Source organism: Fringilla coelebs (assembly GCF_963513975.1).
Source record: "Fringilla coelebs genome assembly, chromosome: 4".
Taxonomy (NCBI): Eukaryota; Metazoa; Chordata; class Aves; order Passeriformes; family Fringillidae; genus Fringilla; species Fringilla coelebs.
In genome coordinates, this window is record NC_140032.1 from 61,512,096 (window position 1) to 61,581,357 (window position 69,262).

A 69,262-nucleotide genomic window follows, 5' to 3' on the forward strand; every position below is an offset into this window, starting at 1 on the left:
AATGAAACCCTTTCAGGATTTTTTATGTTGGAGCAATTAAAACATCGCATAATTCCATAGTATATGAGATCCAGTGGAAGGCTCATTGAAATAGATCAGAATAGATTCACTACATCACATTCATGATTTGAGCAGCCAAAACATGCTTTGAATTAAATAAAATGGTAAAATACTAATCTTGATTTCATTTTAATAAATTCCAGGGATGGATGGTTCTCATATATGTGTGCTTTCGGTTTCTCTGTAAAGCATTTGAAGTTCAGTTGTATAGTGTGGTTTCATACACTGAAATATTGTAAATAAGTTTTAAAAAACAACCCAGAATACCATTTTTTCCCCAAAAATATTTTTGGCAAAAAAATAGCAGCATTAAATGTATTTTTGACAAAATAAATTTTGTTTGGAAATTTGGATTACATCTAAAGTTTCAAATGTCAGCTTGAAAAATTCTCTGAGGCTACTAGTCTATGAAGATTCAGTTTGTTCTTGCTCAGTTTGATGGAAAAAGATGTTGGAAGAAATTAAACAATATCAACATGCCTTCATTCACATGTGCTTCTTCTGCAGTTGTGTTTTAAATGTGATAAAGGAAGAAGGGTGACCTATCTGCTCTTTTTGTGACAAGGAACAGCAGTAGCTTCTGCTCAGAGGCATACTCCAGGCTGTTGGGGTCATTTTGAATAACGAAGGGAGCTTCAATCTGAAGCCATGGGAGAATCCTCTGTAAGTTAAGCAGGAACTCCGACCCCACGATTCTCCAGTTCTATTATTCAAATTGTTGCCAGAAAGTTCCGCATTCTCTGTATTGTTATTGGACACTTTTTACTGCATTAATTGTAATATTCCAAATCACCCTTTCCTGTTGGTTCCTCTGCTTAGACCCTGCCTTAACCCCACCCCTCTAAGAAATGCATAAATACCCCTGCCAACGCCGCGCCCCGGCTTTTTCTAATTCATTCCTTGTGTGGTGCGCGCAGTTTGGTTTGTTGTTTTTCCATAAAATTAAAGTTACTTTTTCAAGAAGCTAGATCAAGCTGTCTCTCTGGTCAAAGTCGCTGGGGCCGGTTCTCGGAGAAGCCACCGGCAAACTGTCCGGGCTGGGACTGGGGGGGTTCACCAGGCAGTGAAAATAAAGGAAGCAACAGCTGTGCTGGAAATGGAGACTGTGCTGTCCCATCCGCCCAAGATCCCAAGGGCTTGGAGGACAGGCCTAACCTAATACTGATTTACAGTATTTCCTTTTCACTTGATTAACCAATGACCTGTTTTTTTATCATAATATCTTTTTGCTGTGATAAACTATAATTGCATAATTCCCAAGAAGGTACTTTAGCGATCCTTCAACTTTGTTCAAAGCACTGCTTTTCTCTTTGAAATACTTTGCCTCTTTCCACAACAGAAAGGGCAAGGGATAAAAGGGATTTGACACATACAACTGAGTAAAATATATCCATTTGCCTCCAATATGAGCTTTCTTACTTTCATAATTAGGAACACCTCACGTGAAAATTTTTTGCCTGTTTTGCACCACCCCTCTAGGAGTACTATTCCAAGGAAAAAAAAAGTAAATTTATATCTACAAGTAACTCCTGGCCTAAATTCTGAGCTGATCTGACATAGGCTGTCTGGTTAGGCAGTCAGGGGTTTTCATATGGTTAAGAATGCTGCTATGATTGGATTAGTATTGGCACCAGTGGCTACTGGTAAACCCTGGCTGGAGACAGGAGAGGCTGGAATGATCAAGAGGCTCTGCTAAACCTGGTGGTGTTAATGATACAATTTTCCAAGTCTGGGTGGATAGGGCGATGTTTAAACAGGCTCTGCAAGAGCCAGAGAGCTACACTTATGGTAATGAGAAAACATTTTTGTTAGATTATGTGTGTTAAGGTTAATCAGAATAGCTCTTTCACACTGTCCAGGGCCTTAAGCATCCTCAGAATAGTAGTGGACTGCTTACTATACTTTGAGCAGATATTTAATTTTTATTATTCCCTTTTTGACATATTCTAGGTGCATCATGAGGCCTTTCTGTGTCCCAAGGACTTCACGTTTGGGAACATTTGAAGAAATAGGAGCCATAATGCAATAAATATTTTAGTTTTTATGTAGCTATGCATGTTTTGGCATATAATAGAATTTTATCTGTGACTTTTTTCTTGTAAGGAACAGGGTTAATTCCCAATACTTCAAAACACAGAAGTGGTTTCCGTTTTTCTACCCACACTACTCCATGAGCATTACATATACAGACACACTGCTGGCATGTTTAATGTGCTTGGGTTTATGTACATTGTAACACGTATGTAGTTACACAAGACACACACAATTAATATGTTTTATACTAAAGCTATATTCTGTACAAACTACTAACAAAACCCCAGACCATGACATGACGAAAGACTTAATTTTTTTTTAGAACCTTTTTGGTTTTATTCTGGATTGCAGGAACATATTTATTAAGAAACCATAGTCTTTCAAATATACAAGATAGTACACTTTTGTCAGTTGATTTTATTTAGTGACAGAGAAAAAGTAACACTTGTAGTAAAAGAACCAACAAACGCCAGAAATTGCTATCTGGTTCAACACCATTTCATAGAACTTCCAGAGGAAACAATTATTTTTTTTTACAAAACTGTCCTTTTAAGAATTTGTTCTACAAACTTTAATTAGAACATTTGGCGATGGGGTAGAGAGATGTTGTTGGTTTTCCATTATATTCCAGTTTAAAATATTTTTTTATTTTCTTTTAAAATGTAACTCTGCTGAAAATCATGGTAGCTGTTTGCTTCAGGTGACAACATTCCATAAAGAAGGAGTATGATTTTTGCTTTGACTATAAAACTTTCTGATGCAGGTTGTCTTGATGAGAAATCTTACGTTATAACTTAAACAGTCCTCTAATTTTCTCCCACATTGCTTTGTCAAAAGGGATAAAATAAAGATTTTATGTTGAATTTGACTCAGCTGTGTTTGATGGCATAAATGAGGGCAGAGGCTAAGCCTGACTGTGAAAGTGGGACCTTCTAAAGAATTCGGCTGTGGGCACATGAAAAGCAAAGCAGTGCAGCTTATTCATAGCCTCATCACGCTTTTGAATTTGGTGCTTTGATGTGATGATTTGATATCAGTAAAACGGTCAAACATATTTTAAAATAGAGCAATTGAGTTGAGAGATAAAATAGTGCAAATTGGAAAGTTTTCATGTTTCACACACTGCTCAGTGCTGCAGAATGAGACTGGAATATTTTTAATTACCCTTAAATGTGACTAAGCTGTGTGTAGGTATTAGAAGCAGGTAAGTCAGAGGAAGAAACCTCACTCTTCAGTAAGGATTTGTACCATCTGAGATAAATCAACATATGTAGAAAATTAAATCTGATTTAATAATGATGAAATTAATAGAAAATTTTATTTTTAAAAGTCTGAAGCTTACTACTCCATTCAGTTTAAGAAGCGAGAAGAGAAATAACAGAGTGCAAGGATATGATCACAGAGAGAAATGCCCTCAGAGAGCAAGCTTTTAATTAAATCATAACAGATGCTGACCTAGGCATTGAGGGAAATCAATGCTTCTGATTTGTACAGCATTTAAGGAGATACAAGAGGTGAAGAGTGAAAAGCATGGGAATTCATGTATGCATTGGTTTTATTCCTCCTGGGATCATGAAGGTCATTGGCAAAGTTCCTGCTGACCATAAAGTCTCATGCTCAGCCCCAGCTGCTCACGTTGTTGTTTGGTTGTTGTTCATAAAGAAAACGGAGATTTATGAAACTGGAAAAACAAAAATTTCCTTGGGGTAATTGTGAGCTTCAAAAAGTTTTAACAGCATTGGAATCTGGCTGCAGCTGCAGCATTAGCCATTTTCCTCTTACACAGGAGATTGATGAAATTCTGTGTACAAAAAATACCTGACCTTTCTCTATTTGCACTTCAAAAAAAAACTTGGCCTTTATTGGACTAGCAGTGCTGTTTGTAATACTAGGGGTAACAGAAAAGGGATAGAAAGTTTCTTTTTACAGATACATGTGCATTGCTAAGACTAGCAGTGTTCCTTTTGGCCTGATTTTGTCTCTTTAGGACAGGGATGCCTGGAATGGACTATAAACTTTTTCATGTTGGGCCCCTTCTTGTCTGCTAAATATGGAAGGCATGCAAGGGGCATGATGGTGTTAAGCAAGTTGCTTTAAGCACAGTTCCCAGGTATTCTTCACTGAATGTAAACCACAAGATACAGTAATTTTTCTGTATGAGAAACAGCATTTTTACTCCTATATGTCATCTGAGGCTTGAAGTTCAGGGTTTGTTGGATTATCAAAAGTCATTCCTTGTGTTAGTAATTTGAAATATCTCTTTGTCAAATAAAATAATTTAGGTCAGATATGCAGTCATTTATCAGTAGACCCAGAAAGAGAACCAACAGAACTGGATGTCATTAAGTCCCTACTCTTTGGAGAGTAGGGAGACTGGTAATCTCCTCAGGACAGTCACTGTCTGCCTATGTTGTCTTTGTGCAATGCCCAGCAGAACATGCCTCTCCTTTTTCTTGCCTTCTGAGTTCTGTCTCAATACATAAGAAGTATCAATATGATTCCATTGTATTTCCTTTTCGTACTCAGGCCTGTCACAATTCAAAAAATAACACCACCAAGACTCTTTGCTATAATATCAGAACTGACAGCAGCAAGAAGCACTATTCTTTATTCTGAAAGGGAGTCCCCTGATACAAGTAGAATTTAAGACCACTGAGAGATCAACTACAATTTATAATTTATGTGGCTCTATGGCAAGTAGTGAAGTTTTCAAATGGAGGAGAGTAATGTCTAACATCTGTATCACTTATGTGGGTTAAATGAGTTGTTGGCATTTGTAGGTAATGAACAGTAAGTTCTACTAATACTGAAGTTTAGAAGGTTGTTGTGGAAACCTGGACACAGCTATGTTTGAATTTAGCCTATTAGCTCAAAATAGATCATCACCACGAATTGCAAGTTTTATATTCGTGACTATGCCTCCATCATTATAGAAGTAAGAGCAGCAAGAGCTACAGCACATAATATGTAATCACTATTAAATAGGAGAATAATTCTTTGTTCAAGTAGTCCTGTTGCTACTGGGCTGAGTCAATTCACAGGAGACCGTGGAAATCAAGGCTCAGACATTTGCAGGCATTTGGAATTTGACTCCCAGGTTTCAAGATTAGTCTGCCCACCACATTCCTATTACTTGTTCTTCTGATTTTTGTAATCAACCTCATAAATGCATTAAGTATATAGCATTTTAAATCTTCAAAGTACTGTAGAGTCATTACTGCTAATTTTGTCCCTTTTATCACCCCTCCCCCCCTAAAGAATAGTTTCTTATATCTCACTGTCTTTTTTCCCCTTCAGAGAAGTGTTATGTTCAATGGTGAATATTGACAATTTCCAGTGCCGCTCAAGCTAATGCCTGACTAACTCCTGCTTCAGATTTGATGAGGTTTTTCTCTGCCTGTCCTGAAACTGTGCTCGGACAGACTGGGGAATGGCAGAATGAAGCAGAGCTGCAAGTGCCAGAGACAGGAGGGCAGGACTCGAAATCTAAACAGGCGGGAAACAAGGCCTGAGAGAATTAGGAGCCAACAGGTTTTACCTACACATCCTCCTGTGTTTGGGGTGAATCAGCTGATTCCCTAGATGGGAAGACTGCCAGGGCAGCAACTGAGGGACAGGTTGGATTCAGCTGGAACTCTCTGCAACCCTGAAGAGTATGACATCTGTCCATACATGTCCTAGGTGAACTCTCTAAGATAGCATGTTCTAAAAATAACAGCACTTGTATGCACACTTGCCTTCAAGGCCTGAAATGTGATACAGCTGCTCTCAAATTTCCATGCACTACTGCTTCAGTAGTCAGCCTCTGCAAAGTTAAAATGAGGACAGTTAACAGGATTGCAGGATGCAAACCGCATCTTGTACATGCACACAGCTTACCCAAGCCAGGGCATGTCTTACTTTTCTTCAGCATCAGTCTGTAGGTGCTTCAGACTGCATGTTTAGCTTGTGCCTGAGGTGACAAAGATTGACTGCCATGATCTGAACAATTAATCCTTACCCCGTCTGCTGCTGCTTATGTGAGGATAAAGAAGGGAATGGCAGCCCAGATAAATAGCCCAAATCCAGAGCAGACACTGTTCCACCAACACATCTGCCACAGCTCTGCCAGGAAAAGGTCAGAAAGCTTCATTCTCTGAGATCCACGGGTCTTTGGGTTCTGCTTCTGGTGCTGTCTTGTCTTCATCCCACATTTTCGGGAGTTTCTCTTTGCCCTTCCTCTATTAGGGAAGATAAGCAGGTTAATCAGAGGCAGGGAATAGGAGATGGATGTTAATATGCCTGTGGCAGTGGGGGGGAGGGAAGAGTACTCTGTCTAGGATGGGTTGTGAGGTATGGGACGAGGTGGAGAGAAAATATGTCAGAAGAGGGACAGGATGGAGGAGGGGGGAAGATGAAAAATCCCTGTTCCTCACTGTACCTTTCAAAGTGTCTTTCAGTCACAAGACTTAAGCTTCCATTTTTTTCATGGACAGCTTGCTTCCAAGCCTTCTCACTTAAACCTGCCTTAATACTCTTCCAACTTCTACCAGCCTTTCCCCTCCCCCAGCTCCCCATGCCATGTCTCCCAACCCTGAAAAATATGAACCTTTTTCTGCTTCAACACAGCAACATTTAATTTTGTTTTCATAGCTAAGTAGCTTCTAGTCTTCTGCACTATAAAGTACTCCAGTAGTGTGGAATCATCTTGTTTTTAGTGTGCATGATAGGAAATTATTATAATCTTATTGAAAGTAACTAATTGACATACCTTTTGATACTGAACAAGTTCAGTATTAATACGCATCTTGGAAAAAATAATGCTTCACAGAGATGTCCATTCCATCAAAATTCTTTAAATCAGACTTCAGGTAAATACTAGTGAAGGGCAAGGGCTTTTCTTGTTTGCTCAACAAGTCTTTGCTGAACAGTAAATATATTTCTATTAGAGTGTGACTGGGAAGTAATCCTATAATAAAATGCACTCAAGTATTTTCAATTACTAGTTCAAAGGGAAGTACTTGATAAAAGGGAGCAGTGTCAAGTGTGATCTGAAAGGAAACTCTTTCCAGTGCCTAGCTAGAGGAGCATACACCAAGGTAAAATATTCCATTATCAGGTATAAAGTATCAGCTGTAGGTTTGTTGCATTATAGTAATTAACCATATTGAAAATACAGGTCAGTCTGTGGTTTCTGTGCTGTGTTTCAATGCACAGTGAGCTGTTTTTTCTGTGCTTTTCCATTTTGTTGAATTGTCTATAGTGTTGCTAAGTACCTAAGAGAGCCGTGGGGATTTGGCTGAATCCGGAAAGAGTACACTAAGCAATTAAATGCAAAACTTCTAATCTATCTTTACATTTAAAATGTTGCTGGTTTTTATGAAAATATTAATCCAGGAGTGATAATTAAAATCTCAAATTCTTTATTACAGCTTTCATTGGCCATCAAGCAGATGTGTAATATAGTTACACATACATAAAATATGTATTCTATGCATAAAAATGCATAGAATACAATATGAAAAAAGTTAATTGTCTTTAAAATAATTTCTTAAAGCTGAGAACCCAGATCTTATTTAGACACATCCCCACTATCAGTCTAATGTCATAAGTGCTACTGGCATAGTGTTCTTAGTGGGCTAAGTTAAAAGACCACAATGAATCAGAATGCTGTTTCCAGGACGCTATAGGAATCAGGACAATTAATTAGTCAGTATAACTAACTAACTAAATGTTCTTATGTCCTTCATGAAGAGACTGATTTCCTGGTGATCATCACAGAACAAAAACATGACACTATCCTTAAGCAGCTCTAATTATTATTATCAGTTATTCTACAGTTAAAGAAAACTAATATTCAAAATCCAACTGGACATGGTTGTGGCCAGCCTCATCTAGATGACTCTGCTTGGCCAGAGTTGGTTGTACCAGATGATCTTTAGAAGTGCCTTCAATCTCAATCCTCTGGTAATTTCTAAACCAGAGTTTATGAAGCCTTTACAATTCAATTTACAAATTGAATTCCAAGAGAAGTGTTTGATATGCTTTGACACTAACAGACAAATGTTTCATGGCATTTCCAAATTATTTAGTGACGGTGTAAATCCCATGACTGGTAACCAATTCCTTTGCTTACTTTAATAGACAGACAATATCTTTATATGCTTCTCTATAGACCAAAGGGGAAAAAAAAAGAATCAAAAAAAAAGAATCAGGACTGTGCCTTACTTATACTGCAGAACTATAAGACTTGCATGTTGCTAAGAACTCTTGCAACTATGTTACCTGCCCATTGCAACTGAAAAAACCGATCTCATATCTATTTTTATTAAATTTAATTTAAATTCACTAGGGAAATAGAGGTATAAAGTTTTTTATCTTAAATGAGTTTTCATAAGAACTTTGACCCTGCAAAAATCCAGTCTAGTAATGGAATTTCTTAAGTTACTCATCCTACTAAGTACAGCACTACAAACACTTCTGGGTGTTCACGACCCACCATGAGGTATATGAATCATATGCTAAACATGAAATAGTAGGAAGGGACAAAGTGTATGAGCACTGAAAACACAAGGGTTATTTTCAGTTTTTAACTTAGAGCTGTCAGTTCAGGTGTAATTTTGATCCCTTTGTGGAAATTTTCCATTTATGCCCAACAGTGTAAGTCGCACCAAATCAACCGGGCACTCATGAGCTGTCTACTTTGCAAGCTTATTAGAAAAAATGTTATGGAAAGAGAGACTTTTATTACTCATTCCTTCTTCCAGTTGCTAGATCAGCAGCCCAGTCATGCCTTCTTTTTTTTGTTTCTGGTTTTGTTCGTGTTACATTTTTTTTCCTTATTTTTTGTTCTTATACAGATCCTTCAGTAAGTGTATTATGGAAAATAATAAACCTTATGTCTAAGGTTTAAAGAGAGACACTGCTATGATTTAGGCTAATGGTTACAGTTTATCATCTGCTGTCTGTTCCATGAAAGAAGTTGCACAATTGCATGTGTTTCAAGAAGGTTTTTTTTAATAAACTCTGTGTCACTTGAACACTTACAAGAAGATGTTATGAAGTTCACTGAACTAGACTTATTTAGATTCTATTTACTGCAATTATTACTGTGACCTATCCCCTTTAATTTCTTAGAAGTTATTTGGGAAATCCTCCAACATGTGGAGAGCCAGAACGCAACAAAGATTTTCCATCTGGTGTTTTCTTAACTGTGCTAGTGAAATACTAAACACTAATGTGCAGCTTAAGCCTCCAGTGCTCTTGAGATCTCAGACTAATCTTTCAGAGTAGGTTTCCTCTTGTTGGTCAGAGGACATTCACAGTCAAAACACACTTGTGTTTTTTCTGCTGTGGCAGCGTAATGGCTCTGCAGGGAGGAAAGGACTGCACACATTTGTTCATTAACCCTGGCTTTGATGAGAGACCCTCTCTGGAACCACAGAGACATAGAAATGGGAGCACAGGAGAATCCATATCCAGTTTGCTAACCTGATTGCAAAGTTAACAAATTACTCCTGGCCATGTGGTTTGGAAAGCTGTTATTCAAACACGTGCTTTGTCTGCATGGAACTGCAGCGTTGCTTAATTGGTGTTTTCCCTTTGGATACTTGGTTGAAAAGTTCAGTTTGTCATAGTTAATCTTTTATTCACATTAACTCCAAAATGTTCTTAGTGCACCGAATATGCTGAGTGGTACACGTTGAGGATGGAATAATAGATGGAGAGGTTATTTTAATGCAGTGAAGTGTGATTAGGAATCTCTGCAATTTGCAGGCCTGTGAGCTCAGACAGCAAAGGACAACAGTTCTGTACTTACAGTGCACAGAATGGGTTCTGTGGGTTGACCTCTGGGCCAAACTCATCCCCATCTTTTTACTCACTCCCCTCCTCAGCTGGAGGACTTCCAAAAGTGTTTGCCTGCAAGACAGGTCAGTGGCTGGAAAGCTGGTTAGATATTTTCAGTAGAGGAGGATAAGAGATGCTCAGGGGTTCTTTGTTGTTTGATGACAGTTCACAGCTGGCAGGAACATGTAGTATGTGCCTTATCTGCTTTCTGCCATTTAATAGGAGATATGTTACACCTGAGCAATGCTGTGTTTAAAGAAGGACTGGGAGGGTAAGTAGAGAAATTACATATGTATGTCAGTGGGTGTAGAAAGATGACTAATTTTGACCCTTATAAATATCTTTGAGGTTAAATAGCAAAGAAAGATGAACTAATTTAATTAGAGAAAGTATTAGTTATCCCTTCTTTTGAGCCTGGGATCAAGAGGCTGGCCATGAGGGGGTTTACCACTTTGCTATACTGGGAAAATCCTTTCAGCTTAAAGTTGTATCTCAGTCTGAAATGTAACCCTTACAGCATAAATGTTGCTAACAGTGACTCATCTCAGTTATCCTTCTCATTTTCTTTTCTTTTTGCTTTCATAAAATTCTTTCAAATTCCTGAAAAGAAGGCATCTAAACAATATAGCATTGATTGCTGTCTACAGCAGAAGGCTGGTAATGCCCAGACTTCTCTAAATTCTGCTTCTCATCCTAATGAATTGCCAGTTCGTTGCTCCACAACTTCCTTGTTCTAAGGATACTGCCATTCTCACAACCCAGATGAAAGGCTGTGTCCTGGAGGCATGATCTAACCTGAAAGTGTAACCAGATGCTTCAAGGGATTTCTTCATAAGCCTAATGCCTACCTCAAAGAAATGCTGGAAGGGAGACTTTGAGGAAGGTGATAAGAGAAAAAAAATTAGTAATATACAAAAAAATAAATTATATTCATCTGAATCATATTCAAATACTCTGTTTTCCTGGTCAGTTTTAAAAAATCTTATTGTTCTTCTTTATTTTAGTCTCTACACTCAGCAAGGGTGTTGTAGGGCTTCTTCTCAGAAATTTATTGACTTTCTAACTGTTGAAATTATTAAAATTCTAAAAATTCAGATTTATGTTTTACAGTAATGTTCTCCTGTTAGAATGTATTCTGAGAAAGTTTTGACTATTTTTATATGGAGTAAAAAATGAGTTAAATATCCTTTGATTCTTAAAGCATTTGTAATATCTTGGACAACTCAAATTTCTGATTTTAATAAAAAGTACTTTCAGCTCTTTCATTGAGGAAAAATACAAGAAATTTCAAGCACAAGGTGGGTTTTCTCATTATATTTGCAAAACAAAAATGAGTTTCTACAGTTGATTGTAGAAGTATTGCCAAAGGTACATATCAAATAGTATTTGAGTCATCTTGGAAAAAAAATACAAGAAACACTTGTATTGAAAGGAGATTGAGTCTTACATGTACACAAGGAGTGGAAAATTCTTAATTCTAAATTCTTTAGATATAGCCAAGTTTTTTACTGTCGAGTCAATTTCTCTGGACTTACTCCAAGTTTTGGAGTACAGAATAAAAACCACTGTAAACTTCCCTCAAATCCTGAGAAAGTTTGAGGATGTAATCTGTATACTCTTTACATGTGCTAGTATGCCACAGGGTATTTTCCTGGGAATTGCGAAAAATGCAAACTACTTCACTATGTGATTTTTGACAAATAGTTTTTATTCTCTTTTTACAATAACATCAGTAGACTTAAAATAAGGCAGCAGCTTAAGAAGTTGCTTCAGACACTGTTTCTGAAGATGCAATAAGTTTATGGTAGAAAATATTTTCAAGAAAAAAAATAATTTGCATCTCTGCTTGCAAACCAGAAAACAGCCAATTATGACCTTAAGCATGATGAGATTTCTGAGCTCTTTTGAAATATTTTTGTTGTAGCAAAATCTGTGAGTGAATATTGTTTGAAATAAACACCTTTTCTTTGCAGAAATGTTGTCCAGCTGCAGTGTTCAAGTTACAACATATGTCCCAACTATTGTGTAGTGTAACTCCCTTAATGAGGGCTATAGAAGGAAGCACATAAAATGCTTTTTACCATGAAACAAGAAAGTAGGAAGGGTATAGGCAGATCTTGTTTTCTGTCATTAATAAACAAAAGTATTCCCAGCATGGGTTGGGATTGTAAACAGTGAATATATTACCTAATTCTTACTCCCTTCTTCTCAGAACCTCGAGAGTTGCTCATCTCAGCATTCATGGCCATGATACACAGCTAAGAAAACAGCTGCGTGTCATTCTTCCTCAGTTTTCCAGTGTTTGGATGATTGCTGTGGTTAGAGTACTTCAGGTGTTAGAGATTGCTGAGGTGGTTTACACTTGAAATGCTATTTATAGCTGCTCAGGGAAAAACAATGCTCTGGTTTCAACATCCAGTACTCCTTGAGTTGGTCATGGTGTGCAGGCTTGAAAGATGTGGGTTACAGCTCAGTGAGAGGAGTCACACATCTGAGTGTTACATTCCAAATATTGTCAACTTCAATGTTTAGTGATTGGAGTAACTTTAAGGACCAGAGGGGAAAATAATGCTTTCTATGCCTTCATCCTTTCCTTGTGACTCCTTATAGCATATATTTGTCAGCAATGCTGTTATTTTGTCCTGTCCCTTTATGTCAATGCAGCTTAAAATTACTCCTTGTTTTCTGGGACTAGATGCAGACTGATAAATGCATGTGGCCAAGCCCAAATAGGCTGTGCTGTGCCTGTCTGCCTCCCCACCCTTTCTTTTTATTTGTATAGGCATAGAGGTCTTTGATAAAGTCCAGAAAACACAACTTTGAAATTTTTATTTTAAGACAACTTTCCTAGAAAAAAATTATCTGTATAACCACTGTGTTCCATGATAGTCTCACAGTTTTCACCACCCTGTGTGGCTGCTAGTGGGACTTCCAGGAGCTCCAGTGCACAGGGACAGGAATGATGGCTTCTCAAGAACTGTTTCCAAAGAGCCACTGGCTGCTGGTGATGGTGCCTTTTCCTTTTCATTGAGGAGGACAAGGAATCATTTCCTTAGCTTGGCTTACGTCAGTCACCAGATAACTGAGACCGTACACAAGCACATATCTGGGGAAGCTGATGTCCCAGCTCTGACACAACTGATGCCTACTTCGTGGAAATTTTTCTGCTTGAGATTCCTTTACCAGTGCTGAAATAAGTCACAAACTACACAGAATTATCCGTACTTTCAGAAGGTCATTATGGGGAAAAAAGGAGACATAAAACTGACAAGAAAAAACCCTTTAGGTCTTTAAGCCAATGCTTAACATCTGCCTCTTATCTGTTACAGCTGGAGAACTTAAAAACTTACAAACAACTTCAGAAATTCAATGAATTTTGTCTAAATTGTCCCAGGTAGATCTTCATAATTTATTAGCAGTATAAAATGCTGGAGGATGAAGTCCTAAAAAGGATTTATGTGATGCGATAAAACTACAGTACTGCTAGGGGATTTTGGTTAAGTTAACTTATCTAAATGACTGATACTACTGCTGGGAAGATTGTCTGGAGTAAAATAAAGCCCAGGCACTGGCCTGCAGTAGGAAGTATAAGAGGGAGAAATGTTGTCTGAAGACTTCAGTCAAAACTTTAAAATGTCAAATGGTTCATAAAAGGAGGAAGCTTGTTACAGAAAAAAGTTGCAGGAATTATTCATAATGATCTAATCTTCTTTTAATTAGTTACCAAGGAAGCCAAAGAAAACATAATCTCTCATTTGATATCTTCAACTAAAAAAAATAAAAAGAAGATTCTTGGAAAACAGAATGTAAAAAGCTACAACTAAGGTTAGTGAGGAGAAGAAATTCCCAGTTGTCATAATGGATTATGATTAATACCTGCTATTCAGTATCACTGCCTCAGAGGATTGGGGAGTTCCATGTGCTACTGAACAAACTCATCTGAATGCCTTGAGACTGAACCAAATCTAAGGTTTGGCTTCTCAGCACTCCATTGAAAAATCATAGATTCTATCAATCATAAGAAATATTAATTTTTTTTCTTTTCTTGAGAGAGAAAATTTTCACTCACTGGGAAACTAATGGCTCAAAAGTCCACCAAAAAGGGATTACTAATATGTCCTGCATTACTGCAAGACTATAGATTTCCAGATAGATTTTTTTTTTTTTAAATAGATTTTTAACTTCAGGATATATGTGACTCTTAAAAGAGAAGGGAAAGGCAACTTTTAAAAAGAATGATTACTTAGTTTTATCTGTGGCCCAGGTACACTGATTCAATTAATGCTATTGTTGTTTGTGTTGTATTCCAATGACATAAGTATATTTTAAATTTCTCTTAAATTCTCTTATGTCAGTTTATTGAGGTCTGTCATGTGTGGTAGAGCAGCCATTAAGGGTCTGTAAGGATTACTGACCTTCAATATTCCATCTTGAAAAGCTGAATACAGTCGTTTCCTCCTGAAAGGCATTAAATAAACAAAGCCACGACTGATGGCTTCTGTTCACCGCACAACAAAATACTGTATTGGGGCCTAATGAAGGTTCTTTCAGCTGTACTGTCAATGTATTTTATAATTGGATTTCAAGAAAGCATCTTGACACAGGAGAAGTTAGTTGCATTTGTTTTCCTTTAGTAAAACTTGTAAAAACAGTTCATTAGAAACAGTTCTGTATATAGTGAAGTGAAAAGACCTGAAGAGTATTGAGTCCCACTAGGAAAAGGAAAAAAGGGGAAAAGTTTGTATGGCTGAGGACTCAGAAGGAAGAAAACCAGTATAAGATACTAATCTGTATGTTAAATTTAAAAGAAACGTTTTTAGCCTTTGGTATTTCTCAAGAAAATTCCCAGAAAACCCCCTGATTTCTTTTCATGTTCCAACCTCATTCCTTTTACTCCTATATGTTTTTTAACTTTTAGAGGTAGAGAGCTGCTTATATCATGGCCCAGACAAGTCAGTTACCTCAACAGATTTCTCATTTCTTTATTGTACTGCCTCATCTTTCCCCCCATTTTTACAAAGTCATTTGATTCCTGGTTTGACTTGGTCAAGAAAATACCACATTAAATAAGCATGCAGAAGAGGGTGAGGTTATGAAACATTTTTATTTCCTTTTGTCTTTAAGTTGTTAATTATTAATTAATATTAATTCAGCCTTTTGATAAGAATAGGTGAATTCTCCACCACTGAGGAAAAATAGTTGGAAGGAGACAGTTTCAAGGTGCTGATTTGAGCTTGAAAATGCTCAGCTTTTTTTTCCTCCCCAAGTGCATGAGACTAAAATTCCATAGAATTCATATGAGCAAAGTTTGTTTCTTCTCTGACTCCAGAGCAGATTTAACCCTTTAGATTTTACAGAATGTCCCTTTTAAGTGTTGTGTTGATCAGTCTCCTGATGCTGGACAGAAATTCCTGCTTTATTATATTTATGAGAATACCTGTTGAAATCTCGCTATATATATATCTATATAGATATATCAAATATGCTGTTTTCCCTCCATTTTAAGTGTACCTCTCTGCGTTGGGCAGGCTGACTCAAATATTCATTGTCTGAGCTTTTTCCCCATGGAGCTGAAATGGAGATTAAAGTACATTTCTTTACTATTTTTTTTGCTCACATATGAACCAGATGAATAATCTGAAATTGCTGTTGATCCCCCAGCTATCTCACTGCAGGCAAAGAATTCCCTCTTTTATATTTTCCTCAAAACACTGAAGGTCCTAACAAGAAAGGATCTGCAGTTCAGAACTTAAAATGTCTGTGAAATCATCTGAACAGTACCTGATCAACAGGTGCTCAAACATTTGGGAGCCACTAGAGGCAATATTCTATGGATAAACAACCCATATTTATCTTCAGGGTCCAATAAAACATCAAGAAGGAAGAGGATGTCAGACATCATCTGCACTAGTGCTACTTGCATTATATCCTGTTAGTGTACAGACAAGACATGTGGATACTAAGTACTAGGAATGGAAAGGAAAAGCAGATTTTAAATTATTGCAAAGTCAGGAAAACAGAACTATGTAGTGCAAAACATCGTTGGAAGAGCATTTTTCTTCTCTTCTGGTGTCAAAAGGTAGTTATTTTTCCTTCTGTACATAGAAACACTCTGCTATGAGTCACCTCAATCCCCTAACTGACAAGGATTCATTGGAGAAAATACAGTATTAATCTTTTCCTTAATATTTGCCAACAGCATTTAGAAAATATTAGCTAGCAAATGCCACACAAATAACTCAACCCTGTGCAGAAGAAATACCTTCTTCAACCTGGGGATATTTACTTCAAAAGTATCCATTATTCTGCCTGCAGGACTAACAAGTCAGATCAGATGTGTCCATGTTTTAGCCATACTGAAACTTTTCCTCTGGAATGCATATGAATTTCCTAACTTAAAAAAAAAAAAAAAAGACCCAGAAAACCCCCACACAACCAAAAACCACAAACAAACCAACAAAATAACAAGCTGGCCTTAATTTAGTCCATCCTTTATACCAGATAATTTATTATACCAGATAATTTATTATAACAACTGGATTCAGGATGTTGTAAAGCTTTCAGATGGCTGCTTAGTTCTCAGGAAAAAGTAAGCCTTAACAGAAATGCTGGAGATCCAGATTAGCAAATGGCCTTTTTTAATCCCAGAATATGCACCTGGACTGGGTGGAAGCAAGATGAAATTAAAGGGATATAGCCAGTGTCCAACAAAAAGTGGCTAACAGAGTGACAAGCTGAATGGTCACAGACATAGCAATATTCTTTGGAAAGACAAATTCACAGTATTTAACATATTTGCCACTGGTACATTTTTGACACTGGTAAATTATTTAACATATTTGCCACAGGTAAATTTTTTGATGAAAAACAAAATTAAATCAGGAAATTGATTTTCAAAATGGTCAAGATAAAGAAAATTCTGAGCAAAGCAGTTCTTTTGTTCCCCCATCAACAGTATTCTGCTTCCCTCTCAAAGCCAGAAATAAGGAAAGTCCATTGATCTCTTCGCCTAAGGGCAAAGTAGTAACTTGGTGTTACCTTTTCTGTGCATGTGACATCAGGTAAGGAAAAATCATATTTAGTGCATACCACTGAATTAAGGAAAAATTTAAAATTTAGGACCATTTTATTTCATGCAGACTATGTAACAAACACTTCTGGTTTTGATGTTTTATGATGGCAAATAATTTATTTCTTTTTTGTGATATTTCTACCTGTGATTAATGCTGATATCAATGTGCTTATGAATTTACCAACCTGTTTGTCTACAAGTCCCCCGGAAGATGACATCCCACATGCTCCCATTTATGTTCTTCCTCTTGCAGTTTACTGGAGATTCATCTCCTCAGAGTGCTAAAGACTGACTGTTGGGAGCATCCCAACAATAAAAAAGAAGCAGGCAGTGTGTTTGTTGCCATAATGAGATTGAAACTTCCTTCCCGGTAAGTGGACAGCTGAATGACTCAGCCACTTATCAGCTGGAGATAGAGAAATGGAGGTGCCTGGAGGAAAGAATTACTTATTATGGATGGCAGCTGGGATGACATGAATATGAATCATGAGGAAAGCAGTTAGTTTAGAAGGAGCCCAAAGGAGACTGGACAACATTACAGAAATACCAGAGGACAGGTGACTGCATTGAGTCTTGGAAATATAGTTATGATTTCCAGTAATTGGTCAAAAATTATTCATATCTTCAAAGCTCTTTCCTAAAAGGAGACTAAAGTTATAAACCCTACTTCACAGGCAAGATCTCTACCTAATTCATAGAATTTATTTATTTTTTAGAGTGGAAGAGACTTGGTCACTTCCTTTATTCAGAGAATTAAATTAACACTGCCCTGGTTGACATCTCAGTTGAAATCTTTGGTAATCAATAAAGGAGTTGTAGTCATTACATTAATGAATAAAGTCATTTTAGAGGTAACAAATGAAGGAACAGAACATGCTGTTGTTGGCTATGAGAACCAAGCACCAGCTTTACTTTCTGGGAGAAAACTGGAGATAATTTTTAATGCCCTTATGCTAGCATTGTACAAAAGGGGGAAAAGGCAAAGAAGAGTCTTCATATAAATATTCTAATTTTTGACTTTGAGTTCTTGGGTCGAAGAAGTAATTGAGCTTACCTGAAAACCACAATAGAAACAATATATTAAGAGATAGCCAAGAGGATTGTAATTTTTTTTCTGGTTTATTTTTGGTGATAATCTAATTTCTCTGAGGGCGTTCATGTAAGAATCTCGTTTCCCAGCTTATGTCTTTTTGGTCACTGCTTGCAATCCCTTTGTATAACCTTTTCAAAATTTTGTACAAATTCTGTAAAATTTTTTTCTTCGTATTCTTCACATTCCTTGCATTTTTCTGATTTTGTGGAAGCCAACTGAAAAAAAGAAGCAATAGTAAAGCAGGATACCAATCCATTCATTCTGATAGAGAATTAGTTTTTTTGCCCTGTTTAGGGGAATAATTCCATGGTCTGTGCAGTTCCTGGCTTTTTGAATAGGATCATCTTTGAGAGGTACATCACTTCAGTGAAAGATGCAAATGATTGTCCCTCTGAAAATTAGGATATTTTTCTGCATGTGTCTAACATATCTGACTGCAGGTACTGAAGCTGCAAACTGTCATTTATACGCACACATTCAAACACCCTGACATATGGAAGCATGCACGAAAGTATTTGCTTTGATGGGAATCCTGAAAGTATTTTTCTAAAAACCACTGATTTTTCATTATTATGAGTACAGGTTACTGGAATCTCATTAGTTTAGTTTTCATCCCACTGTTTATGTAACAAAAGAGGTATTTCTACTATCGAATAAACATTTTTGATTTGCCTTTTTTCCACACACTGTTGGTATTGCTTACCTTATTTTTTTCGAAGCTTTCATTTCCATTTTTCCATATGTTCCACACATCCTGTGTTTTACTGCAATTTTTGATACGACATTCTTGAATTATCACTTCTGTCTCTAAGAAAAAGCACCTCATTACAAGTTCTTGGCATTCTTCCTGAAAAAAAAAAAAAAGCAGTTGCAATAGTTTTGTGGTTAAAAAGGAATAAGCAAAAGTAGGACATAATTTATTATATAATTAAAAACACAAGTATGATATAAGTGAGATGTTATCAAAGTAAAAATCAGCCACAAAGAGGCTGATTTTTACTTACTGGGCATCTTTTCTTACTATTCAAATACATTTGAATATCTGCAGAGATGGGCTGTGAGAGCTAAGAGCAAAAAGACCAAGCAGTTTGCTAAGATGGGGTGAAACACAGTGTCTTAGTGAAGAACATAGGAAAATAACTAATTAGGATAGGAACCTGGCATATAACTAAACATAGTGGAATTAATATTATTCTTAGTAGTTTTGACACTTCAACTCAGAGACCTGAATTCAGAATGGTTAAGAGAGTAGAGGAAGTAGGTAATGCTCCCTTAAATGAAAAATGAAATGAAAAATGAATCCCAGAATTATTTTAGCATTGTTTGCCTTGATGAAATGATTGTGAATCACACAATCACAGAATAGTTTGGGTTGGAAGGGACCTTAAAGATCTTGTACTTCCAGCCTCTCTGCTGTGCACAGGGACTCCTTTCTGTAGGCCAGGATGCTCAAAGCCCCATCCAACATGGCCTTGATCATCACTTTCAATTGATTAATTTTAGTAGCAGACGACTAAATAAGGATAATTAATACCTGCTTGCATAATTTGTCATAAGCATGTTGATTAGAAGAACTGTTTATTCCAAGGCAAATTATTTGATTTCAGACACGTTTATCAAATCAGAACAAGTCTACTTTAGGGGATAATTTCTAATAAGGCTGTGAAGCCACCATATTAAGCATTAGTTGTGGTCATATGTGAAGATGTGAAGTTTACTTACATCCTCATCTGCGTTTGCAGTGTATAAACTGACATCAATATCCTACAAGAAAATAAGAGTTGGAATTATAAACGTTAGCTAACAAACACCATCCCTCTCCCTCTCACTAACACTTCTTAGCTGACTGCAGTGCTAAATATTTTATTAAGTCTTCTTCTATGATCATATGAAATGCTGATTGTTTTGTGAGCTTACTTTGGATGTCTTGATCCTTTCCAAATCTTTCAGAACTTCTGCCCACTTGCAATGACCTGCTTCTGTCTTTGGTACATAAGCACTAGAACAGAAGAAGCACAGTGACCATTAGGCTAAACAGGAGGGATCTACAACGTTTATGCAGGAAAAAAAGCATTTTAAGATATTACAGATACCATGTTTACATGTAAATACATATGGTAAATGTTTGGGGCAAGCAAGCATATTTGACAAACCATAAAATCACACAGATTCATAAAAACTGTATCTCATGTCACACACAGTATAAACAATGTGGGTTTTTTAGAAGGCCAGATTTATAGAACATAATGCAAGAGAAAGGTTCGACTACCTGATGTAAAATACGTAAAATTCTTTTAAAGTGTAAAAATAAAATTGCAAATCCACTCTCTGAAGTGACTGGAGACAAGTAACAGCTGTGATAGTAAAAATAAATAATTTGTAGTTACTGTCTGATTGACATTAACTCTGTAGTTACCATAGGAAGAAGATGATTAGTCCCATTCCATTCTTTAAAAGGCAAAAGCAATGGCTGTTCAGAAGCAGATACTGCAGACAAATACTTTTCAGGTGTGTTTTCTGGAAGACACAACCAGTTATACCTTGTCACAATTTGATTCCACAGAATTTTGCTTTAGTACTGACTTAATTAACCAGTTTTCCAAGACTTCCAATAAAGACAAACCCCTGTTGTATGTAGCTGGAAAGACCGACTGATTTGTAACTTGGAGAAATACATAATCACTTTACCAAACAGTTGGTAGAAAATCAGATGTTGAAGGCACACTGTGAAAACCTGAACTCATCCTGGGCCCCCTGTTTATTTATCAATTCATACTGCAGGCTGTAATTTAATGCAGAGTCAATATTAAAGAACTTTTGTTTTTCACCTCTCCCCTGGCTGCCATTTGTTACCCAAATTCAATTAATTGCCTACAACTGTAGCTCCAATACTGTGGCTGCATATATGTGAGATTCTACATTGAATGCACACATACTGTAGTTATGTGTACAAATGTTAAATAAAATATTTAGATATAGTATATACTTTCATTTCTTGACACAGTTTATGTGTGTCTAATAGGGGGCAGTGATGCATTTAAGAATTTCCTCATTGGAGTTTAGCAACTGGAAACAAGGAGAAGCTGTGAAAAGCTGTGCACTGTCCATCAGGAAACATTTCCTTGTGCACAGCCCAGTAACCTTTGTTCCAAAGTCACAAACCCTTTGATTTAGCTGATAAAGTTCCCTCACAGGCTTAGGTTAATGATCTGCTGCGGTGCAGTGGTTTTGACCCAAGGTTTTATTCCTTATCCAACATGCAATACTCTATAACTGACTCAAATGACATTTCTTTATCTGCCAACTTGCAAGTAAATATTTTTAAATGGACCAGAAAACATAACAAAAGAAGAGCTGTGCAGTGGTAAAAATATCCAAATGGGAGGTCAGTCTGTGCACTAGCAGGATTGCAGCTCCCTTGCTGAAAGCCACCTTAATAAAGCAGAGCCAGGAGAGGAAAGATCACGTGTGACAGGACTTCTGGAAAATATTTGTAACAAATATTTGCTACTCTCTTAAATAGCAAATGCTTTACATACATTGCAATTATTTTGTTTCCAGTTCCCAAAGATAGAGCTGATATAGCATAGTTACCTAATCCTACATAAATTTCCACATTCAATTAGGGGATGAAGCATCAGTCCCTTTTATCCCCTTTGCTTGTCCAAAACCTGTTAAATAAAAGCTGTGTAAATGAATGATACTGTGACAATCTAAACTGCAGTAAGGACAGAGCAGGTAACATCTCCTACACCTTCTGAACAATTTCCATATGCAGGATGCTGTGTTATGGGCAGCCAAAGTAGGTCTACAAGCAAGGCTAAACCTGTCACTGCATCCACAACAAATGGAAATTGAAAATATGAGTACTAAACCCAAAATATTAAGTACTTATACATGTATACTTTTCAAAAGTACAGGATAAAAAAGGAAAATAATTATTAAGTGCATGGATGTGGTCAAAAGAGCTAAATCACTTTGCTATAGTATAACAGAAAGGCTTTATCCTTGTGACAGCATTGATTAGAAATTGCTACGTTATTTCTGCTGGGTTTGGATTTTGTTCATTTGTTTTTGTTAAATCTGCATACAACATTCTTTCATTTGATATGCTAATCCTTAGAAAATGTCCTATTTTGGTTGGGTTTGGGGTATTTTTTTAGTGTTATTATTATTATCATTTAATTGAAGTCAGAAGTAGCCTTATGGGGAAACTCCAAGTGTATTTAAAGAAATTTTAAACCTGATTGGTGGATACAGCTGAAGAAAACATGTTTTAACCCCAAGTTTTAAGAAAATAATTTAAAGTATATTAGAAATATTTTACAATAGCTAAACATTTTTATCATTCTACAAGCTAGTTTGTATGAAATGAGATGAGGCGGCAACAAATTAAAATATGAAAGACTTATGATGAGTCCATAAGCACAAACCAGCTTTGTAATTTATAATTACTGTTATGGGGCCGTAAAAAAATTATTTGAGAGGAAGGCCCAGTCCAAATGAATTCTCAAATTTATTCTGCAGAACAAAGTTTTCATGGTGAGGAAGTAACATATTATGATATCTAGTGAATAAGGGACCAGGGTTATCATTAGTTTGTCATTTGTTTCCTATTTACATAATAGTTCACTGTAATGACACTGGAACACTGTGTTCTTAATGATTGAATATCTGCATCTTTGGTTTTCCCAAATATTGTAGGCAACCTTTATTGTAATAAAATGATAATTGCTAGTGTAAAATAACTCTTAGAAGTAATAGAAGTCTTGTACTGATGATAAATATGTGAAAAATACACTGTATGCATACTCTAAAGGGTACTCCATTTGTTCATAAAGAGGTTTCAATGTCAGCTATATCCCCCAACACACTCCTTTGCAGATCCACTGCAGGGCCATTTTCTACTTGAATTTCTTAATTCTTTCATCCAAACTATTATTCAACATCAGAAGCATTGCTAGTTGGCTAGTTGGCTTTTACAAATCATTCTCCTGCCTTGAACACATAATGTTATCATGTAAAAATTTTCTTTGGATAGTTTTGATTTCTTACTCTATGTAATCATTATCTAATTACTCTCTGTCTTCGCTACATCTCTGGTAGCCTGTAGCTTGTGTCCTGATTACTTGCTACACTAAAGATTAAAGCCTTTGGAAGTGAATATCTGCTCCTCCAAAAATCAATTATGATATACACAATGTTTGGGAAAGGAATGCTGTTTTTTAATAACGAATTGAAATTAAGCATTTTACGAGCAGTTACCTCTGAGTGACATTTAAGGTACAGTAGTATTGTTTTCTTTAAAGGAGCAAATCTGTAAGCAAATGAAAAAAGATTTCTTTAACAAAGCAGAAACAGCCAATGACTTTGCTGGTTTGGCTGTCACAGAACCAATAAGCTGCTCAAGAGAAAATATTAGTGTTTTTTTACAGTATTTAGCTACATGTGATGGAAAATACAGACAGGTAAAATTACATGTTTCTGCCTAAATACCTAAATGTCTTAATTAATACTTGCTTATAAACGTCTCCTTGAATCCTTGAGATAAGATATTCATAAAAATAAGAAAATTTCTTTCCAGGCTATGCCATTTGGTTCTATTGGCAAAGGTCTTCTCTTTTTTCCCCTTATTTTGAACTGTATTTTTATTCTTTATTTATATCTTTATTCCTCATCTGTTTCCTTGTTCTTGAAAACAAGTGACTGGAAGCGTACAATGTACTCAGATCTTATGAGGGATTTAGAAATTGGTGATACTATTTTCAGTTTCTGTGGGAAAAAGGGAACTACTGCCAGTGTTTTCTTCGCAACTGGTGGCTCAGACCTCAAAACATTTGCCTGACAGAACTTTATGTCCACTTCTTTCAGAATCCTGGAATGTCCTGAGAGTCTTTCACCATTTGCAAAAACTCTCACCCTATGAAAAATCCTAGAGCCCTGAAGTCTAACCTTCTTAATTTTTGATTACTCTTGAATTTTCTGTAACTTCTTGACTTCTAACATACAGCTTTTTCCCTTGGTCAGCCCCCTTTCCTTGTTCCCATGAGCAAATCAGCCTTCTCAAATACCTCTCTCTCGTAACAATCTATTTTCCCATTTCTCATTTTCATTCTGTAGTACAATAGACTTCTTGCACATTATTCATTATTATTATTATTTTAGTCGATCTCTTCTTTTCCCCTGTTCTAAAAATCTGTGTCCTCAGCATTTTCTCTCTGGCTTCCTGCGCAGCAAAGTACTTTAAATCTTCTTTTCTCTGTTACTGCTGCAAATTTCCCTCTAAAATCTTACCATCACCTCCAGCTCCCTCCAGTCCTTTGGCATTTTATTAAGAAACGTCTCATGCACAAAGTAGGGGTCTTTTTAGATCTGTATTCAAGTCCTGTCTACATCATGTAGAGCTGAGTTCTGCACCCGCTCATTTGCATTGTTGCAGCAATTCTTCTTCGGTGGTTTTTTTGCCACAATAATTAGGGCCTCCTTTAGTGAACTCTGCCTCCTCCCCCAACAAAATCTCACCCTGTGGCTCTTGCTCTGCTATCCTCTGCTTGTTGGCTCCACTAATTAATTGTTCTGTCCTCTTGCTCTAGTGCAATTACCTTCAAGGGGACAAAGTACCAAGTAACTGCACAACTAGAGCACTGCATCTATTTAAGGTTTTGTATTGTGCATAATATTGGAGCTCCTTCTCTCTGCTCAGAAGCATACAGAATGTCAGAGTCCATAAGACTGAGAAGAAAATCCACTTTTTTCCCTAGTCTTGTACCAAAAGAACATTCTATTTTTTTTTTCCAGGGGTGGAGCCATGGAGAGTAAAGGTTTCATAAACTAATGGAAGTGACTGGAAGAGGAATGGAGCCCATAAATAAAGCAGTACTTCTGAACTAGATAGATGTTTCCATATTGAGCCCTTAAATAAGTAATTTTGAAATCAAATTTTCATGGATTATGAGTAAGTTTTAGAGAAAAGACATGTTCTTAGTGCCTTGTCAGGGAGTAAAAGCTGAAAGTCAAGAAGATTCACTGAAGAATCTCTCTGCTCTTTCATCCCTAAGTTCCTTTAGGCTTCTTATTGGAAACAACCAAAAGGAAACAAAGAAAAAAAGCCCTGAATTTGAATTAGTGTCAGAATGTAATTATTCAAATTTATAAACACAAATAACCGCATTAATGTTCCCTGAGACAATAAGAAACTCTGTCGCAGATACTACTTATATGTACAGCCCTCAAAACCACTGCCAAAAAACTTATTTTACATCTCTGGTAACTTCTGAATACCATTTGATGCCACAACTATTAAAGAGTCGCTTCCACACTATCATGGTGCCTGAATCCATTGGGTTCCTCTTCTTCCTTCCTCTCGGTCTTTGCACCGAAGCCTCAGAACTCTGCCATCAAGCTCCACCAGGTGTAATCAGCAGCTCTCCTCCTCAAAGTTTTGGTGTAAAGAGTGAGCTTTTCATGCCTCTGTCTGGCTTGTACTTACTGAACCAGAAAGGAAGCCAATGGAATTTCTAGGTTGTAAACTGAATCACATGGCTGAATGCTTGTCTGGCTGAGAGCCAAACCATGCCTTCGTTTGTTAAATGTTTAAGCTTTTATGACATGAAGTTCTTTCTTAAAAGTTTTATATTTATCTAGAGGTAGGCTGGTTAAAGCATTTTTTTTTCTCAGCAATAAAACTGAGTATTCTTTAAATATGATTCCTGTTTGGTTACTTTCCTTTCACCTCTCTCCCACCAAGAACTACAGCTTTTCTTGGTTTTGTTGTACAGTGGTGACATTCTTGTGGAGTCCTACCCTACATGGCTTATGCTGCTTGTATCAGAGAAGTGTTAACCTTCAAAAGAGTATTCTCAGTAATCAGCATGGCAGGAGATTCTCTTAGTTTAATCACATTTTGTATTTATATGTTCTTTGATTGCTTAAGTAATTGTTGATTTGCTTTGGCAGTCCTTCTTTCTCCTGTATGCTCCTGATAATTGGCATTTATGCTAGAGAGTGAAGTTCACAATGCCTGTTTGAAAATTTTGCTGAAAGGTCACAGAGTCATTGCTATTCCACTCAATACCTTAAACATCAGAACATGAAATGTAAGAAGGTAAATATTTTCTTTTGACCTTTATTTTTTTTTTTTGCAAAGTGTGCTTGAGGCCCAGAGCTCAGACTATTGTCTTGTGAAGATGTACTTGGCTATAGACCTTATATTTGCCAGGTGGCAAAATCCAGCCAGGAAAGAAAGCTAATATCTGCTTCTTTCTCTTTCCATCCTTCCATGCAATGTCAGTCTTTTCAAGGTACCAATCTCTCCTCAAATTGTGAAAGATCAATTTAATGTTTTCTTGTTGCAAGGATATATAATATTAATTATATAGGTTAGCTTGCCAAACACAATTGACACAGAGACTCCCTACATTTTGCTAGTGGCAAAAATAACTTAGCTCAAATACACAGTAAAGAAAAAGTACAGAGTAAAAAACTCATTTGTAAGGCACAGATGGTTATATTTCACCATTTATCCCCAAATGACACCCCTCAGGATGCAATATGTAATAACTAGTTAAAGGGCCTTTCAGAATAAGTTCTCACAGATAAATAAGCAGTGAGAATAAAAAGAGGTTTGAGATGTAAAGGGCATTAATAAAACACACAAAATAGAGCCAGAACTAAAGTTTGTTTAGGAAAATATGTCCTGATCTATACATTTGCTGTTAGGCACTCCTTGTAAATAATATTTGGATATTTTTATCATAGCAATAAATACCCAGCAGGGAATGAGAACACAATTATGGATTAAATTTCTGTGCCTTTAGGGTAGGATATTAACAACTAAAACAGTATTAAACATGTAAACTTGAACAGCAAATAAATTATAAATTATGTCATATTGATGCAATAAATTGGAAACTCTGAGGCCATAAAAATAGTTGTTACAGGAACAGCTGCTGGACAAATAACACCTCATCCTTAGCAAAATACTCAGCTTAAAGACTGCGAGTAAGACCATACACTGATAGAGATCTATAACACACTTGTAATAGATAAAAGACTAAAATCCAGTTCTCAAAAATGTGAAGTTAGGCAGTATTTTCAGAGCTTTTTAAAAAATAATTAAAATCTATGGCCCTTTCTTACAGTGATACTTTTACTGGAATTTGCTGGGTCCTGAATTAGAGGCATGATGCAGTTTGAAACATTCTACTTTCTCTTCTGCTCCTAATGTTCTTTAAAGAGTAGAAATAAATCCTAATATGTGACAATTGCAATAGCTTTCCTGAAATCAATGAAATTTTAATTTCCAGAGTTGTTGAGAATGTGACCAAAATATTAACCAGGGAAAAAGAGATTCATTGAACAACTGAGGAAACAGCATACAGACCACTGTAAACAGATGAATAGGCAGAAAAAACTAGAATCAGGATTCTAAAAAAGAAGAACAAACTATCTCTACTACAGATTTATTTCATAGAGGATAGGCATGGAAAAGGAAAGAAAATTTGGAAAACAAATTGTTTAGGGTGGATACAGTGTTTTATCTGCCTTACACTTATGGTCTCTATTTAAAAACAGAAAAGTGACCAGTGATATTAATAACTGTGTGTCAGACTGTGTGCCTGAACACAACTCAGTTTTCTGAAGGCAGTACAACCCTGCTGTGGTATACAGGCTTTTTGCTTTCTGAACAGCTTACTGCTTCCCTGCCACCAGAGGAAGGTACCTATTCTGAGCAGAAGCACAACATTGCAAACAATTTGCTATGCTGTCTTGCAAAGAACAGCGAACACATTTGGGTTTTGGCAGATACCAACCCAAACACCATGTAAGGTCCTCCTGGCTGGTAATGAAATTTAAAAGTTAGCAAAAATCTATGGTCTTTCACATACAACCTGGCACCTTTTGGTCTAAAAAGCATAATAAACACTATGCACATAGAGACATGGGCCAATATGCAACTGAAGACAGTAGGGAAAATTCATGGGAATTATCACATGATGGTAAATAATCCCAAGCTGCCATGAGTCCCAAGCTGCCACCTGGCTACTGACACATCACTGACTATATGCTGAAATATGTTTAGACTTAGCTTTATACCCAAGTTTTATGACTGCATTCTCTATGACATGCTGCTCAGAATAAATCTCTGGGCATTTCAGTCTGGGACCTCAAAGAACCAAGGAGCCAGCTGACTCTGTACATGTAAGCATTAATCTTTGAGGTTTTTTAAAAACTTCAGTGAAAGCATTGGTTGCCTATTTCTAGAAGGGGAACAAAATCAGAACAAAATGTTGTTGTGTTACATCTGTCTCAGGTCAGAGTGAACACATTCTAGCTAGATACACCATACACCAACTTCCAAACAAAAAACAGAGCTGTTTCCAATGCAAACAACGCAAAATTATTTGAAGGCTCAAGAGAGCACAAACTTTCTCCAGTGTTCCTTGTGCCCTCTCCATAGGACACGCAAACTAGCTAATCAGCATAGCAGAGTAAGGCTGAAATGTGCATGCTGAAGAATTTTACACTTTCCTTCCCTAAAACCAGGAACATCCACATTTCTAAGCTTATAAGCTCACTCATTTTCGCTCCTACTCTCCAGCAGATGAATTTCTGAACTATTGTACTAGACTGCTGCTCCTGAGAACACACACCTTGACGTTCCCCAAGCTTTTGCAAGAACAGGTCCAGCAGCATTTCAGACTCAGGAAACAAAATGTTCTTCCTAATTAATTTTTTGATTTTTCCATTGCATTCATGTCAGTGCTGTGTGCTGTCTCAGAAAGTTTTTCTTGCAATTGATTAGGCTACATTTAATGCTACCATTTGTTTTACACATGGACATTGAGCCTCCAAGTTGCAGTGTCTGTTTTTGTCCCACTGGGTTTTCTACCATTTGATTTCAGAGCCTGAAGGACATTATTGATCTTTATCTTATACTGTATAGACAGCTAGCAACAGTTTTGCATCAGAGTGGCCACAGGAGTCATCTTGCTGATGACCTGTTTCATATTAGAACTTCTTTACACATCTTCTGCACACTCAAAGGCTGCAGAAAATCCTGCTGGAAGAATTATGTTCCATATAATGACATTTCATTAGCCTTTGCTTCTCTCCTTATGGGTAATAGGATGAGGTTATATTCATAACAGGCTAAAATAGGTACATGCTCCTGATATGAACTGGAGAAGCACACAGAATTTAGGAACAGCAGAGCTGACACAGAATTTAGGAATAGCAGAGCTGACTGCAACCAAACCCTGATGTCTCCAACTACTTCCAGCTGAGAATACCAAGGGAGGAACATTGATACCTCCCTCATATATCGCTGTTTTTCCATTAAAAGAGACTGCTTATAAAGCTTGTCAGATTTGGGGCTAGCATCTGCAAGTTTATACCTTCTCTAGCCCTTTTCCCCCTGCTGCTTGCAGCATAGATAAGTATTTGCTTTTTAATTAGTTTATTAGAATTTTATGTAAAAATTTCTTCTGTAAATTTTTTTTTCAGCTTACATTTCAATTTTTATTGACTTCTAAACATAAAATATGATGGCAAGTAATTTAAAATATTACATTAATGAGGCCTCTTCATAATGTAGTTTTCTGAAGAGCACTGGTTTTACATGCATATATAGCCTAAGAGAACATAGCTTTCTTTTTTTAGGTCAGATCAAGTTTTCTAAAAGTCACAATGCCACAATGAATAACTACTTGAATAAACATACATATTATTTTCAGACATTGCAATGGAGGAAATGCTGGTGTCCACCCTTTTCCCAAAAACAAGTACTTTATTTTTTTTGTCTGTTTGGCCTCTTTAATTTTCTTTCAATTCACCAGGCACTGTGAGAACATTTTCATCATTTCAAAACTGAGCAATCTAGCTGAGAGAAAACAAATTTCTTCTTAGTTTTCAACTATGAATTACCAAAAACATGGGCTTTTTGTTTACTAATTCTAGATACCTGGGAAAATGTAGCATACTTTCAAGATTACTTTTTACACAAGGGCAGGAATGTGTGAAATTTTTCAGACCATGTAGCAAAGCTACACCCCACCAACCCAAGTTTGTGGTCAGCTGAAGGGATGATAAATACCAGTTTATTCTATTCATTTCAGTAAGAGTGGAGCATTATTGCTACTCAAATGCTTTGCTTATTTTTTGCAAAGGTGTTTACCTGTTTTTCAGAAAATCTGAGGGACAGTGAGCAAAAAGAGTAACTATTACTTTGAGAATGCTATGTTTTTTCTTCTAAGTGAGAAATAGTTAGCTAGTCACACAACACAAGATTCAAATATTTGATCATGCTATTTCCAGTCCCATTTCTTTGGCATCCAGACTGACAAAATTAGTAAGTAAATCACAAAACAAACCAGAAATTTGTAGTTTACAATTTTATGGGATAAAACCTTTGTAACAGCTAAGAATCTGCGTGTATAACTGAAAAAATTGCTTAAAATATGCCATTTTGGTTTCTTTCTGGTTAGAAATGCAAAGTAGGATGTTTAAATAAAGATTTTTCCATTTGCAAAAGTTTTAATTGGTTATATGAATTAGAGAAAATTATCCTTTAGAAAATAATCAAAGTATAAACAGAAATAAAAATTCGTTTTCATTACTTAAATGAAGGCTATTTTGTTTTCTGATATTTAAGTCCAGACAGAACAGGCTGCCTTGAGATAAATCATTCTGTCCCAGGTTGGAGTGCTCCATACTTTTAATATGGTTTGAGCACTGAACTCTTAGGAAAGGTAGTGGCAAAACCTCTCAGGTGCTAAAGAGGGCAGAGAATCACTTGTTGCCCTTATTGAACCACGTTATTGTTGAAAAGTCACTTTTACTAAGTGTAATACAGAGCTTGAGTTCACTCTCAACACTGTATCTTGCTCATAGTTTCAGTGAAATTATTTTCTTGTTAAAAATTGTCACAAGTGCACAGTACATAAATTTGCATTATTGTCAAGTTGTTCATCTTTAGCTGGAGAAAAACTACTAGAAAACTACTTTGTCCTCACTGTGACCTGTGTATCCTGAAATTGCACACAGTTTAAAATGAGACTTGAAATATTCATGTTTCATTTAAATTATGCACAATAATCTACAGCAACCATAAAATCTTATGAATCTGAGAGATATTTTCAGTTACATGAGGGCAGGAGATGAGTGGGGGTTTTGTCAAAAAAAAAAAAAAAGAAGGAAAAAGAAGGAATTTTTTTCAAAAGTAGAACATGAGAAAAGTTAACTTTAAAATGCTACAAAAGAAAGCTATACTTTGTGTTCTGATCAGTCAGAGACAATGCAAATGGTAACAGCAGGTACCTAGAGCAGAGTTTTTTAGCCTGGGTTTATGCCCACGCTCTTGAATTCCAATGTAGATTTTCAGGTAAACAACCATCCTGCTCCAAAGAAGTTACATTAGTTTCTCATCCATGCTTGCACAGTGGAATTGTTCTGGAGAGGTTGGCTACTAAATCAAGTACTTTGCACACAGAATTTCAGCCCTACCTACACAGTGCTTCTAAAGAAGATTCTTCAACATTCTGGAGGAGTTATTTGTCTCAGGACACATCTGCAACTGCGTATCACAACTTAGTCTCTTGTAGTAACAGCATTTGGACGCTTCTCAAAACGGAAAAGGGTACAAACAAGAAGAGGAAGGACCTTCCAGGGCATCTAAATATTGCCTTTTGCCATCATGTTCATAAGAGCTTCTGGAGGGGGAAGTGCTGGGCAGAACTGCTAAGTAAATCATGCCACTGAATTTGGATTATGCCTGACCTTGGTTGAATCATTTGTTTTCTTCAGACTAAACAAAAGTTTAGTCCTAATTTATTTGGCACTTTGAGAATTTTTTTCTTAAAGATGGTAGCAAAAATGCTCAATTTTAGGATAAAATGTCCTCACATATCAGCATCAACTCTACTTAGCAACAACTAAAACCTGAGTGTTATTAGCATTATTCTAATCTCAGTTACAATACACAGCATTGTACCAGGTACTTGGAAGAAAATTAACTCTATTCCAGTCACAAGTGCATGAAGACTTAGGTCTAAAATGCCACAGCATACCTCTCAAGCTAAATGGGCAATTTTACCTGCAAATCAGCAGCAGAGAGAATGAGAAATCTTTGATTCATATGATTCCAGACCTTAATGTTGATATATTATTTTATCATCTTCCCTTTGCATTAGTATTAGTGATGCAAAATGAAATTCACATCATTTACTACAAAAAACTTTAAAATTGGGCCTCTTCAATAGCCCAGAGAGTTGTATCTTTGAAGGACTGAATCCCCCAAAATATGCTTGAAAAGTTTCAGATAATGTAAATTATAGCCCAAGCGTTCATTCTGAATAGCAGCAAGGGAACAGGAAAATGGGGTTAGTCTCTAACTGCGTGGAACAAGATAATGAGGTGAGAAACATCTCTTTTGTATGAACCAAAAGGAGCATAACTGCAGGCAAAAAGCTGTTGTCCATTAAATAATACTGTGTTTGTCTGGAATTGTAATAAAACAAAATTAAAAAGGAAAAGCATGTAGTTATCTGGTTTGTTTCTGTGGGAAATGGGGAGTCACAGGAGCAGTCTCTCTACTTGTATGCAGCTACAGATTTCTGGGAAACACAAACAACTGGTTAAATGAGAAAAATTGCATAGCAATTAAGGAGAGAGAAGAGAAGAGCACAAATCATGGAAATCAAGGCTCTGCTGAAAAGTTTGCTTGAATGTGAGACAATGAGATGTGAAGAAAAGCATACTTAGGATTCAAAGGAGAGAGAAAATACCCACACAAGAATTCAGCCAAGACAGAAAGGTTAACAACTCTATTTTGCAAAGAGTATTGTGAGACATAAATAATCTGGTGCATTGTCATGTTGCAGGAGAAACAGCTACATTTATAGCAGCCTTTTCTTTAGAAGTTTAGTTGGAAGCTGTCTGAGAGCACAGAAAAGAGAATTACATGACAAATATATATTTTAATGTAAACTCTACTTTTTTATAACTAACAAAATTCACTGAAGTAACTGTTATTTCTGTACCTGTTTTTCTTAAATCAGTACATACAAATGCCACTGTGAAGTCTTTTCCTCCCTCAACCGCTATCTAACTTCCCCAGGATATCTGTTAGAAACTCCTGGGGGATTGTGATTGCAGTCAGTCCAACAAAATCCCCCATTCCCAATGAAACTACTTAATTAATCACCTGTCTTAGAAGGAAGTGAAACTTCTAGATTGTATTGAGAGGGGGAGATTTTCTTAATTAAAAATGTGCTAGTACACTGCCACTCAAAGAGGCTTTCATTTGAAAGTAAGTTGCAATGGTGACATATTTGTCTCTTTCCTCCGGGGGGAAAGGGTGGGGGCAGGACAGGAAAAAAGAAAGGAAAAAATAAAAAAAGCTTTGAATAAACTTTCCCCAGTATAACTTCATTCAGGAAAGTATTATTTCTTGGCTTATCACTGAATGCTGTGAAAGAACAGTGATTCACAAATCTGTGCTGGACACTCATATGATATCACTCCACCACCACGCCTGCAATTCAGTCAGCAGACAAAAATATGTAGGCAGGAGGATCTCAAGAGACTGTAGAATGGCCCATGGAAGAGACTTTGTTTGTTATCCTCACTTGGGAGCTAGGGAACAGAAAACATTGCATCCATTCCTCCTTGGCAACAATCATGAAAATTGTGTTTTTCATAAGTTATGGAATGGTTGTTTCACGGTCTTCCCCTTGTTCCCACTACCGTCTGGAAAACTTGGAGACAGAACACATTTTCATTCAGCTTTGCAAAAAAGGCCTGATTCCAACTTTGGCTGGGCATGTCAGAGCACTGAAGTCAATGGAACACCAACAGGAGAAAAATCCTGCTTGCATTAGTGGCTCTTAGAAGCAGTGAAGAAACGCACCAGATGAAACATACATCCCCACACTCTTTTAAAATTTTTTTCTCATTGCTATGTTAGTTTAGTGGTTCATACTGAAGAAACATGTCAGGGGAAACTTTCATTCAGCAATCTCCTTAACAATGACCTTCTAGAGCCACTGAAGGGCATCACAGCTCACAGACTTGCACCCAACAGGAGCTTCTTGAGTGCCTTGGGTAAGGGGCTGTTGGTGAGCCTATGGATTAACATCTCCTTTGCTTCCCTGTCAAGCTCCCAAGGATCAGCTACTTTCTAACCTTTTGTTCATGGCTCTTTTCTTCAGGTGTATGAAGATAACTCATAACAAAGCGGCCAACAGACAGATTCTGTTACTCAGCCATTTTGGTAATGGAGGACTGATCCAATTTCTGGGAAACTGACTGCGAACCTTGGTTCCTAAATTTCTGCTAATGTTCTAACTACCTGTCTGTTCTGCAGAGAGTGATACTTCTCTGAGCTGATCTCTGGAAATTGTTCTGAAACTTCTGATATCAGAATGTACCTAAGTTAGCTTTTGTGCAGTGTTTTAAAGACTATTTTATATAAATAATCTCCATTGAAAACAAGTGAAAAGATAGCTCATCTAGAAAAGCATCATATAGTTCAAGTCCTTAACGATTATTAAAGATTTAAAGAAAAAAATCTGTACTAAACAATCACAGAGTGCACAACAATATATTTATTCTTAGTGGTTGGAATCCCTCAACTTTTTATATTTTCAATTTCTCTGCACCTTTAATTCTTTTAAGGGACACAACATAGATGTTACACCTATATGCTACATCTGGCTGTGTGTTACACCTGTTTTTAGAAACTAAACCTTATTGAGAAGGGTGTTGTCTTTTTGTTTGTACCTTCATAGCTACATCATTCACTGTGTATAAATATAAGAAATGGCATTAAATTGTTAATTTAAGAGATGATAAATTAATAGCAAAAATACCCAACTTACATATACCTTTAAAAGGGGTAGAGGTATAGCTGTATTTTAAAATGTTCACTGGCTTTGGAAGCAAACAGAATTGCTTCCAGAACACATGAGACTTGTTTTAATTTATCATGAAGGATGAAGGCATTTAAATAGGTAAGTTATAACAAAGGCAACATTAGTATGACTACAGGGCAAAACAAACTTGCTTTCTGATAGTCACACAATCCTATGTCTGCATCTTGCTACAAGATTAATGGCTATTTCGATTCTTTTAAGAGCTGTTGAGGAAATCCTGTAGTCAAAACAACACTGGCTAAATGTGCATTTGAAATTCTCAGTGAAAATAAGGACTTATTTGCTTGTCATGCATTTGATTTTTTCACAGCCTTAGAAGAGTAAATAACCTCAGGTTATGTACATGTACTACTGGCAATCATTGTGGAAGAACTGGCATGCTCAAGACAGTGACTCATGACCGGCTTCCAATTTTCCATAGCTTTCATTGGTGACACTGGAAAAATTTTTCTCCAAAATCAGGAGGTCTATATTTTCTTGCTTTTAATAAAAGCTTAGACTGATGCAATCACTCTGACACTTTTGCATGAAATCATATGAAGCTATTGGAAAATCAGTAATTAACTTAAATTTGAGTTCCCTTCAAATTTGAAATGATTAATTCGTTCTGTGACTTCTGTAGAAAAACAACTGGAAAGCCAGCAGAAAAGATGAGAAAGACTGAGCATAGGATTAATTAACATAAGAATCATCAACCAAAAGGAGAACTAATATGAATAAGAGAACTATGTGACTTGTAGCCAATGAACATTAATGCCTCTCTTTGCTAAAATTTTATAACTAGTGAAGAGTTACAATGGTCGTTGTGGTGGCTTTGTGGAGGTGCTATCCAGCCTCCCTTTCTGGACAGAAGTGTAAATAAGTCTGATACCTCAGCTCTGTGTGTGGATCTGCCTCTTGCACAGCCTGTTTTGGGACAACACCAAATGCTAATGATTTTGGGGTTGTAAAAGGGTCACCTGGCCACATTGCCTACTGGAAATGCAACTGCTACTGAATCATCTAGGAGATGTGTAGGGAACTCTGAAGAGTGCTACAGTGGCTGGACACTTTTAAGGATTTCTCCCCACAGTAAAGAGTGTAGTAAATACTCTCAAGGATCAGGGATTTTGGCCTCACATGTTGTGAAATATCAGCCAGACACAGGGATTAGGACTGAGCAGAAAAGCTGGCCAGAACTTGCTGTGCCACAAATCAACTGGAAAATATGAATATGAAGAAAACCCAGACCTATTTATGGTGTAATAGTACAACTGAACAACAAGGAGCGGAAAAAAACCAACGTAAAAATTACAGAGTGAAAGGATTTCATCTTAAATACTGGAGATGTTTACAAGCCTTAAATTTTCTTTATTACCTACTTTTCATGTTGGGTTGCAAAATAACATTAAAAGCTTTGCTGAAATTTTAGAAAAATGTCAGGTTGTTTAAGTGATCCTTACCTGACTCTGTAGCCTGCTCAATGCTCCGGCAGAGTTTTGTGCTGGCCGTGCCATCCCCAACTTCCTGCCTGCAGGACCATTACTCAGAAGAGAAGCACAGCATCTGGATCAGGAAATTACATTTAGGGCCTACATGTGGGGGAAAAAAATGTAAGTATAAAGCCACAATAGATTTCTGAGTGGCTTTCAGCCTATCCATTAAGATAATTCAAAGCAGGAAGCCTCTTAAATTTTGCAAGTAACTTCTGCAAGTTTCCTGTATGTATTCTAAATTAATGGAAAACACAAGACAGACTTTTTGAAAAGGTTATTTTTCTTTAGATAGTAGAATCCCATCTTTGAATAGCAGGATAAAGTGGGATAAAGGGGGTTGCCCTGGAAAATGTGTATTGTCAACAGCGGATAATTTTTGTGATTTCTCATGACAATCATGGTGACTGTCTAACAAGCTCATTTCCCTTTTCATTGCCTTTCTACAGATGACACAATAAAATGCAATTGGAAGGTTTCACTTTTCTTTTATAATTTTTTTCCCTAGATTCGTGTTCAAGTCTTGCAAGTTTTGCAGCTGGAGAAACAAGCTAATTTTTGTTCAAGCAATAGATTTTGTACTCATAGCAAGGCCTTGAAGAGATACAGCAGAAAATGAAAGCATGTTGACAGAACAGCTTATTTGGACATAATAATTAGGATTTTTATAAAAATAGTCCCAACATAATCTGCAAGAAAAGAAATGTGTGAAGGAGGCTCCCTACAGAAGCTGAAGAAGCTCCATCCTCAGAGGTAATGAAAAATCAACCAAAGCTGGAGCAAGCTTCTGTGATGTCAAAGTTAGCCCAGCTTTGGGTGGGAGGCTTGAAGAAGGGTCCTATATGTGCCTGTTCCAAATATGAACTACACAATGAAATTAGGCCTTGAATTAAAAGAAATGTGGTGGAGGACAGAAATATGAAAACACACACAGATGTGTGATTGCATATGCATTGTCTTCTCAGAAAATGAAGCAACACAGAATTTCAGAGCTATGGGCTGAGAACACAGTCTTGTTTCTGTAATATGCAAGGCACTATTGCCAGTTTTGTAGCTGTACAGCAGCTGGGTCTCAAATAAGACAGTTTCAGTTACCTGTATTTTGATCAAAATGAATTTATTGGAGCTGGAATTTTCTACAATGAATTATTTACTCAGAGTAGTAATTTTCTTTTAAGTCCACTGAAGAGTACATCACTCATTTCCAAAAACAAATTAGCAGAAAACATGCACTTCTTTCATATAAATAAAATGTTTATAAGTATTTAATTAAAGCTGTGCTTTGTGGTAGTGTTTTCAAGTTTGGCAGCCTAGAAAACCTGCATAAACTTGGCCAAGTCCTGAGTGGCTTATTGTATTTGCATAACTGCAGAAGATATTTTTTGGCATTGTGTAGGTGGTCTCCAGCAGTCTCTTCACTGACATATTTCATCTCAGAGCTTCCAAGGCAAGCAGAATTTTTTTTGTGTGTGTACATAGGCTTTCTACAGGAACAGCATTGGGAAGGCTTAGAGGCAGAAATAATGATGCTGCTGGCACACAGGAGTGGAATTTGAGTTGTATGACTGGGTGGAGAACACAGCAAGGAATTAAGACATAGTGGAAGTGAAAGGAAGGAGAAAGTTTGAGGGTAGCAGAAGTAGAAGGATTTATGATCACCAAAGTTTATTGTACTCAACTTCAAACTCAATCCCATGCTCACTGCCTTCCCATGAATTCATAATTATGAAAAGGTATTAAATCTTTAATCAGAGTATGATGTAATGATTTCCTTTTTCTCATACAGCATTTGTGAACCAAATGGATTGTTTTCACAGAGTGGACCAAGCTCCTGGAAAAAAACCAGACCAAACCAAACCAAACCCCTATATAAATGGCTTTGTTTGAACAAAAAGGTGTTGAGAAAAGGAGACACAAGATCACAGAAAGAAAACCTGAGTTCAAGGACAAAGGCAGCTGGATGCAGCCCTGAGTCTTCTCCTTGCCTTCATCTCCCCATCTTTCTGTGATTTGGGCAGACTCCTTCACACAGATTTTTCACAGGCAGCAATAATTTTCTGAGCTCTATCTCAGAAGAAGAAATCCTCCCTTTTAGTTGCTTTGCATATCTGCCCCTAGGATGGGATGCTTCATGCTCCCCTAGCAAATATTTCTGGTTGCTATAGTCAGGTAGCTCAGATGCTAGCTCAGGTTTCTCCAGGATAGATGTTACAGCGTGAAGAAAAATGTGTCTTTGCAGAGCTGAGTTCAAAATGGCTGCAATTCCTCACAGCTGCACCAGAACACATTGGGGGCTAAAGTGAACACAGACAATCCTAGAGAATGCTAAATAATCGCTTAAAAATAAAAATTTATCTCCAGGTATCACATACTGGGTGCAAAATATTTAGGTTCTTCCAATATTTTTGCATTTTTAGAGTGAAATTCCTCTTTTCTTATCCATTCCCATCTTTTTGAGAAAAATGAACTAATCCATGATCAAGAAGAAAATCGGTAATATATATATATACTCTAGCCAGTGTAAAATCACATTTCTTGTGCCCATGTAAGTAATTACTATAAGATAGTGTAGCTAAGGCTCTAGACTTTTTTTATTCAATAAAAAATATTGAAAATTAAATCAAATGAGTGCAAGAAAGCTGTAAGCAGAGAGGCAGCATATGTGCACCCCAGTCTGATGGCTTTGGCCATCACCAGCACCCAGTGTTGGTCACTGCAGGACAGGCTTACCCTTGGAGTCCCCAGGCTGAGAACAGGCACCAGGGCAATCCCAGGTGAGCTCCCACTGCCACCCTCCTCTCACCCCTCTGCTGCCCAGCCTCTCCATTCCACGTGACAGCCCTGGGTACAACTGATCATAGTGTCAGCATTAATCAAACCTCAGGAATGTGAAGCAACAATTGACCTATTTACCCTTCCAAGAAGCAGCATAAAGAAAACCTCTAGGAGCTACACCATTGCCAAAGTACACTGTCAGTGAAACAAACTGTAGTCCTTGTTCTGACAAAGGTTACAGTACTTGAGCCTTTGAGAGACAGTGTGACTTGCATTCCTGTGTCCTTCTGAGCACACTACACACCATTGTTCTAACAGGTACTCCTCTTCTGTCTTTATTATTTTAATGGCATTCAGCCTGAGGTTAATTTGACGTTCAGCCTGAGGCAAGCTGGCTGTGTGGCTTACACTAACAGATAGCATTCGTTATTTTTTAGCAAGTGTGCTCATGTTGATAGTTTTTCCTCTTACAAGTAGGTTGGTGGCAGTAGCCAGTTGCAGCTTTCAGAAGTCAGGCACATAGATTCCCACAGAAAATTCCTTAGTTCTGGAAGGGCAGGTAAGGGCTTCTTCCCTTACAAGAAAACATACAGCAGTTTTGTCACTTGCCAGAATATATGCTGGTAGAAGTGCCATAATTCTTAATTAGCCAATGTGGCACCAAAAGAGGCTGCAGAGTTCATGCCCAACTTTCCATCATGTTGCTTGTCAACCAAAAAAGAACCAATGTTAATAGTATGTTAACAACATATTAACAGTTAAAATTAGTTTTAAGATATGTGAAGTAAACCTCCTCACTATTGTTATTCTTTCACCAAAAATGGGTCTTCTTCTATACATGTTTTACACAAGATTTGTAGCTCAACAACTGCACTGTCCAATTTGTATCTTCACAAACACAGTCCGTGGCAGACAGTGACACTATATTGTGAATGAGATCAGGTTCTTTCTCCAGCAGAGACTATAAACTTTCCAGCACTGTCCTTATTTATGACTTAAACTCTAGAGAAGAAAATTACCAACACTTGACATTCACTGCCTTCTGGAAGACACTGCAGCCAGGGAAAGGTGCAGTGGGAATAATTTCTGACTAGCAGTTTAGAATATGATGGTCCATCTACTCAAAAATAAATTGTAGCCATTAAATTTTCTTCTCCTTTATTTTTACTTAAAAAAAGACATCCTAATATATTTGATAAATTTCAGCATGAGTGAGCTGAATTAGCAACTTTAGCGTAAGACTTTTTTAACTACCACAGAGTGCAACCCTTTTAGTCTACATATATTTTTATACAACAGTCTTTTAAAAGCAGTTACTCAGTGGGCAAAAAAAACTCCATCCACCATTTTTTGTGGAAGAATGTTTAAGCATTGACATTAGAGTTAATTGGTAAGCTATTAAACTGTTGATACAGCTTCTATACATTGTAACATGTAGCAGCTGTATCAACAATGTCTGAATGATCACCCTGTGCTGCCATAAGGACCTACCTCATCTGTTATAGCATGAGATACTGTATGATAATTTGCAATGATGCAAGTGTCAGGTAACCTGCTTATAATAACTTATCATCTGTTATACCTCATCTGTTATAGCATGAGATACTGTATGATAATTTGTAATGATGCAAGTGTCAGGTAACCTGCTTATAATAACTTATCAGCAGGGACAACAGCTTAATTATATAGTACATCTCCTGATGGCTTCCGAATATTTCTGCTATTCCTCACTAATTTCTAAGGGAAATAATAAGTAAATAAATAGGAATCAGTTTCCTTATTTTACAGTAGTACATTAGTTTATAAATGGAAGACAGAAAGCTTTCATTAGCTGCCAAGGTGACTATATTCTTTGTGCTCTCATCATGATATAAAAATTTAGCCCTAGCCACCCATAAATCCTGATGGATGATGGAGAACAGGTGCCAGGTTAGTTTAAGGATGTGGAGGAAATCCTAGACCAGACTTCTCAGAGAGTTGTGCAGACTGTTATCTCAAAGGTGGCACTCAGCCCTGGTCAAGTGGGATCCCTGTTTACACTGATAAAGTACAGGCAGCTTGGGTGAAATGCCCTTCTTTTCTGGTCCTACCTTCAGGTTCATTCTGAGCACAGGATCACAGAACCCATCTTCAGAGCAGCACTGGACCAGCAAGAGCAGAGGAACCTCCAGTGTGCAGGCACCTTTTCTGTTTGGCACAGAGACAGGGAGAAGGTAAATCGGGATGGGATCAATTCTATGAAACCAGGAGTCCTTTCCTCTGTGAATGGATAATCTGTCTGTGCAGGTATCAGGGGCCTCCAACATGGTTCTGTCCCATTAAACATTGGCTCAAAAAGGAGTTCTGAGCATGCATTCCCGTAAGGAACCATTAATAGTGCTTTCCACTGGAGCTTGCTCTTTGCAGAAAAAAACTCTATCACCTTGTTTGTTAACATGTCAGTATTCATTTTTGGAATGAATTTCTGCCCTATCAAAATCTGTAAAATAGGAATCAGACACCTCAGCTGAGTGAGAAAATGTCTTTAAATTTGGGAACTGCTACAGAAAATGAGATTTTGCTTCATAAACATTTCTCTGAGAAATCAGTAGCTGATAAATAAGTAACTAAGAGCAGGGATTTCCTCTCTCCATTTTGAAGCAATTACCATTAAAATACTTTTGAAAATTAGAAAAATTTTAGCATGCATGGAGAGCAAATGGACATGTTTGGGATGTTCTTGTCTTGCCTAGCACCATAATTTGGTGTAGAGAATTGGGAATGTATTATAATAATGAGAATTGGTGTTAAATAACCTTTAAAATCTCTTTTTCATTATGAGTGTTTAAGTGCATAGAAAAGCCTCAAAGAAAAAAAAAAAAGGAATTCATGAGTATTCAGTCTCCTGGTTTTTAGCTCCTAGTGATGGTGTAGTGTTGAAATAGAGAGTATAGCAACAAGATTGAGTCATGTAAAAAAACAGGAGGAATAAAATCTGTACTTTTGTGCAGACTAACAAGTTTGTTCCAAAAACTGTGCATGGGCTGCTGCACTTCCCTGCAAGCAGCAGCACTGTGCTGGCCTGCAAAGCAGTGACCACTGCGGGTCACAAACAACACTGGATAGAACGGAATGTCTCACAGCCAGCTGCTCCAGACTGCCTTTCTCCCTGCTGTGCTGAACTCTCTGAGCACAGAAAAGGGAAATGTTGTTCTGGCAGAACCCCAGACCTGACACTAGGAGGTTTGTGTCAAATCTATCACTGTCCATGGCGTGAGAGATACTGGAAGTTGAGGATGAACTTTTCACTCATAAGAAAAAAATCTAGCATTATATTATCCATACTTCCCAACTATTCCACATCAGCCCTTGTACCTCTCTCCCCTGTGACCCTTCTCTATTTTCAGTGAACTCTTAGACAGCCTTAGAATGGATCTTGTAGGATCATATTTACAGGAAAATGGACATGTGCTAAATGGACCAACCTAACCTTCTGGAACTAAAAAAGGTCATCTTTGTGGATAACAAAGCTGATGTTGCAAGAAGAAAGAAGAAACAGGAAAGTTGCTGACAGACAAAGGGGTGTCAACCCGAGTAAAATGATTCTTACAGCATCTACCAACGAGACTAAGAGACAGAGATGCATGCTTGCCTCGTGTACAAAGTAGAGCTACCAATCAAGAGATGCATGCACAAAGCAGAGCTGCCAATTAAACAATGTGTAGACCAAGATAAGAAGTAAATATAAACAGTGTTTAGAAGCACAACAAACAGCTTTTGCTTGATTCACATTGAATCACACAGGGTCCTTTGATCTCCTCAGGATCTGACCACAATCTTATTTTTCCCAGAGAATTCAAACACTCATAATGACAGCAAGACATAATGCATTCATAATGATATCATAGAATTGTTTAGGTCGGAAAAGACCTTTAAGATCATTGAATCCAGACATTAATCTGAGCATCACACCTGTGTGTCCTTTAAAGATCTTCTGTGTTGGCAACTCTACCACTTCCGTGGACAGCCTGTTCCAATGCTTGAGCACTCTAGGTGAAGAAACTTTTTCTGTTATTCAATCTGAGCCTTCCCTAGCACAACCTGGAGCTATTTCATCTTGTCTTATCACTTGTTACTTGGGGAAAAAAGATTCATCTCCCCCTGGCTACAACCTCATTTCAGGGACTTGTAGAGAGTGAAGGGGTCACACCCAAGCCTCCATTTCTCCAGACTAAATACCCCCAGCTCCCTCAGCTGCTCCTCACAGGACTCGTGCTCCAGACTAGATACCCCCAGGTCCATTGCCCTTCTCTGGACACACTCCAGCACCTCAGGGTCTTTTTTGCAGTGAGGGGCCCAGAGCTGGACACAGCACTCGAGGTGTGGCCTCAGCAGTGCTGAGTGCAGGGGGACAATCCCTGCCCTGCTCCTGCTGGCCACACTGTCCCTGTTACAACCCAGGATGCCATTGACCTTCTTGGCCACCTGGGCACGGATAGCCCATGCTCAGCTGCTCTCAACCAGCACCCCTCGGTTCTTTTCCACCAGGCAGCTTTCCAGCCACTCTGCTCCAAGTCTGCAGCATTGCATGGGGTTGAACTTTGGCACCTGGCCTTGTTGAAACTCAAACAGCTGCCCTTGGTCCCTCCATCCAGCCTGCACAGACCACTGCAGAGCCTTCCCACCCTCCAGGAGGTCAGCACTCCCACCCACCTTGTCATCTGCAAAGTGACCAAGGGCGTACTTGGCATCTTTATCCAGACCACTGATAAAGACACTGAACAGGACTGGCCACAGCACTTGAGCCCTGGAGAACACTGGTGACTGGCTGCCAGCTGTATTTCATTCCACTCACCACCACTCTGGGCTCGGGTAACCAGCCAGTTTTTCACCCAGCAAAGAGTACACCAGTTCAACCCATGACTCTCCAGTTTCTTCAGAAGAATGTTATGGAAGGGAATCAGATTAGACAAGCAGGATTTGCCTTATGCCCTTGCTGACTGGGCCTGATGCTCTGGCTCTCCTGTACTTGCTACCTCAGTACTCAAGATGATCTGCTCCACGACCTTCCCCAGCAGCACAGTCAGGCTGACAGGTCTGGTCCCATTGCTGACATATTCACAGAAATTTTTTTGTGTCTTTTAGGGCAGTAGCCAGATAAAGCTGCAATTGGGCTTTGGCCCTCCTGATTTTCTTCCTGCTTAACCTCCTGTTTGCTCATGTTGTGTGCATTGGTGTAATGGCACTTCAGTTGAGCTGCTGATTTTACCACCTCCTTGGGGAGAGAAGCTCTAATTCCTACATGACCCTTCTCAGGTTCTTCCTTGGTTTCTAAAACATCAAACATCACCTTTGTGTCTTTTTTGCCATATGGATCTCCATCCCCTACCTTCAGTGGCAGACAGAAGGAACTTGCTAGCACATAGTCACTCAAAAACTGCTGGGCTACCTTCAGGTTTGCCTCTAGTGAGTCTGATTTTACCACTTTCCCCATTTTAGCTTAAAGTTGTTTTGATAAACCCTGCTAATTTCTGTGCAAAGATCCTTTTCCTCCTTTGGGACAGGTGTAGCTCATCCATTGCCAGAAGTCTGGTGTTAAGTAGAGGAAATCATTATCAAAATCCCTAAAATCTGTGGGTGACAACAAGCTTGGAGCCAGGTATTGGTCTGCTGGATTCCTTTCCTGCAACAGGATGGATAGAGGAGAGCAACAGCTGTGCTCCCTTAACAGTCATCCCAAGGCCCTGGAGTCTCTTAATTGCCCTTGAATTTCTTGTTGCAATTCATCACTGCCTACCTGGAAAAACAGAAAATTGATAATAACCAGAGGGTTGTGCCACAGGGTGACACTTACACTTCACATCTTTAGCCCAGGCTCCAGGAAGGACGCAGACTTCCTGAAGAAGCCTGCCTGGTCTGCATATGGGGCTTTCTGTTCCCTTCAGAAAGGAACTTCTATGACATCAATCTGTATTTTTTCTCTTTATGGAAGTAATTTTGATAGGGGGCACAGGCTAATTAACCCTAATTAGCCTGTCAACCCCTAATTAACTCTAGTGACACCTCCAAGCCAGAGGGACCATCCTCCTCATTATTGTTCCATTCCAGTTGCAGAGCCTCCCACCTCATGTGCCAGGTCACCTGGGGCACTGGGGCGGTCACACATGAGATGTGCAGGAGCCTGCCAACATTCCTTAAGTCATTCCTTAATTATTTATTAATTAATTAACATCCCTTAAGTCAGTGTGCTCTGCCAGGCAGAGACAGAACCAGGAATGCCCTGTGTCATGCAGGGCCTGTCTGGGGATGCAATTCCAGTAGTTTGTCCCTCTCACAGCCCCGGATATCCTCATTCCCAGAGCCCCTGTCCCAGGGGTTGCCTACTGCTGCTCTCTGGTGCTGGTGCAGAGCAGAGCACAGCTCTAAAGCCACCCAGCTTCGAGCAGACCAGGAGACTCCCAGATTTAACACCTCTGTTGAGCCATAAACTTTGTTTGTTTAGACTATGTTAATGTATAGTTCTCTTCTTCCAAGCCAAAATAACTCAGTGGTATGTTTCCATTTAACTGGTACATGCCAAATTAATTTGTAACTGTAAATAGAACATCCTGAGAGACAAAGGAAGCACTTCACTATGTACTACTTGAAAAGTATAGCCAAACATGCTGTTAGCTTTTTCCACAGTATAAGACTCTCTTAAAAGCAAGTTGCCTAAAAATATCTTCTTTATGCAGGAGGAATTGCAAGATAGTGGTTGTGCACAGGAAGGAGAATTTCCTATTAGACTTATACAGATATAGTTTTGCAGGTTGTGACAATACAATCTGTGACAAATTTCTGTTCCCCACATCTTTCCCTCTTTTCCAACGTATATGAATCTATGATTCTATGACTCGGTAGAAAGTGTTATTTTTAACAAGACTCATCAGTGCATATGTTTACTCTTGTTTACTACTGAGTAAGATTTCTCTATAACACTGCTGTCATCTACAGAAACCCATCACTGCTTTCAGCAAGATTCCACTGTCTGCAGATTTTCTGTTCCCTGCCTGCATTTAATGCTCTTTCAACCGTATACACTAAGAGTAAATAACTTCTCCCAGATTTTTGCCTCTGTCCTTGCCATATTAACCAGGCTCAGAGCAGTAGCTCTGTTTTCTCCTCATTTTTGCTGAGTGAACTTGTTAGCAAACAATGACAAATTTTCACAAGCCAGCACCAGTTTTCTCTAATTGCTGATTTCTCTAACACAGCAGAAATAAAGAAACAGGCACCAAGTGCAAAATACAGTACTTAAACTATGTCTTTCATAAGAAATCTTATTAGACAGTATTTTAAAGCATTTAATAATTTGAAGCTAAGCTCTAAGTTCCCTCATCTTCCTAATGAAGGAAAAAAGAAAGCAAGAGGATGTCAAAAGTTGTGAAATACTCACAAGTCTCGGAGTGCTGAGCAGCAAGTCGACACGACACAGAAGTTAGGATAAGGTTTGCACAAGTGCCACCAGCAAATGCTCCACCCCCTCCTCCACTCTGTTTTACTTTCAGTTGTTACATAAATAAATATGTACCTAATAAGGTGGAAGTTATTCTCACGACAAAGAGCAGACCCTAGGGATTTCCTGCTGCCATTTCCCAGCAACTTTCAAACTTGGGGGGAAAAAACCTAAACAAAACAACACAAAAAGAACTGTGGGGAAATACATATGCCTAAAATTTAGAAGGCAGGCAAGAGAGTGCCAAACATGAAAGGCAGCTGACTGATTGCTATCTGAAGCATGGACCTTCCTGGACATTCTGGTTTAGTATTCCCTAAAGGGAAGAATGCTTACAGTTTGCGCCCTTGCTGCTGAAGCGCTTGGCTTAAGGGCAAAATCCTGACCAGGGCTGGGCAGTTTCCTACCTTGGAAGCAGACACTGTAGCTTTGTGCTGTGACTCCTCCTCTTTCCAACCAGAACAGTGTATTTTTACTGGCGCAGCTGCCTTAGGAGGGAAAATGCAGCAGGGGTTCAGGACAACACCAAGAAGCCGTGGAAAAACATTATGAGGACAGAGAGGAGCTTCTTCAAAAGGCTTCTCCATCTGGCTGGCTGTGGAACAACAGGGCAGGGAGTGGCATAGGCCAGCAGAAGAGTATCCTTATAATGGGGCTGAAAAGAATAATTTGCAAATTGCATTGAAATCCAAAGTTGTGGATTTTTCGCTGTAAATAAAAGTGGAGGTTTAGTGTCTGTGGTGATCACCAGCAAGGGCAGCTGTACACCTAAAGTCCTGCCTAGACACCTCATCATAAAAAACTTCTGTTCCTTGAGATAAACTTGAATGTCTTGAAGATGAGGCTTAGCAGCTCCCCAGGAGTACTGTCAGGCTTCCAGCAACTATCACTTACCTGTGTAAGGTTCATGCATTTGAGAGGCAACAGTGAAAACAGTTCTTGATCTCTGTGCAATCTTTTTTATATCCTCAGCTGTGCTGTTCTGGGTGTTGGTTGTTATTCTGTGCATGTCATATTGAGAGGTGGTAAAAATATTCTGCAGGTAAATGACAGGGTTTTAAAAATTACTCTGACTCTTTACTGAAGAAGAGATGAGTTTCTGGAGCTGGGCATTTCCTTCTTGTTTCTCAGTGAAATGTTTTTTTCAGGAACACTACTTATAAAACAATACCAGTTAGTTCACTGTGCTGGCATATTCTATTACAAAAAGATTCCAAAAATCTATTTATGAACATAAACAAGACTTCTGGATCTTCAACAGCTGTTGGACAAGAGAGAGAAACAGGACCTGGGATTGAATGTTTCCAGAGAGTAGTTACAGGTGGCTACATAAAAAATGCATCGTGTGGGACAGCTTGCTGCCACTTCTTAGCACCCTGGTGTCCTGTGGGCCAACATTGGGGTCCAGCAGCATCCATTCTACAGAGAAGGCATTGGAGTGTTGGAGTGAAATGCCACCACATTAATTACTCCTGCATGGGTTCAGACTTACCATCACTGCTAGTGCAAAGAACAAAAAAAAAAAAAAAAAAAAAAAAAGAGCAGAACTTACAATTTTGTACAATTTTGTGCTTGTCAGGAGTCAGGAACTCTTGGCTCTCTCACACAATACCTCATCTATGCCTCCAGAAAGACAGCTACTTGTGCTCCCAGTACTTTTCCTCAATTCAGGCTGTGAATATCAGTTTTTAAGCAGGTGTACAGACATGAGAAATGAAATCTGCTTCACCTGTCAGCTGTTAGAAACCTGGTTTAAAAGCGAAAATAAAAATAAAGACTTTCCATGGCTAGTGACAGATTTTGAAAAGTACCAGCATTGCAGGAAAAACATCAGCTTGGATAAATATTTAAACCAGAGGAACATATCAATTTATTAACTGTCTTGTGATAAGAGCACTTATTTTCAGAGTAGTGTGGTCATAAATACCTGCTTCTTCAGCTCACTCCAGCTCAAAGAGTGAGAGTAAATAATATCAAGTAGACATGTAATTACATGTATATACTTGGACTTTGTTCCCAAGCTCTCTCATATTTTCCACTGCTTAAATCTGAACGAAAATTCAGTGCTTTCCATTTTTTTACTTCTTCATGTGATAATTTTGCTATGCTAAATTTGACAGAATTTTCTAAACTATGAGAAATTTATCAGCAAGCAGACAATAACAAGCACACAAAGATTGAGGTATTAGCTAATTATGGGAGAATAGGGAAAGAATAACTTGCTTTCCCAACAATTTCCTTTGAACACAGCAAAATGGAATCATTGCATATAGTGTAGGGTTTTTTTTAACTATCTCTCTGGGTTTGCTCTTTTTTTAAGCATTGTTTTTTGCTGGCATTTCTGAAGTTTAGAATATATTTCTAGTTTAATATAAAAACTATTCCTAAAAATCACATTAGTTATATATAAAAGTAATGCAAGTGTCACTATACATTATATTACAGTAGGGTGGCAATACCACCAGCACTCCCTCAAAATTTAACTCTCATTCATTTTCTTAATTACACAAAAATGTGCTCCCTAATTACACAGGAGACATTTTATAATCATCTGCTTGCTACCAGCCATAACAAGGTGTTTATTATAGCAGAAATTATTCTCGGATTATCAAGAGCAAAATAATTTATAATTATTTCAAATTTATGCGGGTTTAATTTATAGTGGACACACCCTGTTTGGCAAGATACCAGCGATTATTCTCACTAAGGAGCAACTAAATTGTAACTTTGTGTTCTAAGTGCATTGAATGCAAACAGTGAAGTGTAAACAGATGCATGACTCTCATTTTGGAACTATAGCAGGAAAACTGTGAACTCACACATGACCATCCTGGTTTGAAGCAACATTACCCAAATGTTTTGTGCTACTGCATGTCTCTCATCAACAAGTTTGTGGTTTCTCTGTTCCTGAAAGTCTGCCTGTATTCTCGTGGAGTTCCTTTGGAATTGGTGCTAGTCCTGTTGCTGAACCCTGGGAGGGGAAGTATTGCTGCAGGAGCAGGAGTGAAGAAATGGGAGGGAAGAAGGCTCTTCCAGAGCAGTCTGTGCTTGAGTGGGTATACAAAAACCAGTAGTTCTAGCAAAAACAGATCCCTGTAGGATGCTCCCCAGCTGACTCAGCCCAAATCCAACTTCCTTTGCTAAATTTCTGAATGCTTAAAGAAGGGAATGCACTACGTTCTTCTCACTTACCATCTTAGTATCAGTCATTTTAATAAGAGGTCTTGAAATTAAGACCTTCAATGGTAAGGTATCAGCTCTGATAAGATGTAATGCTCAGTAATGATTTTAATTTTCTTTAAATGAATTCCAAAACTTGTAGCAAACCTGAACCCAAATGTACAGACTCATGAAGAAGACAATTGCAATTCAAAATGTATCTCTTCCAAAGTACATTTTTTTTGTTATAATATTCCTGCCGTCCTTGAATTTTTGCTCCAGGGCTGAACTACTACACCATCAATTATTAACCCTACGAATTTTTGTGTAGGAAAATGAAGGAACTGGTGTTTTCTTCCTCTAGGTGACAGGGTGGATATAAAGAGCTGACAAGGATGTACAATTTTGGCTCTCTCCACCACTGCCAGTGTGGCAGTCAGAGGAGGTAGTTCGAGGGAAAACAGCCTTCTGCCTCTGAAAAGTCACATCCCAGTCATCCCAGCAGCTTTTACCTTTTCTCCATGGTGTTTTAGCAAAGGCCTTGATTCTAGTGATAGAGGCCAGGAGCAGAGTGCCTCACTACTGAGAAGGACAGGACAGAGGGCAGCTTGTATGATGAGGGACTCACATCAATCTGTCTTTTAGATAAGGTAGGAAGGTGCATTTCTGGAAGTTATCATGTTCACTCACATAACTGAATGTGGTATGTGTTCTGCAGCAGTGCTGTAACCACAGAAACCAATATTCAGGACTGAAGTAGTTCTATGGAGCAGTTACTCCTGTAATAGAACGTGTAATGTACTAAACGTGTTCCTAGGTGGGAATGTGTACCCCCTGAAAATCTAGGCAACTTCTGCTTCATGGCTTGTCCAGGGCTATAGTCTGTCTCTCTTTTTTCACACTAAATTGTAATGTTTCCTAAATTATAGACTCTTCAGATTGCTTATTAAAAACTGGCATTGCAAAACCGGTATTTAATTTCTAGGCACATCTGGAGAGACGTTGTTATTACCCCTTTCAGAAGCATGCACAATATTTCTGGCATGTTATAATTTATCAACTATTGCCGCTACGAATGAGCTATTCCTGTTTAAGGAGACAGTGCTTCCAAGCAAAACTAGGTCAGTTGCTAAGTCAGCAAAAGCAAAACAAAGGGAAAGGCATTTAATGCATAAAATGTGTAAAATGTGTTTCCAAATCTGTGAAAAAAGTTAACACAGAGAAATCCACAACTCTTAATTGGAGTTGTGTTAGAAGCACATAATCTTAAGTGCCACATGAGCAAGTACTACACTATTTAGACAAAATATTTGCAGTATTTCAGCCTACAAGTTTATCTAAGAAAGTTGCTCTTCAAATTGCATGATAGGAAAATTCTACATATAAATTACTTATTAAAAAAACTGATTAAAGTTCACTACAAATAAAAACAAGCTGGCTAACATCCCAAAAGGAATCCCTTCACTATAGAGGTTCTCTCAAATTATACTTGTGTTATTTCTCTCTGTGTTAGTCAGACTTGAGTGGAACGGCCAGACCACAAAGCTCTGCAGTTCACACTCTCTGATGCAGGGAACTACATGCCAAATCCACAGAACCGTTGATGACTCTAATCCTTACATTCCAAGATAGTTCCTACAGGAGCAGAACTCAAGTGCTTCTCTGAAATTAGGTGCTGTGCTACTTGACCTCAGATGGCTGGACATCTTCTGCCCTGGCTAGCTGGAGCCCACAGCAATGCCTTGGGGAAGCAGGCACATTTCCCTGTTAGGTTGCTCATGCTGAACAGAGCAATGCCTAAATAAGCCAAGTAGCAGGGCTGGCAAGAACCCTTGAGGGTTTAAATGCCCTTGGCTGCACTGGTACTGCCTCCAACCAGGACCTGTAACTCAAAATCCTCCCCTGAAAGCAGCACCATTATGCAGTATAAAGCACAACATCTAAAACATGGATCAATTTTTTTTTTCTAGACAAACATTTTCGAAGTGTTTCTCAACTGAAATTCCAGAACTGTGAGTTGAAGGGGTAAAATTTTACATTGTAATAATCAAACTGAGTGTCTCGGGAGATGGGGGTGTGGATTCCTTTCCTCTCAGCTAACAAATTTTTCCGAAATCTCTCAGTCTCAGTCCATGCCCACACCCTTTCTGAGGTTAGCAGCCTGCTTTGTGGCTCACTTTGCCATTTGTAATTGAAGCTTTAAGGAACACAGGAAAATTTGATCCTAACTTGTGTGAGGATACAAATAAGTCCTACTAGAAAAAATAACATGAGAGAGATTAATAAACTGGAGAGATGAAAGAGGAATGCAACTAAATAATGATGTGCTTTCCATCAAGATCATTTCCCTTTTTTCCTTCATTAATACTGAAGTAAAATAACTGTGACATTTGTATCAAATTTCTTGCCTTGTGCTTTATGCTGTAATACAAATGTCTCTTTAATGATCAGAGCTTTTGTGACAGAAGTATAAAACCCTTCTTGAAAACTAATTTCTGTATAAAAAGAGAAAACAAGATGTTTAGCTACCACGTACACAGAATGTATTCTAAACCTAAAAATTTAAGAGACACTGCACAACACAGTGCATTTAGCCAAAAGAAAGGAAAGGGATTTCTCCAACTAGTTTAAATTAGGAGTCATACCAAATTCAAAGTTGTCTTTAGTTTTGTCACATTGTTTTCAGACTTCTGGGGTATATAAAGAGAATATATGAAAATATATTATGACACTTGTGGAATATTGAACTCCCATACACCCCACAGTATCACTCCTCTACATAAAAAAAATCAATGTGCTTTTTGTAGGTAATCTTAATATATGGCACACTATGTACAGAAAGAGTGAATGCTCTGGGAGCTGGCAAAATTTTGACTGGTTGATGAAGAGGTGGTGGTTTGAAATTTACCATTAATAATTGGTAATTTTTAATCTCAGGCCTGGGCTTTACAGTAGTTTATTGTCCTCAGACCAGTGATGTTCCCCATCTGTTACTTTTTACCTCTCTCCAGAGCTCCTGTTATTCAGGAGCAGCAGCTTCCTCTGAATGCTGTGTCTTTGCTTTCCCTGGGGCCACAAGGGACACAGAAATGTTCAACGTGCATAGGAATGGAGATTCCCTATTTTTAACCCCCCCCCACTCACTCTGATCTCTCCCATCCTCTGCCTCATGACTGTCTGCCCTAGTGACTAAAATTCCTTACAGGAAATCATTCAGTAGCAAGGAGCTGGAGAGCTATACAGCACATTTCCAGTCCTGTTTCCCTGATGATTAATCTGTGTGTGCTTCATGTACCCCCAAACCAGCCAAGTGTTTATGGACAGGATTTCCACTGAACTCCACCTGCCCAGTGAGCAGCTTCCGTGAACTGTCTGTAGGAACGTCCCACACAGGGCTGGTTCGCAGGCGCAAGCAGCGTTTCCTAATGCTGATAAGTCTAGCTATCCCTGATATATGACTTGATGTTCTTATTACTCTTCAGTGGGCTTTGAAATCTACTCCAGATTGTTCCAAATAGAGAAAAATCAAAGGCAAATTTCTGGGCTGTGTCCCAGCACAGATTGTAATGAAGCAGCAGCCCTTTAAATTGCTGCTGCGACATTGGCCAAATCAGGCAAACACAGTAAGCCAAAACTTTTTGTCACTATGTTTCGATCAAAGTTTGTGTGTATTAAAATAATAGGCAAAAGATGCTCAACACATTGTTATATTCTCTGCAGAGCCGGAAATGTGGGGGAAAAAAAGCACAGGTTTTTGTAAAAAAACATAATTGAAGAGTTGGGACTCAAAGCACCTGTGGTTTCTTTGCCTTGTTTTGTCTCGTGTACTTGTACAGTACTTAGTCAAATATAACCAAAAAATAACATCCAGAAATATTTGAAATGTAAATAAAACTCATATATAGTGAACTTTAATCAATGGAGGCAAAGATGTTTTTTCACTGGCAAAAAGTTGAGACTTTAGCACTATGAAATAGCTAAAGAGACTATAGAGAATAGATAAGAATTCAAGCGCTGATAGGTGACCTTTAGGAAGGAAAGCAAATCAAGGAATTAAATATTGTTTAGACTCAGGGAAATACATTGCCTCAAAAAGATTTCAATTTGTGACAGTGCAGCTACACAGTCTATAAATCCTGTGTAATGAAGACAGTAAATAGTGAACATGCAAGACATGGATGAGTGGTCCATGTAGGCATGCTCCAGGACAGTGGATGTCCATGTAGGCATGCTCCAGAGCAGTGGATGCGATTTCCCCTGAGAAATAAAAATCTAAGATATGAAAGGCTGTCCAAAATCTCAGATATGAAAGACTATAGTATTTCTTGTCACTTCCCAGATACCTACATTACAGACAACATCTTGTCATTTGCTTTTTCTAACCACAGGATTCCTCCTGAAGTGACTCCTACTGTTTACCAGAGAGCATCTATTTTTGTGCAGCTCCCATTGTAGCCCGTTTTCTATCTTTAAAATCAATGTTGTGTGGCTTAGGGGAGGGATAGAATTTAATTCCTGCTGATATAACACTTTCTTGCAAACCCTTCCATGTATTTTTACTGGTGAAGACTGTGATTTCCACAATTTACCCTACATGGAGCTGGTCCATAAAATTGCATGTTTACCTGTTTTATTTCTGCATGACTATGAAATAAATTCTAACCTACTCTCATACACCTATCAATAGAAGCTTAGACCTAAGAATCAGATAGACATAGTCTTCTGGCATTCCAGGGGAGTAAGAGATCTATTTTATCTTTGGCAAGAGGGAAGAACTAAGTCTTTGCACTGAATGTATGAAAAAGTGAACTGAAACTGATGATGGTGTGAGTTCTTATTATCCTAAACTACAAGGGCTTGGAGGCTTTTTCCACTGCCAGTCACTCCAATTAGCAAAAGCTGTATTCAGCAGCTTTGAATCTGTGCTCTGGCTGAAGTAGAAAGCTTAGCTTAAAATTAGGAGTTTGGGCTAATTTTTACATTTCTCAGGAGCAAGGTGAATATATGAAACTAGTGACCTTCTCAAGGCTTCTTCAGAAATATAAATGGCCACTGCGTGATTCCTGAGGGACAGGTAGTGTAACTTGAGGTTTTAAAAGTACTAGACATATTAATATATTTTATCTGATAATTCAAAAATAACTACTTCCCCACTTGAGAAAGAGAAAAGCTGTTTTTATGGCCATCATTGGGATTTTGTGTTGTTTATACATTCTAGCGTTAATATGGAGTGTTCTCCAGTTGTGCATATAATACAATTTGGGAGGTAACTTTGTTCAAATAGATCCAAAACCGAGTTGTAAAGGATTTTTAACAATGTCTAGTCCATCCTTCTGCCCTAAAGTGTGAGCACATATGCCTAAACAATACCTAGTGGATATTTTATTGATGTTCTCTTCAAAATGTCCAGTGTGCTGAAAAACTTTACAGGAATGTGGCATAGGATGTGCAAGGAAGGCACACAGCAAAGGGAGGATCCTGTGGCAAGTGCATGAAAGTTTTTTGATATTATTTTGTGGTCTGCTTTTCCCTTCCAGAACATTTCATTCCTTCAGTTTAATAGTGCCTGAGGTTTTGTGAGCAGAGTTTTCTTTTGATAGCTGCATCAGAAGTGAAACTGCTTGAACAATCCTGAATGACCTACCCATTTTCCTTTCTTTCAATTACACAAGTTCCTCTCTGCACAGCACTCCTGAGTCCATCTCACAGGTGCACAGATTGTGCCCCCTCATGCTGACTGATTTCCTGCTTGCTTATATTAATTTTACAGGACAGGATGTCAAAAATCTTACTGAAGTCAGGATGATGTGACAGCTACTGCTTCTCCTGTATAATTTAGACTTTTTATCTTGTCACAAAAGGAATAATTTGTCAGACTTAGTCCATAATGAAATGTGTGGGCTTATTCCCCCTCCAATTTTCATTTTGTCCAAGTGCTTCTCCTAGAAGGTTTTCAGGCATGGGAGATTACCTATCCAGACTGATGCACTCACTCTTTCTGCCCCCATATCTCGAGGGCAGTCATTCTGAGCCTGTTTTTTATCAGCTTGGGCCCCAACACATCAGTCAGATCTTCAGGAAGGGAAGGCAATAGGAAGCCCCCACCGAGTCAAACCAAAGGCCTGTTTTCCCAGGATGCAGCTTGCCTGCCATCCACTCGCCAGAAGCAAATGAGGAGTGTGAGAGCAAAGCCAGGGCACAGGGACGCTTCCCCAGTGATCCCCTTGTGTCCTCCGGAGGTGCCTCAGACAGCTTGTCTCTCTCAGGCAGCAAAAAGCTATGCAAGCTGTCACAGTCACTCACATCAGATTTTAAACAGGAGTCCCCCTTTGTTCACAATGCTGTTTGCTCACTATTTGTCTTCTATGCCTCTCCTGCTGAAGAGAATTTATTTCTCATTTTTGGTGACATGATCTGTTCCCTGTCATAAATGAAGTTAAACATTTTAATTGTATCACTGAAGATCCAAGTGATTTTCAGCTGTCTTGATAACTGAGATTTATATTGTTTTTAAAACAGTCATGAATCTAAAATTTTGGTTAATGCCTCTTTTTGAATTTCACAGTAAATGCAGTATGTCCCTTGTACAATACTTCCAGAGGTATGGAAATTACAGCTCTTTCATCATACAAATTTTGGCTCTGAGTGCACATGTGGCTCATGATTTCTACCCTAGGTGTATCTGTGCTGCATTTTCGGAACCAATTGAACCTTTCTATGTAAATATTTGGACATTTCAGGCATTGGAATTTGAACACAGTGTAGGACATTGCATAACAGACTGGCTAATCTAATCCTAGAAACCACTATGAATAAGCACCTACGTTTCATTCACCCTCCTGTCTTCAATTTCTTGTTCCTATGGTCTATTGTGGCTAGTTTGTAGATTATACATCTAGAAATATTTTAAACAGGGGCAAATTAAAAACTGTTGTCTGACACTGACATTTATATTTCACTTATACGTAGGCCCCAAAGAGAGGATTTGAAAAAACAGTAGGACAGCAGGTCCAATTTCACTGGTTAGCTCACTCACCAGCTGCATCAGGAAGTTCTCTTCCACACACCCCAGGGATCACCCTAAATATTTTTCTCTCTGCTGCATTATATTTCTAGCAGATATCTGGCAAGCTGAAGTCCCCTATGACTGGAACTCTTCCCACCTGCTTGTAGAACATTCTGTGTGCCGCTTGACCCTGGCTGAATGGTGCATAACAGACTCCCACCATGACATCTGTCTTTCTGGCCTTTTCCCTGATCCTTACCCCTAAACACTCAACACCATCGTCACCATCATTCAAATCTAGACAACCAAATCCCAACAATTGTTTGCAGGGAGAAGCCCTAATTCCTATTCTCAGGCATTTCCATGGTTTCTACTTCATCAATAATCCCCGTGGCTTTGCTGCCATATGGATCTTCATCCTCTGCCCCTGCTGAGACAGCAGACTGAAGGACCTCACTAGCACATTGTCCCTCAAACACTGGTGGGCTTATCCTGGTTTTTTATTTACTTCTCTTGCATTATTAAGTTATAACTACTGCAGCTTCAGTAGATTGTCTTTTAATTGGGCTTTAAAAAAATTCCATAGGTTTATTCTTGTAGCATCTGATCTCTTTTATGTGAGTTAGAGCTTTATCCTTTTCTCTTAATGTGCTTTTCAAACTGTGACCTGGGTGTTTACAGTGGAAAGTATCTCACAAAACATTTGAGAAGAGGTGACAATCATTTTACTTTGCTGCAACCTTTCACTATTACCGTGTTTCCCGGAAAATTGCTGATCATTAGGGATAAAGGCAGATTTGAACCACATGTCAAGTAAGGACAAATCAGCTGGTATAAATTGGTGTAGCCTGTTATTTGCTGCTCCATGATAATTACTTACCATTAGGGAGAATTTAGAAATTTTCACTTTTAGGAAAACTACTTTTCTACCTGAAACAAAATATTATATTACTTATTTCTCTGTTTTGATAATGGCTTATATTGTTACAACAAATAAACAAAAGGATTCTTGTTAGCAGGCATGGATTAGATGTTTATAGGGAAGGGTAAGTTTTCTAAGGTAATTTTTCATTTGGAAAAAGTTCACTTCTGTATTGCTGTCATGTAGAAAGATGAAGGTACTTTTAAAGTGTGAATGTCAAGATTAAAGATCATAATTCAGTGGGGGAAAATATTAACACAGGCTTCTTGAGGAGGATTTATGGAAGATCTTCACATCTAGGAATCACAAGGACAGGAGAAAGTGCTGCCTTTAAAAGAACAGACAATTCCATAAGGTAGATTAACAAGGGGAGCTAGCAGATCTGCACATGATATCTTAAAGCTTTGAAAACATTTGTGTTCCAAGAGTCACAACCTACTTAACTGGTTTTACAGAGCCTTTGATTCTGTTCTGTGGGAAATATGAAGTATGAAATAATAGAGCATTCTAGTAAAATATAGGAGCATTATTGCAAAAAGGAAGAGAGATCAAAAGGACATGTTGAAAGGAAGTAGGAAAATAATATTTCCAAGTTGAAAAAAGGGTAAATGTTGGGAAGAGCTTGGTGATTTAGTGTTTCAGGATAATTCACTAAATTTTGTAAGTTTTTAGACAAGTTCTAGTTCAGTAAAAGTATCTTAACTATTCTTAGGCCAGTGAAGACAAAAAATGGATTTTTAGATAGGATGCTGATTAGGATTTTTAGCTATTTAGATGGCTGTTTGTTTTTCTCATCTTTTTATGTTTTCTCCCACCACCTTAGAAGATAAGTAGATGGAGCAACTTGTTTCTTAACCTTTTGAATGAAAAATTAGTTTGTAATGGCCATGGAAAATCTCCATCATAAATCAGTTATTCTGTGGTTTGTGAGCAAAACTTGGCTTTGTCAAGACTACTTTCTTTTATGCACTTGAAGTTAGCACTGCAAATTCAGGTGTTCACTGTGTTTTACATGTAGGTGAAAATTACTATACAAAAGCTAGGAATTACTATTTATTTACTGTATGATATTCATAGTGGGCAGTATGTGAAATTATGTAGTAATGTCTCCTCTTTACATAAGCTGACCTTTATAAGCTTCCCCTTCTCGACTAAATAAATCTTAAAATTCAGTTTTCCCTTGCACACCTGCAAATGAAAATGCTGTCAGATGGGGAATACTAATCCAAAAAAGTACATAGTTGAAGAATTCACTGCTTGCTCGCTTTTATCCCTACACTGAGGATTTTCTTTTCTGCAGTAAATGGAGATTTACTCTACAGAATTTAAGGATTTTTTCCCCATCCTTTAAAGCCCAAAGGTTTGTGTGAAGACCTTTTCATTATATAACTTACGGGATATTGTTCAATGTGGAGACAAATAGACATGCCAGGCCTATCTTGGAGAAGTGTCCCTTGGATGGGATATGAAAAGAGTTTCCCAAACCTCCTGAACTGAGAAACCCTCCGTGGTCATGGTGAGTTCCTAGCATGCTTTGGGGTCCCATGTAGATTCTCTGAAACTGGTTGGTTTTCCCCCTTTGTACCACCCCTGCTTTTCCTATAAAACCCCAGTTCCTGCCCTGTTCAGTAGGGTGCTGGAATAAAAGCCACCTCTGTGGAGCTGCTATACAGCACTCCTGGCTCATGGTCCCTGTGTTAGCCCCGGTACACCTCACAAGGCAGAGCTGAAATCACTGCCAAGAGCTGAGCTGCCTGCCCCTTGCTGAGGTTACCCGGCGGCTGAAGGACTGCCTGAAACCCCTGGAAAGTTGTCTCTTGCAGGACCCCTCTCTGGGAAGGTTGGGCATCCAGATCCAGCCATCAGACCCCGGGCACCCACAACAGTTCAGCAGCTAAGGTGGTTTGAACAATAAGGATAAGAATTGTGAACTCTACTGTTTTATTACTGATTTTTCAAGCTAGTCAACAGTGTGAAGAAGTGTTCACTGTTGTACAGGTGATTCCAGCAAACAGAACTCACTACTGTGTCTGTCTGACTCATACTGGGGAAAAGTTTCTGGCTGCAAAGCACTGACATGGTCTGTTCTCCCCCTCCCCTTGACCCCTCCCACCGTGCTTAAAAGCCAGGCGCTTTACGCAGTCAAGAGGTGTGGAAACAGAAGTTGCACAGGGCAATTCCCACCCAGTGACCCTTTGGAAGAGCTCAATCTCTTGACACAATGCTGTGTTCATTCCCGAGACAAACACTGCCATCAGTAGTGGGGCATACTGTGATTTGAAAACCAGCATCACTCCGTGCCTGTGGATATGTGATAATATGCTTATAACCCCATTCAGCCAGAAATTTGCTTTGCCTGCCAGAAAGCCAGCTGGACTTCAGCAACTGCTGCAGCTAAAAGCAGTGTGTGAATGTATTTTCTGGACTATACAGAAGGCACCCTCTCACAGACAATGAAAACAATCAGCAGCTTAACAGAAACAAGATTGATTATTTCAAATAAAACCGTATCTTGTTTCTATCAATAGCATGATTATGCTGTTGCTTTACTCAGGGGTTAAGATAGGAAATATTTTTTATAGTCTGATGAAACAAGTAGTGTTTTTTCCCCTGCTGGTTTTGAGGAGCATCAAGACTCAATACCAAAATATAGCTCTTTCAATGAGGAGCTCTGATTTTGCTGCCAGTTTCATGGAGATTCTCTAAGGCCATATTTCACACTAGCGTGAATATGGTTTTTTTATAATATTTCCATCAACAACCAAAAATTGTCTTATGTAAGTGTGAACATGTCATAACAACTTTTGTGTTAACCCATGTAAGAGCTTCTCCTCAAAGAACAATTTAGAAGAACTTGGGCGGAGCAAAGAGAGTGATATAGGAACAGTATAGTATATAGGAATAAGTATGAAGGAACAGTTTTAACATTTGTATTGTGCTGCCTTCATTTGGGAATAAAGCAACTTTAGCTGATGTGATTTCAACACTAACCTAAAAGCAAAAGTATGCCTTTATCTTCCAAAGGATTACAGGTAAAAAATATCTATGCCAGCGAAAGATTTTCATCTTTTGATACTATGTCATTTTGGTAACTGCTGAAATAATCCACCTCTTATCTTGCAAGGGTTCAATATGATCAATTTTACTGATGTTTTAAGAGTTTCATTCTGTCCACATAACTGAGTATGGCTTGGAGCTTACTGGCTCTGTCAAGTACTGTGAAGCAAGGATTACATAAAGAGTTGTATTTAAAGGATGTTAATTATTTTGATCTTGGCAAAAAAGTAGTTGATGAAAAATTCTCTGGTTCTCAATGGTTACTGTGAAGAAAATAATCTTGACTACTAAGGAATTTTAATTTTTGAGTCAAGGGATATGAGATCAATCTTCAGTTTATTTAGATCATCTCTTCCTACAAAATATCATTGTGCTTGTTCTTATGTTGTCTCCTCCAGATGTTTTTAGTTATCCACAAAATAGTTCTGGGATTTGTTTGATGCACTTCATTTTGTTTGCATGCCCCAATTAAGGATGAAATACATGTTTATCAAGATATTCTTATGTAGAGGCAAAGGAAATTGTGTAACATTTCATGTGTGTATTCAATAGTTTCTTGTCTATGATACAGCTAGAATATAAAACTTATGATACAGTTTTATATTCTAGCTTAGGAGCCTGAATCTTCAGATTTGAGTGCTCAAAATTCTTTTTCATGACAAAATTTGAACATTCCTGACCTGTAAAAATACTTATAAACAGAAGTGTGTAAGGTCTTCTAAGAAAATCAATCTAGTACAATTGCAGTAACGTGCTTCTCATCGCTTTCTCCCTTGCTTTTTTTACTCTTACATTTTCTCTTGTAGGATATTTTCTCATCTAGTAGTTGATAGTTAAGTAAATTCTTTCTTTAAAATTCTGCTTTTAAGTTTTTATTCATCACTTTTTTCCTCTCAGATTTCTTAAAAACTCCTGCAATTTTGGCATATGTGCCACTAAAACCTAAATCCACAAATTTTGGTTGTTCTGTGGCTTACTCTTGTATTCTTTTCAGGCCCTTATGTTTGCCCTTTTGCAGCCTCTGGGAAAATAACATTCACTTATTTGAACATGCTAGGCCATTTAAGGTTATATTTGTCTGTCAGATAGCTCTTTTTGCTCTGTCCTTCATATTAACAAATTTCACAGAAGACAAACCCATCTTGCTATGAATGTCTTGTAAAATGCATATATGAATAACAATGTTGCAGAAACTAACCAGAGGCAAAGATCTGTCACAAGTCTGCTTAATTACTCTCTTACTCACGAATGCTTTTTGCATTATTGAAAAGCCTATAAAATCAGAGCACTGCCTTCTAGAGCCTGAGCTCCTGACTAAAAGTAATAATAGCAGTTGTTAGGAATTAGACTCAGGACAAGCAGGTTTATGCCTAAGCCCAAACTCGCAAATGTAGTTTTAATGGGCAAAGAAATTGTGACATATTCTTCAGCAACAGAATGAAACCTAAGCCATTCTCAGTGAGAAGAGCTTGCTAAATCTAATACTTCAACTATTATATCTTCTTGTGATAGTATCTCAAGCCAGCAAGAATACCAGGATCCTTATAGCACTGTGAACACAGCCAATATCTTTGGACAAGAAATCTTAAACCACCATCAGGCTCTTCTGTAACTTGTTCACTTGGTCACCTTTCATGTTGTTTATTATAGTGCTCTCCTCACCAAGAGCCCTCATCATTCCTGCTCTGTCCTTGAGGTTTCACTACAAGCACTGAAATGGTGACAAACTGCACAAGAAGGACAGTCTCCCAGATCTGAGCCAGCACTGCTCCATCTGCTGTCCAGCAGCAGTTAATGGAAAAGGAGCCGGCCCAAATGCTCCTATTAAAAGTGAAAATAATTTCATTTATGCACAAACCCACATTAGCCTTATTTAGCAGAACCCTTGTTCCTCAGTGGGTGGGAAATGTGTATTTGTTCAGCAGTGAATCCCAGCAGTGGCTTGTTTTTAGCCTCAGGTGATAGGCTGCATGTAACCATTGGCCTTCTCCCGACTTTGATCATTGCCTTATCAAACAATGCTACTTCCTTGAGCTCTATGCACAGTTTTAGCACGGCATAATTTCTCAAAACACACATTTTATAGCTAATCCGTGATAATTATAACTTAATTTGGAGAAGAGGAGGGTGAGAGGGCAAAAGGTTTAATTGCTGCTACATGGCTGGAGCTCTGTACCATCATCTGATGAAATGCTGTATAATTTGCAGAGTTTTACCTTGTAATATCTCTAATGGTGTGATATTCCTGACTAGTTTTCCATGTATGTTTGCAAATTTCATTGTTAATAACAATCTTAATCTGGTATTCATTAGCCTGTTAATTATACTGTCATTTAGAAACCCTTGCTTCCAATTAGCTTTAATGACAACATCAGAATAATTTTTCTGTGCTGCCATTTTTGTGCAACACTTTCCCATTTTAACTGCCTGCTGTTCTATCTTAATTAAATTTAATAACAGTAGTAGTAGTTTATTGGGGACTTTTTAACCTCATTTAATGTCAGACCATTTATACTAGTTTGAAGTAGGCTATGAAAAAGTTAGCATTAATCCAATTACTTTTAAAGGAAGTAAACTTCACTTTTCAGAAGATTTTAATTAAGGCAAAATCCCTATGAAAGGTCAAACTCCCTACCTGTGCAAATATGCAGAAACATTAGGGGGTTTTCTAGGTACAATGAAGATACATTAAAAGACCAACAACATCAAGAAACACTAAAGCACTAATATAAAGAAGGAAGCCATAATTTTTTGTTTGTTTTAATAGAGGAGAAAAGGGTGAAAAAGCTGTCAGTGTCATTAGTGACTCAGTATTGCCATTCAGACTGAACTTTAGGTAGGGAACGGTTGCAGCATTTTTTATCTTGGGAAAGCTCCACAGGGCCTGAATAATATGCTTAGCATTATGCAGCACCCTTGAAGTTGTACTGTGAGACTAAAATCATGATTCTCATTAAAAATAATTATCTTTTTAGCCTTTGCAAACTTAAAGCCCTTCAGAGAATCTTTCCAGGGGATTACAGAAAATCATAAAAAAGTAGATTGAAAGAGATGCTAGAGGTCACCTAGTCCATCCTCCTCCTCAAGCATTCCTGAATAAAAGTTTGCTGGACCTTACAGTTATATTGTGATAAGAATTTGTATGTTTATTGCAGACCACAAAGGTGTAAGGGGCAGCTTCTGCTCAACTTGACTCACTTCTCTAAATCTTGTTCTTACGATCATAAGCCACCATTAGATCTGGACAAGCATTTCATAGAATCATGGAATCATTTAGGTTGGAAAAGATTTTAAAGAATCAAGTTCAACTATTAATCAAACACTGCCAAATCCATCACTAAACCAGGTCCCCAAGTGCCACATCAACACATCTTTTGAACACCTACAGGGATAGTGATTTAACCACTTCCCTGGGCAGCCTGTTCCTTCCCTGTTGCAACGCTTGACCATCTTTTAAGTGAAAAAATTTTCCTAACATCCAGTCTAAATCTTCCCTGGTACAACTTGTAGCTGTTTCCACTTCTTTTGCTTATTAGCTGGGAGAAGAGACCAAGCCACAACCTCCTTTCAGGGAGTTGTAGAGAGTGGTAAGGTTTCCCCTCAGCCTCCTTTTCTCCAGACCAAACAAGCCCAGCTCACTCAGATACTCCACATCAGACTTGTGCTTCAGACGCTTTTTCGAAAAAAAGTTCTGTTTCTCTAAATATAACCAACAACAATTCTTGCTTTTGAAATATAAAACTCCAAAAATCCTCTGTCTTACAAGCCATTTGCCTGGTGGCTTCTCAGCTTCACACAATTAATTAATTACCTTTTTGCTTGAGAACTATGAGCTTAGCCCTTTTTTTGTAGCTTGTGTATATCAGCTGTGATGGGCTAAGCTTGAATCTTCTTCTGTTACAGAAAGGACTTTGTGAGTTGCAGTTGTGGTTTCACTTCAGGTATGATTTTCTTCAAGAACATGAACCCTTTCCACCAACTGAGTAGGGGTAACATGAAGTTTTCATCATGCAGGCCTGAATGGGATGTATCCTTTCCCTTCACCTGAAATTTCTCCCATTTCCTTTTTCCTAAGTAACTTCCTGAAAATCACAGGATTTTGTTTTTGTATAAAATTGAAGTTACAGGAATAACATGCCTGTGCACGTTATAGACTTTTGGACTGTGCAGGGCTAGCTGTATGCAGGAAATCTTAGGAGAGGCTTCCTTACCCTGAAGTAGCAGAACCTTGGCAGGGCCATGGTCTTTTCTGGGTCAGGTTGCAGCTTCAGATGAAGAAGGGGGAGGATACAGAACAGTACCAGGCTACACAGGAGTGAAAAGACATGAAAAGACTTCATTCTGTGAGCTCTACCAGTAGTTTCAGAGGATATCTCAGTGCACACTTTTCCATGTCTGTTCATCTAATGCTGATAAACAATCCCATATAATTTTTAAAGTAGGACTTAAATCTTTCCCTTTTATGGATTACATATAACAACCGTGATAATTTGGATGACCACCAGAAGAAACTATTTTTGACTATTGAGGTAACAAGAATAATTTGAAATGTTGATACCTGAAAGTAAAATGGAATGGGTAGATAATGAGAATGTCGTAGTAATAATAATAATCTCATAAGTTTGGTACCTTTAGTCCTAGTATGAAATTGTTATGCCTCTTTTTTATCTGCCTGAAAATAGGGCTGGAAAGGGCTGAAGGAAGAAGGGTGTCCAGGGCTGTAGTGTTCTGGCTGCTGTGCAAAGGGGACGCCTCTTACCTTTGACAGGCAGGGAAGGCTCGGGCGTGCGGCTGTGTGGCACCGGCGCAGCCCCTGCGCTGAGTGGGCTGACTCACACACCAGACACGATTATTCTGCAGCTCTCCCCGGGCTCACTTTATCTGTCTGGGAAGCTGGCACAGCTGCATCACTCCTGTTAACTTCTGAAGGCAGGCTGAAGTATCATTGCTCCATAGTCGTTTCCACGGGGATGTGTCCTCATAAATTCTGTCTATTAAAACCCAAGGTGAGCATTCATCTGTGTCCTTATCCCTATGCAGTGGTGTCCCTGCACTCTGTAGGAATCTGGCAGGGTGAAAATTATGAGTCCAAGCTAATCCTAAACCAGCTGTCCAGGACTGACAATGTGAATATCCTTTCTGTGCTTGCTGTGCAGCTGCAGCAGGACAAAAGCATTAAAAGCCAGATACATTACTCCCATACTCTTCCAGCCCTGTCCTTAAACAGGCTTAGCTCCTGCTTATTCTTTTTTCTCTTAGTTCTGTAGCAATTTCCATTTCAATAATTTTTTTCTTCTCAGACTCTTGGGTCACTAGTTTTTCATTCAGTATTTATTTAAAATATTAATTGTAATTCTATGTTTTCATCACAGAAAAATTCATCTTACTACAGAGCCTTTTCCCAGTAGATCTTTCATGTTGCAACACTGAGTGTTTTCTCTTAACTTACAGTAATTAAGAAAATGTGTTTCTCTAGTAGACACTGTGAGTAGTCATAGCAAAATTTAGCTTGGAAAAGACCTTTAGGATCACTAATTGCCAAAGGGAGCAAGTTTAGGGAAATTTTGCCTAGCAAAGGCTCATGAGTGGCAACTTTGTGAATGCAGCAGTTTCTTAGAGTACTTGTAGCTGCTGTTGGTATCTTGCACAACTGAGTGCCTTCAGTGGCTGATGAGATTGCAGAAGCCTTTCCTGGGATCAGGAGAGAAGACCGCTTTTAGGCACATTGAAGGGAAAAGTAGCTGTGAAAGTTAAAGGCAGATAGAAACTAAGATGAGGTTTAAGTAATTCTCAGTGCAACTCAGAAGCAAATGAAAAGGACATTTCAGGATTACAAATGAGAGGAAGGAATAAAGGTGAATTGGGGATTGAAAAAAAACAGGCAGGGAAGAAAATCCTACAATATGATGTAAGTTTGATACATACCTATCAGTTTAGTTTGCCTGAACTCAATAGTGAGTAATAGGATAGTTTGAACCCTACTAGTTTTATAAATAAGTTTTATTGCTGAAAACTTCAAAATCAAAGCATGAAGATGGATCACAAACTCTATCTTTAGTATATTGTAAGATTTTTTTTGGTCCACCTCAGGAAACTTCTGGCATTTCTTGCCCAGCTTTCAGAATAATTTCTCAGATAGATTTTTTTTTTCTTCTAGATAGATTTTTTTCTTTTATTTCTAGAAAGAAATGAGAAGGTGGATGAAGCATAGCTTGACAGTTAAAGGACAGAGTCAAAGGACTTGTCACAGTTTGCAGCAAAAAATTGATTATCTAGTTAGAGTTCAGTCCACAGTACACTGGGGTGTAAAACAGCTGCAGCTGCAGCTGCCAGGGGATGGAAGTGGACAGAGAACTGCACAGTAAATGTTTCATGTGGGAAGTCCTCCCTGAAGTATGTCTTTGTGAAATTTATTGCAGCGTCTCTTCTCTTCCTGTTTCTTAATGTGGAGTGTGCACAGAAGCAGCATTATTTAATAGAACATTTAGCTGAGGTTTTTAGGGTGTATTTCTGAGGTGACACAGATTGTGTGTAGCTTTTCAGACAGACTCATTAAGAGAACTGACACTATAAAAAACAGGTATTTCACTGTATTAAGTACCCTGAATTCCAATTAATGATGTGACAGCCAAGAACAGTGAGGACCATGCAACGCAGCATAATAATGCAGTGCATCTGAACAGACATTATAAGTAGGAAACTAAAAGTAGAATTCTTTGCATCTCTGTCTCTCTTGGGGAACCTCCTTGAATACAAAGAGAAATACTGAGGACATGGAAATGGCTTAAATGGCTTAAATGTTCATTTATAAATGAGCATAAGACAGGCCTCAACCCTTTCTGTATGCACAGCTTGTGTGTGGCCTTATCTGTTCTCTCTTCTGGATGAATGTTGTAATGGAGAAATGCCATGAACCATGAACAAGTTTTCTGTAAAAAATTCCCTGCCACTACTACAAAAGCAGCTCTTTCAACATAAGCTAGAAGTTTTTTTCTGCTCCTTTTGGACTTCAAATATAAATAGCAGAATAAAGGATCAGAAACATGCCTCTCAAAACCTTTTTAACAGGGATTTTACTAGATGTTACAAGACCTTTCTAACTTGCAGCTAAGTGGTTCAAAGAAATTGTGTGAAAGCATTTGGTTACCCTGTGACTGAGGCATCATTTCTTCCAAACTTTACCTTTTTTGGGAGCATAGAGCAAGGGTGTCCTCAAAGATCTGATGGTGTTTGACAGTAACAAGTGTACCTAATTTCTGGGCAGATATCCAGTCTTATTCAATTTCAATTTCAGCTGGTAACTTCTCTTTGATTCTCTAAATATAAAAAAGGTCGTCCATGTTCCTCTGAAAATCAGAGGATTTTTTTGGTATCTATGTGTTTTCCTGGTTTTGGTTTCTTGGGCATGAACATAAAAGGTACTAACCAGGAATTTTAAGATTCTGTCCTTCTCAACATCTGTCTCTGTTCAAATCCACAGCCTAGAACCCTCCAAAGTTTAATTATATCCTCATTTTCAATAAAAATCACAGTGTCCAATAAAACCCACATTGCTATTAAGAGTCAGTTTGTCATTCCTGTTAGTACTGTCGTTCCAGATGCTGAGTACAGTACAAGCCCTCAGATGAATTCCTGGGCCTCTGAGTTAGCGTGCCCAATGCTTGGGCTTTGATCTGCTTTGGGATCAGGGTGACCCTTTTTCTTGTAAGACTGTTGCCACTTGATTGTATCCTTCCTAGAAGGCAGTATATAGAATCAGAAACTGGCAAAATAGCCCGACTGGGATATTTTAATGGGTAAACGAGGTCCAGCATTGTTTGTGGCTCTTGCCTGAAGGACGAAAATAAAGTCTGTCTGGAATTCAACAGGCTGCTTCTGATCCCATGCCCTTGCTGCCTACAGCTCTTGGCACAGGCTGAGGAAAGTGTGTTTGCTTAAATAACCTGTCTGCTACTGGCCAGGGGAAGCACAGCAAAAAACCCTGAGCTTCTCAGAGCTGGGAGGCTCAAATGTACAATTTCAAAAGAATTATATTAACACAGCCTCTTGCAAAGCCTAGGTTTTATGGTGTAGGACTGTTCTGGGAGAACACCTACTGGATGGAGACTTTCCATCTTGCTTTTGAAATCCTGCCTGACTCAGAGAGTGAATTAGGAATTGTAATTCGGTGTATGTCTGAAAATCTAATTGCAGATGCCTGGAGAAATGTAAAGTCGAGTCTAGTCAAGAAAAGAAGGAGGTGTGAAGTTTAGTGTTTAACATACTGGTTAGCAGCATGTCTGCAGGGGGAAGAGGAGGGGGAGGCAAGTATTAACTACAGCTTTGAGCATAAACACTGACATTGCAGTATCATTCTTGTTCATGTTAGCCTTTTCTTGAA

The 69,262-nt window shown here is 38.2% G+C and overlaps 1 protein-coding gene across 4 annotated transcripts; it reads right to left on the minus strand.

Annotated features, from left to right (window-relative positions):
- Positions 1-15,785: 15,785 nt before the first annotated feature.
- Positions 15,786-47,189, minus strand: IL15 (interleukin 15). 4 transcript variants are annotated; one of them, XR_014616113.1, is made up of 9 exons: positions 46,679-46,869; positions 41,355-41,451; positions 36,460-36,588; positions 20,503-20,603; positions 20,004-20,085; positions 19,809-19,850; positions 18,790-18,933; positions 18,048-18,301; positions 15,786-17,423 (listed from the first exon to the last, which is right to left on the minus strand). XR_014616113.1 is itself a non-coding variant. In XM_084204477.1 (8 exons), the coding sequence occupies exons 3-8, from the start codon at positions 36,511-36,513 to the stop codon at positions 18,188-18,190; spliced, it is 537 nt and encodes a 178-aa protein (XP_084060603.1). In that variant the 5' UTR covers positions 36,514-36,588; positions 41,355-41,451; positions 47,146-47,189; the 3' UTR covers positions 15,786-18,187. The 4 variants fall into 4 exon arrangements, 3 of the variants coding, with proteins under 3 accessions (XP_084060603.1, XP_084060602.1, XP_084060604.1); XM_084204477.1 differs by lacking the exon at positions 46,679-46,869 and adding an exon at positions 47,146-47,189 and having other exon boundaries at positions 15,786-18,301; XM_084204476.1 differs by having other exon boundaries at positions 15,786-18,301.
- Between the last annotated feature and the right edge of the window lie 22,073 nt (positions 47,190-69,262).

Excerpts from the sequence above, each read along its gene's own strand:
- IL15 (XM_084204477.1), bottom strand. The coding sequence starts at position 36,513 with ATGGCACGGCCAGCACAAAACTCTGCCGGAGCATTGAGCAGGCTACAG. Across the intron at positions 20,086-20,502 it reads CTAATCATCTTCTTCCTATG|TGCTTATGTACCAAAGACAG; the intron begins GTAACTACAGAG and ends CTTCTGTTCTAG. Across the intron at positions 18,302-18,789 it reads AAAGCTTCGAAAAAAATAAG|TTGGCTTCCACAAAATCAGA; the intron begins GTAAGCAATACC and ends TCTTTTTTTCAG.